Genomic DNA, 71,092 nt, shown 5'->3' on the forward strand with positions numbered 1-71,092 from the left:
CACGGAGCTAAAGGAGATGATCGGCATGGAGGGGGTACAAGGCTTAGCAGTAGGATTAGGGGAAGATTGTTAGATAATCTACTGCTATCTTGTGTGAACACAGAAAGGGGCGGCGCCAAAAAGACCCCCTACTATGATACTGTAGCCGCTGCAGGTGCAGGCGCCGAACTGCTCACCTGCAGCACTATAGGCACATGTAGTGGCTGACGCAGAGTCAGCCCTATATGTTATCTAGTTACTGTTACAGTATGTGTGCTGTACTAGGACTAGATGGATAGAGTTGTATAAATAGACTACCATGGCAACTCAGTAAAGAGAGTTCAAATTTGCCATCTCTCAGACAGGGTTTCAGCCAACGCTGTTGTCTTGTACTATATGTGCATGCTCTGTTCCCCCTTCTTCTTCTAGCTCTAGACATAGTGTGTGGGGACAGATAACACTTGTTCGTGGTTGGCACGGCTAGTGGGTGCTCGACAACACTAACAGATGCTCGGCAAGACTGGTGAGTGGTTCACTCACCTGGGCCGATAATTCTGTGGGCCAACAAAGATGATGCCAACCCATGCACCAGTCTAGTTCCTAAGTGTACTCCGTCTACCTCAAAATTATCAGTGTGTCCAATAGGGTTCCGCTTTAGTGGAAATAGAAGGTGCCGCAATGGTTTTCCAAAGAATAGGGTGAGTGCTAAAACTAACTATTATAATGGCTACCGTAGCGAGTATCAGTCTGCAGGTCGAAGCACTAATGAGATGTTGCCTCCCAGCTCAAGTTTTGTGAAGCTGTTAGATTTGACTGCCAATGAATGGAGTGCATTCCTTGAAAAGTTCCAGGAGTTGCTCCCGAGCATGTTCCATGACAGGAAGCAAACTATAGCCCGAAGCCCATGGCTGACGGAGAGGTTGGGCACCTCTCGCCATTTTTTAGAACAACGACAGAGGTATGTTTAGAAGGCAACATACATAGGCCAAACCTGGGTACACATCGATCAGATGTGTTTAATTTGTCGTGGTAACATCTACATGCAGCGGCGGATCCAGGAAATATTTTAGGGGGGACTGAACAACACTGCTGCTCGATCTTAAGTCTCAGCCCTCCCTACACTATAGAACTTTGCCTAAAAATTCATAGGGACTCTACAGTAATTTGCACTGATTCAGTTTGGGTAGGGGGGCTTGAGCCCCCCCCCCCCCCCCCGCCCCACCGCTGGATCCGCCCCTGTCTACATGTACTACGTACTGGTTGTTGCTACAACAATAAGGCCAGATAACATATTTATGTTTGCAAAAAAGCGCTGTGATGCCTATGCATAGATTTGACTTACGGTGGCACATTGTTATTTGTGTATGTATGTCTTATAGATGATATTGGCCATGATAAGTGTCGTTATGAGGGAGTCTGATGGCATTCTCAATTCTTGTTATTGCTATTGTAATATTGTGGACAGGTTATCATAAGAAAGCATTTAGATAATATTGCGTGTGCATACATATATCACATATTCACATAATACCACCCTTGGATTTTTTATATGTACATGTTTTCTTTTTCTCTGCAGCTTGCATTATATTTATTCTTTTTAGCATCGTTTCTCTGTCTTTTATTGAAAAAACTGGCTATTATTCTGTGTTCTATTTGAGTTTCTTTTTGTCCTTTTTGTTGATGAATTTACACTAGCTACTGTTTGTCATCGGTTTGACATCATACGTTCAGATGGCTATAGTGTTCAAGTAACGACAATGGCGAAGCAAACCATGCAACTTTGTCAATAAGGTAACTGGGTAAGAATGCAATGTAGCTCCTACTATTGCATATTAGTGGAAACGGTAGTGCTAGCGTTCGGACGTCCAGATGCCCGCGTCTGGACGCCCACACGCTGCACTCTGTTTCGCGCCCCACGTGGGGCCCATGTCACCCGAGCGACAAGAGGGGAAGGGCGCGTGATGCCTACGATTCAGAAGGACCCGGCCGTGGCGTCATATGGATACCCTGCCAGCACCGGGAGCGACGATGCAACATAAGGTGGGGGGGTGGAGAGATGCAACACCCGATCTATTTTTGAAACATCCAAATACAACAGTTGCAACATACGTCTAAAGGAAGTTGAAACATTTGAAACATGCTTCTAAAACACTTGAAAAAATACCTGAAAACACTTGAAAACCATCGCAACTATAACAACATCCAAATAAAACACATGCAACATATGCGTGATACATACGAAACATCGAGATAAATACACTTGCAACATGCGTCTGGAAAACACAGATGAAACATACCTTTGAAACATCTGAAGCACTCAAAACATACGCTTGCAACATGCCTTTGAAACAATTACAACATCCCCCGATCTACTTTTGCAACATACATCTAAAACGTCTGAAACACTTGAAACATACATATGCAACATAGGGGAGGGGAAGGTTGGGCCAGTCGATTCCGGTTGTCGGGGTGAGAGAGGGCATCGCCGGGGGTGGGGAGGGCGTCACGCCGGGGTGGGAGGAGAGTCGTCCACTCCCTTGCAACACCACCACACCACCTCCATGGATCTCGCCGGGGTGAGGAGAGGGCCACCTGATCCATGGGCGTTAGGCGCTCCTAGTGGGTGAGGACACCGGGGTGGGGGGAGGGGTGCCACCGGGGTGGGGGAGCGCGCCACCGCCAACTAGGGAAGCAGCCATGGCTGCGTCATAATGTGGGGCAGGGGCACGAGCGTAGAAGGGATAAGAATAGGGAGGGGTGTGAGCGTGTATGGGAATGAGCTATGGGAGGCGTTCGTCCGTCCTGAGGTCTTAATCGTATCATTGTCATAGTGGAAAACTAGACCCAATTAGAAGAATCTTAGGAGAAACAAGGACCGAATGACATGTTTATAATCCTTTAATTTGAAGAACGAACATAAAGGATGCATGTCCGAATGAAATTGGTTTGAAATAAAGAAATTTGTACAAGTTGTCAAGAAAGAACATGTTGAACTGAAGAGCTTAAATTTGCATTTGGTAAACAACAATCTCTTTTTTTATATGGCAAACACTACATGAAAACAGTTGTAGCAACGGGGCTTTTTTTAGGGGCGGCTGGTATTGGAGCAGCCCCTACAGTGGCGTGCTCGGGATCCAGCACAGCAGCCACCCCTACAAATGGCACAGTAGGGGCGGCTGGTAATGCGAGCCGCCCATACAAATGCGTCGATTTATAGGGGTGGCTGGTATGTAGAGGCGGCTATTACCAGCCGCCTCAAATTCGCTTACTTGGACAGGAGCGGGCCACATCGCCTGAAATCCCACTCCACAAAAATATCAGCCCGCTCCCTTCCTCATCACAAAAAAAAAACAAAACTCGCCCCACCCTATCTCTCTCGGTCTCCCGAGGCGACGCCCCCCCTAGGGCGGCGCACCCGCCGCCCCTCCCCCTCCGTTCCCCTCGCCGGTGAGTCTGCACCGACGGCCTCCTCCCCCTCCATTCCCCTTGCGGGTGAGTCTCGATAGTCTCTTCTCTTCCCCTCCCTCTCTCTCCCCATCTCTCCCAACGTGGTAGGGCGGCGGTGCGGACAGGCCTCCGCGGTGGCCTGCCCACGGTGCGGCGGCGGCCGTCCTTCTCCTCCTCCACGCCCCCCTTGCGCCAGGCACGGGTGCCACCCGCCGTTGTCTCATTCCACCGATTCGCGTGTGTTCTAGTGCTTCACGAACCCCTAGCTGCCTCTGCTCGACGAAACCAGCTACATCACGAGCTACGGACCACACAGCACGGCTGACCCCCGCTGCAGGTGGCCTCTTCCTCGCCGGTAGCGCCCGCGGCTCAGCTCAGCTGCAGGATGTGGCAGTGCCTCATCCCCTTCTGCTCCTCCATCTCATGCTCCTCCCCTAGATCATCTATCTTTCCATTTTCCCCTTTGTGCAGGTAATTGGGCGCTGTTGGCAAGGGTGGCTGCTTGCTACAATATCTTTACAGAAATCAAGGGCACTCAAGTTACATGGCGACGGTAATGTTCAGACCATGGCTATGTGCAGCACCTCTATAATTTTTTGCCTCAAATTTTCTGTCGTCTTACCATATCTGAACTTTGTAGTTGATATTCCTCACATCCCTTGTGCAGGGCATCGATTGGCAAGCGGAGTTGCACCTATGAATCAAGTAGTCCCATGAATGCACCCCTTTTGAACCCAGGTCTCCTCTGTGATGCCCTCTAGGTACTTCCCCTCTCCGTTTTCCTTTCCTGTATTTTGAATGCTACCAAAAAAAACTAGGACCGGTGAGTGGTGGACTTTTCTATTGTTATGGCAAAATTTGTGCAAGAAAAGGTTACTAATCGCACGGATTGATGGCTCCCATTCTAAAGTTTGATCCATTAGCTTTTGAAACTAATTTGTTTAGCCAAATTTGGGGGCCACATGACTGTTTATATGGCCATGCATTTTTCCCAGGAACATTCAGAGTTAAAGTGCCTCGCTACACAGTGTTTCAGAGAGGCTAATTATTCCGGTCCTTTGGCTTTAGCTTCTCATATGCCATCTATAATTCTATACTCATATATGCAGTTATATATATGCAGCTATATTTATATCTACAATGTCATTATGGCCTAGTAGTGCTCTTTTGCAAGTGTTGTTTTGTTTTCATTAGTTGCTACGCTTTTGTGCATTTGTTGCTGAGCATAGGTCCATTGTCAATGATGTCTTTAGTTCACATAATTCCCTAGTTGTTATGTTACTGAGCACACCCCATTTCCAATGATGTATTTACTCAGCACATATTCATGGTTGGGTGGCTCCAATAGGTGCCTCTGTTTCAGTTTGCTACAGATCTATCTTCTTTTGTCCTGTTCGTTTGGGCTTGTTTGGCTGATAAGCCATGGCTAAAAGTACTGTTGGTTGATTTGGTGTGAGAGAAAAATACTGTCGTTGGCTGAAAAAGTATGGCTTATAAGCCAAACAAACCCAAATGAACAGGACATTTGTTTTTTCCTTATATGTTTCGGTCCTATTCTTCTGGTCCATTAAATAATACATTTGGGCTTAGGCTACGTTGCGCCTGGTGGTCAGTACAATTTCGAGGTTAGTATATAATGTGTCTTTTCTGCTACATCTTTCTTTGTTTTTGCTTAAATTTGATTGGTCCATTTTATTGCTATTGCTGTTTGTTATAAATGCAGGATAAAGTATTGGAATTGGAATTGCAATTTCCAAGCATAAAAAACAATTTATTATACTCCAGGTGAGGCGTTATCTCCTGTCTATCCAGTTTCCTTTCTCTGTGCTTTTTTATTTGCCCAAACATATGACCATGTATTGCGAGCCTATGCAGCCTTAGATTCATTCATAGTATTTGAAACGGACATTTTAGTCTTTATATTACTGCAACCAAATCATGTGAATTACTAGGTTGTTGTGTGTTACCAGAAAACTGCATCTGCAGCCTTCCAAGCTGTGTGATTGCGTACCTTCCCACCTTCACATGTTTAGTTGATGAAGTATTTGTTGATTTCTTGTTGCCTATTGACATGACATGTTTACACCGTATAAATGTGCTTGCCGTATTAAATTCATACAGCAACCACTGGATTTGTATAGGCGTCGATGTCGGGAGGAGCATGGCATGGGTCTTTGATTCAATAGATAGAGACCCGGTGACATACAAAGACTTCATATCGATTCTCAAGACGTATACATATCGACTATCCTCATTAGTTTATATGTTTGTATGGATACTTGTAACGTTCACTTTTGGATACTAACAAGTTGCATTTGCTAAAATAATCCGAACATGGCATTCATGTTCTATGTAAATTGGACTTGTAATGGTAGTTTATATAATACTCTTGTGCTTGTGGTCAGATTTGAAATATATATATGTGTGTGTTCTTGTCGAATTTGAATTGTAAATTTTAAATTTTTTACGAAAAAATATACTGTAGGGGCGGTTCTAGACTGAACCGCCCCTACAAACAGGTATTATAAGGACGGCTGGTACTACGGTCGCCCCTACAAATCAATTTTGTAGAGACGGCTGGTGTTACCGGTCGCCCCTACAAATTAATTTGTAAGGACGGTTTGAAAACCGTCCCCTATAAATACATGATTTGTACAGACGGTATGGTAGAGGCTACTGGCCGAGCCGCCTCTACGAAGCCTCACCAGCCACCGCTATAAACCATTCCTGTACTAGCGAAAAAAAGGGAATTACTGCTAGTTGCATGCAGTCCCACTAATTCAGTAACGAGAATACTACTTTTCATCTGCAAAGAGTTAATAGACTTATTACATCATAACTTAGCATCATATATACTCTACACAATTTCACACACAATTCAAGAGTTGTTACCACCGGATCTCCAAACAAAATGGAAAAAAGAAATTACAACACCAAGAAAAAGGTGTAAAAAACTTGGAGAGGCATGGACGGACGACGGGCCGGCTGCCGGGAGGCTATGCGGCGACGTTGGTGATGCCCCAGGAGCGCTCGGCGAGGCGGACGCAGTCGTGGAAGCGGAAGCAGTCGACGAGGTGGTCGATGGCCATACCGGCGGCCTGCATGAAGGAGTAGACGATGACGGGGCCGACGAGGCGGAACCCCCGGCGGACGAGGTCCTTGCTCACCGCCTCCGACTTGGGCGTCCGGAGCGGGATGTACTTGTGGTGCCGGTACTTGCCCACCACCGGCCGGTGGTTCACGTGGCCCCACATGTAGCCGCTGAAGGAGCCGAACTCCCTGGCCACCTTCTGGATGCACTTGGCGTTCTCCACGATGCACCGGACCCTGCACTCGGCGAGCCTCAGCTCCCTGTTGCCGCTGATCTCCGCGACGTCGTCCTCGTCCATCCTCGCCACCGCGCTGGGGTCGAAGTCGGCGAACGCCTCCCTGTACATGTCTCGCCGCTTGAGGATCTCCGTCCAGCTGTGGTCGATCAGCATCCCTGACAGCGACAGAAGCTCGAACAGCCGACTGCCAGGTGCGAATCATTCACCGCAGACATCGATCACCAGCATGAAGCTTAGTTTTTAAGGCCCCGTTTAGATGCGAAAATTTTTTGTTTTTGGCTAGTGTAGCACTTTCGTTTGTATTTGGTAAAGATTGTCCAATTATGAATTGTTTAGGTTTAAAAGATTCGTCTCGCCAATTACGGACAAACTGTGCAATTAGTTATTCTTTTTACCTACATTTAATGCTCCATGCATGTGCCGCAAGATTTGATATGACGGGGAATCTTGAAAAATTTTGGATTTTGGCCTAAGTTTGGAAGTTCACAAATTCAGGGAGAAATGAATGTGGTGGCAAAGTCAAATACTATACTTGTCGCTGTACACAGGGACGCCCCAGCACTCGTCGTGGAACTGAACGTACGCCTCGTCTGCACAACACAATGCGTTTATTAATTTGCAGTCAGTCATTCAGATTCAGTCAGTTTTCGCTTTTTCGGTTTTTGATTGAGTTGTTCGTTTTTTCTATCCCTAGTTAGTCTATTTTGCCCAACAAACTACACCGAACAGGAGACAAGTCCCTTTCCGATGAATTTGTCGACTGAATGCTGCTATTCTCCATCTCACCAGCACTCAAATTTGGTCAGTCAAATCGGAGCATCAAGTCAGCGATGTCGACTTCGCCACTTCTTAAAGGACAAGGTTGTCTGCCTGACTGTCCCCATTGTCTATCCAAACTTCTTTTGTTTTATAAAAAAATTCCTGACAAATCTTTATATAGTCATTGGTTGGTAAAAATTTACTTTTTTTTGCATCATTCAGTTAGCCGAGTGCATGCATGCATCTCCTTTTTTTTAGATAATATATATGCACATCTCCTGTACAAAGAAACCGATGTTCTCAAAGGTGAAAACGCGTGGTTAAAGCCCAGCTCTGTCAAATTGGATGAGATGATAGGTTTGGATTACAAACTGTTTTCGTCCAGTGGAAACATCATGCTAATATAATGCATGTGAATGAAACAAATACATGAATCAAGATCACTAATTCAGTTGAAAAGGATTGACAGAAACAGAGTTAGCTAGCATTTTAGTTCCTTACCACTGTTCTTGGTGATCCAGCTGCACCTATGCAAGCTCCCTGGTTCACTGCAGTCGAAGTCCTCCTCACCTCCTTCGACGTCATGGTCACTGACCTTGTCATCATCCTCTCGCCTCATCTCCCGAGACACCATCACCTCGCCCCAGGGGCTGAAGGTGCCGCCATAGAGCAGCGGCACCTTGGGCTCCCAGCTGGAGTTGGAGCTGCTGATGGAGGAGTCGTTGGAGTTCTGCGACAGCGAGAGGGACGACAATGTGAGGTTGGAGCTGCTCCTCTGGATACCCAGCGGGTAGATCCTCTGCATGTACTTGCTGGCCGCTTGGTTCATGGCCTGCTGCAGCTTCCTGTCGATGCTCTTCATGTGGTTGTTGCCAGGGCTCTTCTCGAAGGCATGGTGCTGCTGCCGGCTGTGTGCTGTGGTGATCATCGTGCTGTGCTGCTGCCACGCGCGAGGCAGGTGTTTTGGGAGGCAGACTATGAATGAATGAAGAGATCGAGCTTGGAATGAGGTTTGGTATGTGTGGTTGTGGGTCTATTATAAAGGGTTTCAGGTTAAGGTGCTGCGTCAGGCTTGTTTGGTAGCATATGGGCTTCAAGGTAGCTGCTTGAAAGCTTCCACTCGACCTTATTGAAAAATGTGTGATGACTTCACTAGTTTAGTGAGTGGAAATTGCTGGTGGTTTCAGCATACTACATGGTTCATGAGTTTCCTTGGCTCATCTCTTCCTGCTGCTCGTTGTCAGTAATTACCTTTTTGGTAACTGAAAGGGGATAATTGGGTATTTAATAATTATATATATACAAGAAAGCAAATAGTTTAAATAACGTAGGTTGTATATGAAACTTTTTCATGATATCAATTTATGACATATTTTGAGGACCCAGGTTCAGTAATAGCCAGATTAAACAGTAAATTCTCGCTCTGCTCTTTCGTTTGGTTCAGAACTCTCAGAAGTGCGTATGTCTGTTTTTAATTTCTGGGTGCATCCCTACTTGGCTAATTTCCAGTCTCTCTTGCCACAAAAGTCGTTTCTTTTCCCACAGGCAGGCCATGAATTGTTAACTTCAAGTACCATGCTATGCTATTAGCAGTTCACAACATGCTACTGCATTGATAGCTTTGAAAAACTAACAACTAGCTGCATTGTTTTTTTTTTTGTTTTTGTTTTTTTAGAAACGAAACAACTAGCTACATTGATGAGTTCATTTCTTCTCTCAGACTTGGCAACCATCTAGATGATTCATAGACCAAATGTGGCTAACTTCATTCTGCTTTTCTTTTTCAGTATCGCCTTTCCGGTGGTGATACTTGGCCGAGAAATCCTGAGCTAACTGCAAACCTTTTGCAACAGCAGGTACCTTCATATTTTAGCCACTAGAAACAGCCGGTGGTTTAAACATAGAGGACATGGTACGTTTGCAGCTCCAGATTACACGGCTAATTTCATCCTGGTTTTCTCTGTCATTGATCGGCTTTTAGGTTGGCTTCATTGACCTAACGAAAACCGGCAACTTACATCGATCGGTGCATTGATAGTTTAATCCTAGAAAATGCTAACAGTTTGAAAATCGCTGCAGGACACGTTTGTTTCCTTGAACTTCAAATTTTCATTCCCCCAGTTTTGTGGTCAGTTTTATCCAAGTTATCTTCATCATGATCACTCTGCTTTTCGGCAGTTTCAAGAAAGATCTATTAATTTTATCAACCAGCAATGAACACTCACTGGTCACTGCATGCTTGGCTACTCTCTTCCCTCCTTTCTCTTTCACTGGTACCCATTCAGTTTGGCAGTTTCATAACTTTCATAGAACTTGAAACGCTATCGGTCTAAACAGTATTGCTCATTTATGTTGTTCTGGGTGAAGTATGCAGCCAATCTTCTAATATCGAATCCGCAGGAGAAGCTCTGGCTGATGGAGCAGGCCACGTCGCCTGCAAAGCCCGGCCGTCGGATCGGGCGTACGGATGGCCCGGATCGAGCGAGCTTCGGCCATTTTACAAACAAGTCCACGACATCTAACGAAATCACCCCGCAGTCTGGCCTCCTCTCTCAGGTTTGTTTCGAAAAAACCCAAAACTTTTACCAAATCAACCCGCAGGCCCGCCTCCATGGTTCATGAAAATTTACAAAGAAACCCTTAAATTTTTGCAAAATCAACCCGCCGTCCTGGTCCTCTCTCTGTTTTGTTTTTAGAAAAACCCTTGTTTTTAGAAATTTACCTACACGGCCCTCTTAAAACTCAGGCTTCCTTTCTTGGCCCTGAAAATTTCCAACTTACCTATTTGGCTTCCAATTCGACTTTCGATTCCTTATCTGGCCTTCCCGTCAATTCGACCCTGTAACGGTGTTAGATGAGAGACGAAAAGTCGATTCTACCCCTGGACGAGAAAGCATCGTTTTTGATAGTTTAGAATTCAGTTTTTGATATTTTATAATTCAAATTATGTACTGTACATTTTGTAGATGCTTGTAAATTCATATGTTTCATTTTGAGCATTATTTTCACTTCTTGCACATAATTTTAGAGCACATCATAACTACAGCATTAGCACGCATTTTTTTTTCCAGACATGGAGCCAATTGCACATATAAATTCAGTTCGCACATTTTTTATATCTCAAATAAATTCAGTTCGTACATACTGGACATCTAAAATAAATTCAGTTCGCACATAAGTTAAATAAATTTAGTTGTCACATACACAAGCTAGTGCTACACACATGAGAAATCATAGGCTGAGCCTTCTTTTACTTCTTGTACTCATCGCCGGGCTAGTAGGCTGAGAAGTTTTGCTTCGTGTGCCCATTGCGGGGCTGTCAAGTATCACCTTTGGCTTGTTTACCGCCTCTTTGCCAAGCACTTTCTTTTTCATTTTCAATGTGACCTTCTTTTTAGCCTTGGCCTTCCTAGGTTGATCTGTGTGGGCAGGGAAATTAATGGAAAGTGCCTCGGATTGATTGGAGCTACTCCTTGACCTGGACATGTGAATATAGGGCAGCAATGATTTTTAGCAAATAGAAATAGGAACAATGAAAAAAAATTCAGAGTTGGAAATAATACCTTTTTGATGTGCCTGAGTTGGAGTTACCATATTTCCCCTTTTTCTTACTTGATATCTCCAAGGATTGGCTGTGGTGAGAGACGGGCAATCTATTTAGTATCTAAGACAAATAGTCATTCATGATGGCATAAATTCATATTTTCAGCACTAGTGATAAGTACCTTTTAGATGTGTTGGGAGTACAATCAACAGATTTTCTCTTTTTCTTAGTAGTAGTTTCCAAGCTTTGACTATGGTGAGACAGTAGAAACATAGAATCAATCATAAGTTTGAAGTGAACATGGGAGTAAGTTTGATATTGCAAGGGATATGAAATTGCAAACATTGGTGGAAAAGACATGGATGCAGATGGTGCTTCTTCCAAAGGCATAATGGAACTTTCAGCAGATTTGTTGTTTTTTACCCTCTTCTTTGGTTCTCCTCTGCAATGTCAAAAATAAGAAAGTCACTAATATGTTTTTTATTAAAAGCAGAGAAAGAGTAGACAAATTATTACTACATAATCTCCTCATCAACACCTACATGTTCGTTCTGTGGTAGTGGATTTTTAAGGTAATCATCCTCAACCGGATCTGTGTTGGTGTTAACTGGCTCTGTGTTGGTGTCCACTGCCTCTGTGTTGTTGTCAGGCTGCCTTTCATCATTAAAATCCCACTCAGAGATTGGCTCAAAAGCATCAGAAGGACCACAATATGCAATGAACATGATGATAATCTTGCTCTTAGAGTGCTTACTAAACATATTCATCAATTGTTGGTCAGATGTTATTTCTGGAAAGCTTTTTAGAACTTCATCATAATATTGAACATGGGCAGCTTCGAAATAACCTTTCTACCACTGATTCAACAAGATCCTTATAATTTGTCAAGTCCGAATCCACAACCATCTCAAAGCTAAAACATTTAATATCCTTTCTGCACTTCTTTCTGTTGCCCAACAATTTAATTTTCAACAAGAAACTTGAATTTGGATCAAATCTGCTATTTCTACAAGAAACCTAAGTAACGCAAACAAGATCTACAAATGCATGTCTAGTACTGCAGTTGAACAAAAAAAGATGGACTCACCCGTCGAGCCAATCAGTCTCCACTACTTGCGGTTCATCGACAGCTGCACCATTGGTGACGGTTGCTGCAGGGCCCGAACCGGCGTCGCCTGAACCATGGGCAGCACCCGCCGCTTGGTGCCGAGCAGCTGGCCCCGCTGCCTCGACGCCGCTTGGTGCCGAGCAGCTGGCCCCGCTGCCTCGACGCGCGCGGCTCGCTCTGCTGGCTGGGCGCGCACGGAAGGTCCGGCCGCCTGGGCGCACGTGAAAGCGCCCGCTGCCTCGGGGCCCGCAGCTCGCCCTGCCGCCTCGACGCGCGCGGCTGGCCCGGCCGCCTGGGCGTGCACGGGAGCACCGGCCACCTGGGCGTGTGCCGCCTGGGAACGCCGCGCGGAGCAGGCCTGGGCGAGAGCCGGCACAACCCCTGCCGAGGAGCGCGACGCCGCTACTGCCTCTGCCTGGGCGAGCGTCGGCCCAGCCACCGCCGGGGAGCACCGACCCTGCGCTGGCCCAACCGCCGCCCCGGGGGACGCGACCCCGCTCGCGAGCGTGGCCCGGTCCGCAGGGGCGCAGGGACGCGCGGGATGGCCTCCGCCGCTGCCTCGCAAGCCGCTGGAGGCTCCTTCGCCTGCGCTGACTCCGCCTCCATCCGCATGGGTGCAGGAGCTGTCCGCCTCGAAGCTTTTTTCCCGATCCGTCTGAGTCATGCGTTACTGGGAGAAAAGGAGATGTAGTGAAGGGTAATCATGTCATTTCGCATTAGTCTTCAGTGGGACTTCACGGTGCCCTCAAACAGAACTGACGGGAAGGCCATACAAGGAATCGAAAATTGGATTGGAGGCCAAATAGGTAAGTTGGAAATTTTCAAGGCCAAGAAAGAAAGACTGAGTTTTAAGAGGGCCATGTAGGTAATTTTCTCTTTCTTTTACACGGACAACAATATACGTACAATTTGAACACCTAAACGTGTTCAACTCAAAAGTTCTTCAATATAAAATTTGATCAAAAACTCAAAAACTAAAACTTTATTACAGAACAAATATTAAAATTCAAAACGTTTTCGCAATGTGTTTGCATAAATGTTTACATGCGATTCGTTGTACCTACAATTTGGACACCGAAACATTCTCAAATTAAAAATTGTTCAATATAAAAGTTGTCCAAAATTTCAAAATCTACAGCTTTATTATAGAGTACAATTCCAAATTCAAAGCGTTTTTACAATTCATCCACATAAATGTTTACATAGGATCCATTGTACCTGTGTTTCGGACACCGAAACGTTTTTACGCCAAAAAAAGTTTTGAATACAAAAAATTGTTTAAAATTTCAAAACCTAAAGTTTTCCTATACAACAAAAAAAGCGTTTTATACTGGCGAGAACGCGTTCAAATCAAAAGTTCTTCAATAAAAAAATTGATAAAAAACAAAAACTACAACTTTATTATAGAATAAATTTTTAAATTCAAAATGCTTTCACAAAGCGTTTGCATAATATGCGATCCGTTGTACCTACAATTTAGACATCGAAACGTTTTCAAATTAAAAAGTGTTAAAAAAAAAGTTATCCAGAATTTCAAAACCTAGAGCTTCATTATAGAGTAAAATTCTAAATTCAAAGCGATTTTACAATTCATCCGCATAAATTCTTACATAGCATCCATTGTACCTTATATGTTTTACTATAATATAGAATAAATAACACTATAGAATGGTAAGCTCATGGTAGGCGCGGCAACGCCGCGCCCTGGGTTTCTAGTTTCATCTCTCTAATCTCTGTCACCACAGCCTTTCCATTGATTTTTAAAGTTCTTCAACAGTACAACGAAACCATCATCGTTGGTACTCTGTTGATCAAAATGCACCACAAAAGAAAATGTAAAGGTACTACTATCTGTTATTTTTGAGCTGGGATAGGCGTCGTACACATTATGTTGGACGCTTTGGATACATGGCCAGCTTCATCTTGCCTTTCTTTATCACTACTGGCTAGTAGCAAATATGGTTGCTCTGCTGCTGCTTCCCAGGCAACACTGCATGCCAGGACAGGAAATTCACTTTGTTCCTTGCATTTATAGTAAAGGTCCATTTTGTAAATCTCTTCATGTTAAAGTGCTAATGAAATTTCTCTCTTTTTTTCAAGGAAAAGGCAGGAGGTCTGCCGATCAATGCAAATGAATTTTGTGTCGTTAGGCATGTATCATGTGTACGGTGTACCTAAAGAAATATTTTCACCTGAAACAGGTGCAGCATTTGATATGTACTTAGTGGGTGGTTGTCTGAATTTGTGACGGGGAATATAGAATTGTTAAAGTTAAAGCTCTATGCATAATTCAATGACCCACCTTGAAACGAGAAAAATAAATACCAGAGAAGGAAAAAAAATCCTGCTCATAAAAAAATGAGTGGTGGTACACTGGTACTGGAGTTGCACCCAATACATGCATGTTTCATGCATTTAGCACCTAACTATGTGCATAAGACCTAACAACTGAACGAATGAGAACTAATATCTGTGCTTTATGGAAGGGACTTAAACATAGCAAAGATTCAGCAAAGAGCAAATTAAAGGCTATGCACTGACGACTCTCCAGCATGGTCAAATACATTTAGTTTCTATAGGCCCTAATTTTCTAGTTTAGAGTGGTCTTCTTTCATTTAGTTGCGAGGTCACTAGGATTACAAGTGACCCCTTGTCCAAAAGGACAAGGAAATGCCATCTTTCTGTTCATATTTCATATATAAACCAAGCTCGGAAGATGCTCAATGAGCGTGCATTTCTCAAATGGCCTATCAGGTGGAACACACCTTTCCATCAAACTTTAAACAATGAGGAGCTAAGGTTGTAAGTTGGCAACCTGAGATTTGAAGTCCTAATTGCTTGTGTCGGTAGGCAGTTCAGCTGCAAGCTAGCATTGCTTCTGAGTTCTGAAGAGATCAAATGGTGTTTTTCCTAAATAAACTTCTTCATAGTTCAGACAGCGTAATGTATTGCAGATGGTTAGTATGTATTGGTACGGAGAGTTTATCCAGCCAACCAAATGGCATAAGAAAAAAAAATGGGTCTCCTATATGCGTAGTCGCTGGCTTGAATTTGTAGGCAATAGTTTGACAATTCGAGTTGTTAAACTTGTGTAGTACAGCTCTAACAGCAAGTATTAATGTCCTTAGCTCTTGGTGTGGTCTCAATCACTTGCTTTTTGATAAGGTGAAGGCTGGCCAATCCGTGTCAGCTTCTGCGTTGTTTAGTGTTAGTGAAGCTGAGCTTCACTTGCCTGCTCACCTAACGCTACTAGTGCATCAGAGCTTTGAGAGCTGAGGCTACCAAGTCACCGTAGACAAATACCAATATACCATACTTGTATGAATGAGAAGAAATTTGCCTTGTATCTGCATGACTCATCTCACAAAGTTTCTGCACCGCGTTCAACTCTGAATCGTCGCCATCTCATCGACGTGTGATTTTTTATTCTTTTCTAGAAAAAAACTTTTTCAATGATATTTTTACAAAAAAATACAATTACGCGGTAACTTCTCCATTGTAACAGTAATATATAGTGGTGGAGTCGGTGCGTGAGGACTAGGTTGCGTGTGTGTGTGTGTGGGGGGGGGGGGGGGGGGGGGGGGGGGTGGTTATAGCCGCTGCCTAATAAGTGTCTAAACAATAGGACCACATATCCGTAATTTACATAAACAATAGTAGATAAAATGCACAATTTAAAAGATATTTCGATTCCACACACTTTTTACAACAAACGTAATAAAAACGTGATGTGGTACACAATAAGTAGCTAATTATAGATGATTATTTGGTTCAGCCCTCTCCATAAACAATAGTAGATAAAATGCACAATTTAAAAGATATTTCGATTCCACACACTTTTTACAACAAACGTAATAAAAACGTGATGTGGTACACAATAAGTAGCTAATTATAGATGATTATTTGGTTCAGCCCTCTCCATCATATCATCCACATTAGCAAGTGAATCTGAATCTGTGCTTGAAAGTTGGAACATTTAAAATCAGAAGATGCATGCGCCTCTGCTCTGTTGGTGGTCTCCTGTTGGTGGTGTCATCAAATATTATGCTGGGTGGTCCACCTCTTCCGTCGTTCCCCTTCAAGGATTCTTCCTCTTGTTTTGGCCTTGGATTATGATATGTGGAGCCCGGATGTGCTGCGAAAGGTGTTGCCTTCGGCTTAAAGGGAGGTCACCGTGTCCGGTGTGCCTTGGTTGGAGTGTTTCTCACCACCTTTAGTCCCTCTTCCTTTGTGCTCCATCATAGAGAATGGCTTTGGATCGGCGTAGCTACGAGCGGTGGTGTGGTTACACAATAATAGTGGTGCGTCGGCGAGTATGTTGTTCGGCGGTGACGTTCTTTGGTGATTGGTGGTTGTCTTACAGGTGGTGCCATGGCTTACCTGTGGCCTGTGCTGAGTTGCTGTAACATCTCTTCTTTTGCTCTCTCTGCTCTGTCTCTCCGCACCCCTCTCCTACACTATGTACACCTTCTGGTAAGCCAGAAGTATGATGTATCTATTCGAGCTTTTAGCTCCTTCGATTCAATATAAGTAGGTGGGAACTCCCCCCGAATTGATCGAAAAAAGAAGATGCAATATAAAAATACAATTTATCAGTGAACAAAAATTGATAATAGAGAACACAACATATCAGAGACTTGTTGCCAGGTGGGCGTGGTCATTCCTGGACAATTTTGAGTGGGCTATGGGCTACCTTACCCACCGCCACTAGCGCCTCCCCACGTGCGCTCCACCGCCTGGCCGCCGCCGGAGCTCGATGCTGGAGGCCGGTGGAGAGCAAGGATGGTGGCGGCTGGGTCTCTCTCTCCTCCTCCTCCTCCTCCTCCTCCTCCTCCTCTCTCTCTCTCCCGGAGGAACTCCTGTGCGAGGCAGCCACCGGCAATCGGCTCCAGCTCCAATGTGCATGGATCCGGTGACGCCTTGTCCTGATCTACGTTGGGGAGGTTGTCTGCGTGCCTATGCCTACCGGCACGCGCGGATCTAGCATCGGGGAGGGTGCTTGCGTGCCTGCGCCTGCCAGGGCGGTGGGTCCAGCTCGGCTGTTCCCGTCCATGGTCGGTGGAAGCCGCAGCGCGCGCCCTCGGCCTTGTACCGCGCCCTGCTGGTTGGCGTGGCCGGAGCGACGCTCTCGGCGGAGGTAGATGTGGCTGCTGCTCGCCGTCGACTATAGGCGCGGCCTCTGCGATTGGCTCAGGGGGTGGCAGATTTGGTTCTCCGGCGGCCGGATCTGGTCCTCTTGCGCTGGATCTGAGCGCGTTCGGCGACGGTGGTCCTCGCCCCGCAGGGTCCCGCAGCGGCGGTGGTGGCGGCCCATAACCATTGGCGAGGGCGACCGGCAGCGACATTGGACAGTGGTGACGCTGCCTTGCTGTCGGCCTAGGTCCTGGTTGTGGCTTCAGTCTTGTCAGGGTTGAGATCCGGATGGGAATGACGGGCGGCAACCCTCGCTTGGCATTGAGACCTGTGCAGATGGTCGGGGGCATTGGTGAAAGCCTTGCCCTTTTGGGCCGATGACGGCGACGCCTCCGGGCGCCGTTTACTTCCTTGGAAGCGTCCATCGATCAGCCCCTCCTCGTGCATGGAGCTTTCTTCCTGGTGTAAAACCTTAACCTTCTGGTTAGGTGATGGCGGCGCTTGTGGTGTCGTTTTCCTCGTTGGAGGCGTCGCTTTGGAAGCTCATGCTTTGCTAGTCATGGCGGTTGCCGATGAGGTGGAGACCTAGTTGAGGATTCAGGGTTCAGTGTCCATGGTGTCGGAAGGTGGCTAGGAAGAGGACATTGGCGGAACGTTTGGAGGGCTTGGCATCTGTTTGGTGGAGGGCGACGGTCCGGGAGGGACCGTGTGCTAGTTGTGCTCACGAAGATGGCGAGCAGGCCATCGTGGGCGGCACCCACGAAATTGGCGAGGAGGCCGGCGTGGGAGGTGATGGCGACCAGATTTGTGTTGCCGAGGTGACCTGCGTGGTTTGGCGGCGGGTGGTCCCGCTCAGCGGCGGCCTTTCTGGCGTAAGTAGGTCTTTCTGACTGGCAGTTGGAGGACCTTGACACTTCTACCTTTGATGAAGTAGCTAGGTTGCTAGAAGCTACGGTGTACGCGCCTGGATCTCGACTTAGTCATCTGGGGTTTGACGGTGCAGTGTGGTGGTCGGAATTGTTGGTGGCTCTCTCTTTATTTTTATCCTGTAACTCTGATAAGGAACAACCATATGCATTGGTCGGTGGAGAGGCTGGGATATTAATATATTCCTTTTTCTAAAAAAATGGATTTCAATGTCTTGGTCCTTTTCATTATGCAATTCTAGAACAAGCCTATAAATTGCAGCATAAATAACTCATGAATTTAGTCTGTTCAATTTAAAATTTAAAATAGAGATAATTGGATTTGGAAATGGGACAGTTTGATTAGGGAAATTAGGAGGAAATATGGAATGCTTCAGCCCTTGATTTGTCCTTAATTGTGGAAGGGGAAATTTTTTATAAAACTCGATCTTTGCAATAAGATTGACAAATCTAAGTGGACACTAATGGCAGTATACGGACTGGCACAAGACGATTTTAAGTCGGTTTCTTCGCTTGGTGCGAGCTTGCCAACAAAACCCTTTGCCTACTCTCATTGGAGGATATTTTAACGTACTTAGGAATAGCAAGGAGAAGAATAATTATAGATAAAACGACCGTTGGCCTTGTCTATTCAATGCTGTCATAGAAAGTTTTGACCTTAGATCAATTGACCTAACTGGCCGCCAATTCACCTGGGCAAACTCATTGTCTAATCCAACCCATGCAAACTAGACAAGGTTTTAGATGACATGTCAATGGGAATTTAAATATCCGTTGGTAAAAGTACCTGCTCTCGATAGAGGTGTATCTCTGACCACACACCTTTGATAATAGACAGTGGCACGCCAGCTTTCACGGGGAATCAAAAATCGTTCAAATTAGAACATAGTTGGTTTACTCGTGAAGACTTTTACAACAGAGTTGTAGAAATTGGAATAGGCCGGTTAAAGGACGTAATTTAGTCCAACAATGGAACAACAAAATGAGTGCACTTCGCTGTCACCTTCGGGGATGGGCAGGTCATTCAAGTGTTGTTTACAAACAACAGAAAGCTAGCCTCCAAAACACTATTAATGATATGGATATCACTACTAAGGTTCGTGATTTACAAACAACAGAAAGCTAGCACCAGAATAATTTGGGTGGGATGGGTTGACGGCACGGCAGGCATCAGGTTACTCGAGTGCCTTCATACACTTGTCCACAACATCAGCAAGGTGCTCCAGGATTGATTGAAATATGGGCCGAAGATTTTGTTGGGGGTAGAGTTTCTTGTTCTGCATTTCCACCTTCCTTCTTATAGAGAGTACCTGTTCAAGCAAACCGATAAGAACATGTTATTTGGTTCTTTCCATATGCACCTTACAAAAGTTGGTCATGACAAAAACGAGGGCAAAAATGACCATGTCAATTTGTCGGCAATGCCAAAACATGGAGGAAAAAGTTCATAGCCACGCCAAAGTTCGCCATGATGTAGGTATGGCACAAATTGGACCCACATGGCATATTGTGCAAACGATTAGCAATTGGATACAAGATTTTGAGAGTGTTAACAAAACAGCAACTCATTTAAAGGAACAAATCAGGCGCTGCCGCCTCAAACAACCTGTGGGCACAATGGGCAGTCAAATTTTAGTGAGCAGACTTGCTCGCCCACTGGCTGCCAATGCAATAAATTCCAATCGGCTAAGCCAAAAATTTTAGAGCATGTCAATTTTAGATATTAATCCAAAAACTAGCCATATTTTAATGGTACTACCGAAGCTAGTACCCAAACAAGATATGATTACCGCAGATAATACATCAGTTGCATTCAGGTGCTGAGGCTCACTCCTGTTGCACAGACCACTTATCTTCAGCAGACAATCCCTTGAGTCCTTAAAATCAGACCATTTCCCTTGCCCTGCATGAGGATGAGGACCCAGATATGGTAGAAATTCATCAAGAAGTGCACTGATCTTTTCATGAGCATCAAGGACAGAGGCTATATCCAATGATCCATGGGGCAAAGAATTCTCTTCTGCAGGCAGCTGAACTGAAAACCACAAAATGGGCACAGGGGATGAGTTACATGTTGACTTTTTCCTAAATAAAAAAGAGTGAAGTCATCTGTACTCTGTCTGTCCCTAAATATTTGTCGTTTTCGTTTCAAAAAAACAAATTTGACTAAATATATATTAAAAAAATATTAATATTTATGGTACATAATTAGTATCATTGAAAAGATATTTAAATTTAGTTTTTAATAAATTTATTTGGAGATACAAATGTTGCACGCATTTTCTACAAATCGAGTCAAACTTGCGACACGCACACCAATGGCGACAGTTATTTAGGGACGGAGGGAGTAGATGAGAAGGCTAGGCTATTAATTTAACTTTCAATGACTTTATTATGCCTTCAACAATCCTAAGAAAATGATTACAAGCTGTTAACAGTATACTATCCAATAACTAATTTTCATTTTCTTTTTGCAAGTTCAGATTATAGGTATCTTTCACGGTCTCATAAAAAACAATCAAATACTGGTTCTAAGAAATGAAAACGTACACATCAAGAAAAGAAAAAAAAGGAAAGAGAAGCATTTCGCATAAATCCAAAGCATGTATGGAGACAAAGAAAAGAAAATGCACATTAATGAAATACATATAATAAGAATTTTCAGTACAACAATTGTTTGACCTGGGAAAGCGCTACTTGCTGCTATGAAGAGTTAAACACCATTTATGCGAAAAATTGTGTACCACAGAAGTAGTCAAAGGGGAAATGAGCTAACCTGCATTTCCCTGAGGTGGTGGCATAACTGCAAGAGCTTGGATATGATCTCCGGGACCTGCCTGTTGTTGCGGCAGCACTGGGTTATGCTCGGCACCAGAAACTGAAATAATATGCAGTATAATATTTTAATCACACCAAAATTGACAAAAATGGGCAAAAGGGAAAATGAGTTAACATGAACCTTCAGCACCTGCCAGAACAATATGCAGTTTAATACTTAATCACACCAGTATTGATACAAATGGACAAATGGGAAATGAGCTAACCTGCATCTCCGGGCAGTTGTGGCACGTTTTGAAGCGCTTGGTCGTGCTCCACACCTGAAACAGAAATATTATGCAGTTTAATACTTAATCACACCAAAATTGATAAAATGGGCAAAGAGGAAAGGAGCTAACCTTGATCCACCTGCGGGTGCGGCACGACTGCAAGGTTATCCTGCGCACCTGAAACAGAAATAATATGCAGTTTAATACTTAATCAAACCAAAATTGATAAAAATGGGCAATGGACAAATGGGGAAATGACCTAACCTGCATCTCCGGCACCTGCCTGAAGCAATTGGTCTGAATCATCAGATGTTGCATCTAAACCCTCTTCGTAACATAAATGTGGAATTTCATCATCAGAACATGGATATGAAACCTCATTAGAACCCGGATATGAAACCATGCACACTTCAACACATCAAACCTTAACTAACAGAAATGATCAAAGAGAACAATAAGCTAACCTTCAAACTCATGCTCTTGAAGGGGAAGAAGAGCTAACAGGTTTGCAGGAGGAGCTGGAATCAAGCTCATTTCAGTAATTGAGCACACCACACCACATTTAAGAAGAATAAGTAAATAAACTATTTCAGCTAACCTGGGACGGGTGGTGGCTGCAATCCCAATTCCAGCCGCTGAATGAGCATGGGGGTAGTCATTTTGCACGCCTTAGTTCCACCCACCTTGGTGCCTAGAACATGACTTTCCGTAGGCTTGATACCCTTGGTGCTTCCGCCCTTCCATGTCCCACATGCAAGGCACCTATAGTGATATTTTCCACTGGTTTTCAGAGGAACACCATTCTGATTTGTGACTATCGCTGTTAAGTCCCACAGAGTCTGTTGCCTACGCCCATCCCGCATAGAGTACCTATATATATTACCCCAGAAACAAATTGAAAAGTCAAGGAGTTAAGACAATTAGACAAGTGGTAACCTTCCATCACGATTCTCTACAGAAGTACGGATGTTGATTAGTTCTTCCCAAACAAAACCCCCATAAGGAACATGAGCTCCATTTGCACTGGCAAGTGGCACAATCCTCTCATTGTAGAAATTGGCAGCATCACGGTGTTTCCCCTCACGCAGACTTGACAAAACCCGACGTTCCTTGCTCCCATAAAGGACGAGAACGGGGTGCCGCAAACCTCCATCTTCCTCTTCGCCCAGAGGAGCACCATTAGCTTCTCCCACAAAGTCAATCAAAGACATCAGTGTCGCATCCACCAAATCGAAATCCCCAGCGAGCACCCCTGCAGCCATCCATATTGAACCAGATCAAACTTTCTTGTAATGGATCGTTCTCTCTCTTACAAAGTCTCTATCTCTATCTCTTCTTCTATCTATCTACAACTAAAAAATCTCCAGACCAATCGTCCACACAGAACTAATCGCCTCGCCCGCACGGCCTCGCTCCCCCCGCGCAACAGCGCCTCCGGCTCCTAGCAAAAAAAAGGAAAGAAATCGGCCCTTGCTCAGCCGGCCCACGCAATCAGAAACTGCACCTCCACAATCAGCGCCCAGGATAAATCATCTCCCATGATCACCCACGCCGCCCACGGCCCATCACGATAAATCATCTCCCACCATCACCCACGCTGCCCACGGCCTATCACGCGTGCACGAGGATAAATCCTCTCCCACGATCAACCACGCCGCCCGTCCGCGATCTCCTGCCCTGACGCACACGCCGTCGCCCGATCAAAATACACTTGCAAAATCAAACCACTCCCTCTCCGAGGCACATTTCTACACATCTCGCTCACCCCGTTGCCCCATTGGGCAACCCGTCCCCGTTTGGTTGCCCGCTCCAAACCCTACCCAAACCACATCTCCATCTCCCACTCCTCCTCCTCCTCGTTGGGTTGCCCGCCCCAAACCCTCCTCAAAACCCTACCCGAACCACATTTCCATCTCCATCTCCCGCTCCCGCTCATCATCCCTGTAAACGGACGTGTATAGGATAGCGAGATTAGCTCTGCACCTTTCGTTTTGTGTAAACGACCAGCAACTTCTCCTCCTCTCCTTTGTAGGATGTGCATGTATCCATGCGTGGCTGGCCTGAGCTCTGCTCCTGTATATGTAACCCCATTGAGTGTAATACAAGTGCGGTCACTTCTTCCCCAATTACTCTCTTACATGGTATCAGTCGATCTTGATCCGTTCTCATCTTTTGCTGCTTCTTCACCGACCATGGCAAGTCCTCATGGATCCAACTCCTCCAACCCCTTCGCCGCGGCCGCCGAACCTGCCCCTCCTCCAGCCTCCACACTCGTCCTCATCAACATTCGCAGCCACATTCCTGTGATCCTTGCCACCGACGATGGCAATTTCCGTCAGTGGCGCTCTTTCTTCAAGCTCACTGTCAAGAAGTTCGGGCTGCTAAATCACATCGACGGCACGGTGGACGCCGCCGCCATGTATGATGATCTTGAGTGGCTGCAGATCGATGCCTGCATCATGTCGTGGCTTTACTCCACGGTGTCCAAGGACATCTAGAACGACGTCTACCGGCCAAACAACACCGCCATCGCCGCCTAGTCTGCCATCGCCGGGCAATTTCTCGACAATCGCCTTCAGCGTGCGGTCTATGTCCAACAGGAGTTCCATAGCCTCTTTCAAGGTGATTTGTCCATCGGCGAGTACTGCGGCCGCCTCAAGCGACTCGCCGACACGCTCTACAACTACGGCGCCACCGTCTCCGACCCGGCGCTTGTCATCAACACGCTGCGCGGGCTGAACAATAAGTTCAGTCAGGCCATTGCCATGCTCTCCACCATGACGCCGCCACCCACGTTCCTCTACACCAAGTCCTACTTGCTGCAAGAGGAGAACCGCATCAAGCACTCCCTCCGGATGGAGGCTCAGACCGCCCTCCTCGCTGCTCGGGACACCGGCTCCTCCACTGTCATCAACAAAGCTGCACCAGCTCCTCCACCGGCCTCGCCTGCACCTGTATCCACCGCGCCGTCTGGTGATGGTGGTGACCGCCGCAAAAAGTGCAAGGCAGACAACCGCACCCGTCAGGGCACGCCTTCGTCCCAAGCCAGCCACGTCGCACCACCTCCGCCACAGTGGACGTCGTCGTACAATCCGTGGCAAGGAGTGGTCCAGGCATGGCCGCTCATCTTGTGGCACCCTGGCGTCCTTGCGCCTCGCCCTGTTGCCGCTCCTCCGTCAGCCATGACGGCCCTTGCCGCGCCGCCCCCACAGCAAGACTCGGGCGCCATACCCCCGGGGCTCTATACGACGCTCAATGGAATGTCCCTGAACACTCCCAGCGGCAGCGGCAGCGACTAGTTCTTCGATACAGGTGCTACTTCCCACATGGCATCGCATCCTGGTATCCTTTCTTCTCGCCCAGCATCTATTGTTCCTCATCACATTGTTGTCGGCAACGACACTCAGTTGACAGCATCCTGCACTGGCACTTCCATTATTCCTACTTCTTCCTCTTCCCTGCATCTCAATAATATCTTAATTGCTCCTCAATTGGTGAAGAACCTCATATCTGTCCGTGCACTAACCCGTGACAATTCTGTGTCTGTTGAATTTGATCCCTGGGGATTCACCATCAAGGATCTACGAACCAAGATGGCTATCCTCTGATGTGACTCGTCTGGAGAGCTCTACCCATTGTGCACTCCTCTGGGCATGTCATCTTTGGAATCGACGTAGGCTCTCCTCTCTTCAACAGCTGCTGATTTTGGCCAGGACGCACTCCAGCATTTGTCTCGCTCCATTGGTTTTACCTATACAAAGTCTAGTCCACATACTTGTCATCCATGTCAAATTGGTAAGCACGTGCGGCTGCCATTTCATGAGTCCCAAAATGTTTCATCTTTCCCTTTTCAACTTTTGCATTGTGATGTATGGACATCGCCTGTGATAAGCAACTCAGGCTACAAGTTTTACCTTGTAATTCTTGATGATTTTTCACATCCCATTGTGGCATAAGTCAGATGTCATCCCTACTATCATTTCCTTTCATGCTTTTGTCCAGACACAGTTCCAGCGTCTGATCGTGAGTGTTCAGACCAACAATGGCGAGGAATTCGATAATTCTGCTTCTCGTGCGTTCTACGCCAAACACGGCATTATGTTACACCTCACGTGTCCTTACACGTCCCAGCAGAACGGACGTGTAGAACATGTTCTTCGCACCATCAATGATGGTGTTCACGCACCATGTTCCAGGCTGCTCTACCTCCCTCGTTCTGGCCTGACGCCCTTGCGACATCCACATACCTTCTCAACCGGCGCCCCTGTCGTCCCTGTGGCAATGAAATGCCCTATGCCCTCCTCTTTGTGTCCCACCTGATTACTCTAACATGCGCATCTTCAGTTGTCTCTGCTATCCTAACACTGCAGCCACCGCACCACATAAACTAGCTCCACGTTCTGCTCGTTGTGTTTTTCTATGCTATAAAATGGATCAACGTGGCTACAAGTGCTACAATCTAGAGATCAAATGAGTCATCATATCTCGTCATTTATTCTTCGATGCAACATGTTTTCTATTTGTGCAGATTTGCAATACAGATTCAGCTACAACAAATAGGAGTGCACCGTGCATCCCTGATGTGCTCCCACCGCCAGTGGTTCGACGTCCTTACTCCAACAACCATCGGTAACCAAGTGCACCACATGTTGCAGCGAGTCCACGCGTTCAGTCCGCCTCCATGGTGCCTGCGGCTCCAGCGCTGGGCACATCGATGGGTTCTCAACCAACTGAGACCCCGTCCACCAGCGTGCCCCGGCATCCGCGGCACCAGGACCACATTCGTCCTCGACATCGGCCCCAACTGCATCGGTCCATCCGTCGGCATCGCCACATTCCACATCAGCGCCGCCTGACTCGGTCCCTCAGCACCCCATGATCACGCACGGACGCGATGGGATCGACATGCCGAATCCAAAGTACGCGCACATCACCACAACTTTGACTCCAACATCTCCACCGACTTCTGTACACGCCGCCCTTCGTGATCCTGAGTGGACTACATCGATGAAGGACAAGTTTGATGCCCTCTAGGTCAATGGCACTTGGACACTTGTACCTCGACCGCTGGACGCCAACATCATCACCGGCAAATGGATTTTCAAGAACAAACTCCACCCGAATGGTGCGTTGGAACGACGCTGTAAGGAAAATGGACCCTTGGCCCATTTACTTTGGATTTTGGTGTTTGATGACTAACACAACCAAATTGGACTAATGAATTTGCAAGTGTTTATTTTGTAGTTCAATAGGGTGCAAGACGTGACTTGGATGAAGGTGACGTGGTGATCCGATGATCAACACCTTAAGAAAGACCTTAGAAGCATAAGAGAAGACCCAAGATATCAAGCAAAGTCCAAGCATGAAGATTGGAACTAAGCTGTACACAAGATCGTGAAGAAATGAGCTCACTGTGGTGACCGAACGCTAGACCGGACGCTGGGCAAGTGGCTCGACAGACAGGCGACCGGACACTAACCGGACGCTGGCGGCAACCGATCGGACGCAGGACAGCAGCGTCCGATCAAGTATAGTAAGGTTCTAGAGCGGCAAATCTGCGACCGGACGCGTCCAGTGGCAGGCGACCGGACGCTAGCCAACGTCCGATTAGTATATTGCTGGCTCAATGGTCGGGACGACCGGACACGTCCGGTCAGGATGATTCAGCGTCCGGTCAGTAGCAGTTTCGCGGGAATTTGACCCCAACGGCTACTTTCTCAGTGGGGCTTATAAATACAACCCCCAACCGGCCATTTGAGTAGAGTGGAGCTGAGGAAACATACCAAGGGTGTTGATACACCATTTTAGTAATCTCCACTTACATAGAGCTTAGTGATTCATTAGGTGATTAGCGTAGGTGCTTTGTGAAGTGCTTAGGTTGATTAGACCATCGCTCATGCGCTTGCTCTAGGTTTAGGCCTAGTGTTTAGTGAGGTTTGCATATCTCTTGCTACCTGGTGCTTGCGAGCACCATTGTTGTACATTGGAGGGCTTGTAGTCTTGCGAGATCACACCAACCGCGTTTGTGGTGTGGCTGCCACCGTGTACCGGAGGGAACAAGGCCCGTGGCGTTTCGGCCGGAAGCTTGATAGTGAAGACGGCGGGAAGCATCCGGGAGAGGCTTGCCGAGTGGCACGTCGGAGACCCACTTGCGCGTGGGGAAGGCCCGAGGCTATCCACGGAGTTACCCGACCGGGAGCTTGGCCCTTGCGAGGGGCTCCAACGAGGACTAGGGGGAAGCTTGCGCGCTTCTCGATACCTCGGTAAAAATACCAGAGTCATCGATGGGAGTTTGCATATCTCTATCTTGCTCTTTAGCTTCCGCACTTACATTGATTACATTACTTTTATTGCGGTAGAGATAGCAACACATTAGCAAAACCATAGTTGCACATTTAGATAGTTTATCTTTTGCATAGGTTTTGCTAAGGGTAGAAAAAGAGGTCATAATTTAGAGTTAGAATTTTAAGTTGCCTAATTCACCCCCTCTTAGGCGTCATGGTCTCTTCAATTGGTATCAGAGCCGGTTGGCTCAATTTGGACCATTGGCTTAACCGCCATTGAGCCGACGCCATTTAGAGTGGTTGGGATGGATATCTCTAGGCCTCCGTACTTTGACGGCACTAACTTTCATTATTATAAGGCTAGAATGGCTTGCCACCTTGAGGCGGTTGATTTGGGTGTATGGAGAGTCACTCGTGACAGTATGAAACCCATCAAGAATCCCGAAAAACCCACAAAGAGTGAGGAAAAAGAAATACATTTCAATGCTAGAGCTAAGAATTGCTTGTTTGAATCATTTAGCATGGATGTGTTTAACCAAGTATTCACTTTAAATACGGCATATGAAATTTGGTTAAAACTCCAAGAGCTCCATGACGGCACAAGTAATATCCGTGAGCAAAAACATTGTCTAGCTAAACAAAATTATGATTCCTTTAAAATGAATGATGATGAGCTTGTTCGTGATATGTATTCACGTTTGAATCTAATTATCAATGAGCTCCATTCAATAGGATTGATAAAGCTAGATGATGCGGACATCGTGAGGAAGATCATCTCCGTGCTACCACAAAAGAAATAAGCATCATCACCATTCTTCACAATATGGAGGATTTGAGCACCATGACCCCGGGCATAGTCATCGACAAGTTAGTGGCATTTGAAATGTCACGTAAGATGGGTCAAGAAGAAGCTTCTTCATCAAGCAAAGGCAAAGCTCTCGCATGTAGCGAGAAAAAGAAGATGAAGGGGAAGCAAGTTGAGAAAAGCTCAAGCTCAAGCTCCTCAAGTGAAGATGAAGAAGAAGATGAGGACGATGATGATGATGAAGATTCAAGTGATGATGATCAATCTTCCTCCTCCACCTCTGACCTTGATGAAGAATCAATCAAATTAATCAACAAGGTGGAGAAGATAATCCAAAGGCTCAATGTCAAGGGTGTGCCCATCCAAATTCAAGATCTCATGTTCACCAATCAAAGAAATGAGCAAAGAAAGAGAGGATGCTATGGATGCGGCGAGTTGGGGCACTTTGTGGAAGTTTGTCCAAATAAGCCCACACCCAAGACAAAGAAGAAGGCATACAAGAACCAAGCCCTCACCTCAATAAGATCATGGGATGATTCTTCAAGTGAAGAAGAACACCATCACAAGAGGCGAGGCCGCAAGCACTCATCATCAAGCTCTTCTCGTGTGTGCCTTATGGCACGAGGTAACAAAAGTTCTTCCTCTAGTGAGAGTGATAGTGATGATGATGTGCCTTCTTATCATGAAATTGTGCAACAAAATCTTAAATATGCTAAAGTTTGCACTAGTCAACAAAAGAAGCTCAAAAATTTAAAAGAAGAGCTAGGTAGTTCACAAGAAGCATACAAGAATTTGCTTGAACTATATGAAAACTTTGCGAATCTCAATGTTAAACCATCTACTAAAATTGAGCAACTTGAGGCTAGTGCAACAACAAATGAATGCACAATCAATGATAAGCAACTTGAAAAGAAAAATGAAAAATTAAAAGAAAAGTTAGCTAGCTCACAAAATGATTATCAAAGTTTGCTTGCTAAATTGAAAATCATGTGCAAACATTGTGATGAGCTAACTAATAAAGTTGCTAATCTTGAAGCTGTCAAAAATACCCTCACCAAGGCATCTAAAAAGAAAAGTTCTATCATTAAAAAGGATGCCTCTACTTCTTGCAATGATTTATGTTTAGACTCACATTTGTGCAACCAAGTTTATGTTGAGAAAGTTATTGTAGATACATGCACACAAGAGGTTGCAAAGGAAAATGAGGAACTTAAGCAACAAGTAGCTCGCCTCACCAAGAACTTGACTTAAGTAAAAGGCAAGGCGAAGCAAGCCCAACTTCATCAAGATAACACCGTCAAGGGAGTAAAGAAGCTTAATGAAGGACAAACCGTGGTTTGCTATGTATGTCACAAGGAAGGCCACAAGTCCTATGAGTGCAAGGTGAAGAATGGGAGAGGAGCAAAGAAGAAAGAGAAGAAGTAAACAAGCAAGCTCTCCAACACCTACACCAACAAGGTGGACAAGAAGGCCTCCACACCTTATCTCTTGAAGAAGAAGAAAAATGACAAGGTGGTGGCCATTAAGGTGAACAAGCAAGCCAACAATGGGGTCAAACGCTTTTGGGTGCCAAAGGAAATCATTTCAAACATGAAGAGCACCAAGAAGGTTTGGATCCCAAAAGGGAAGTGAGAAGTCCGTCGGACTTCGGGGAGTTTGGAGACTTGGCAAAGTATGGATGCATTTCATGGGGTGCATCATGATGGTCAAAGTCATTGCCAAGTGGGTTAGTGAATATTATGGACCCAAATTCCCCTTCCCATGTTAGGTAACTAGATTCAATTTACTTCAATTGGTTTTTGATTTAATTTTTCCTACGATTGATATCTTTTAGCATCTAGTTACACTTCATGCCTATGTTTGCATTTACATGCTTAAATCTTTTGTCATGCATTCAATAGGTATATCATATGGTAGGCTTGCTCGGTTTCATTATCAACCCTTGGAGCAAACCTACATGGTTTTAAATTGTTTAGGAGCACAGCACATAGCTTGCTTTACAATTATTTATCTAATATGTGCCAAAGTCCAAATTGTAGATAATCTCTCCCAAATATCAACTTTCAAGTGGTATTTTGATACTTAAATCAATGTGCACAAATTTTACAAGTATTCAACACTTGTGTGCACAAATTTAGGGGGAGCTTAATCTACAAGTTGGATGCTTTGAGACTAACACCTTTTCAAGCTTATCTTGTGTGTAGTAGTCTCATTGCAAGGAAAATGGAGTCCCCAAAGGAAAGCATTATACTTAAATTGGTAGAAATCAAATTGATTTTCACATATGGCATTTCTAAACCGATATCACCATGTTGATCTCACTTTGATATTTATTTGCTTTCTCCATGCATTATATAGATTAACCTCTCTTGTGCAATAAATTGCTAATTATGCATATGCTTTGTTTTTATCATATGTATGCATAAATTTAGGGAGAGCTTAGTCTATATAATGTGATAGTCAAGTTTTGTGACCTATTCCATGCTAATCAAATCCTTCTTTTGGTTCACAAAGTTTGACCCTCCCTTGTGCTACTAATGTATTCCTTTTTGGGTGTTTGATGCCAAAGGGGGAGAATTTGAAGGACCAAAGACAAGCATTTAGTTACAAATAGTAATGGTCCGAGAAAGGGAGGAAAGTGAATTATGGATTAGTCTAAGTAATGGGAGAATTTTTTTGGGAGAATTTTTTTAGAAAGCTAGGCTTTAATCCATAATATCACATGGGGACATTTGCAAGGGCAAGACAAGCTTTTAAGTAAAGTTTTAATTGGTATCTATCAATTAGTATCATATAACCTTGCCATTTGCATTGCATCCTAGCAAGTAGGTAGTTTTTAATCTCCAAATTCTTATCATTTGCTTGCTTTGGTCGTGTTGTCATCAATCACCAAAAAGGAGGAGATTGTAAGGAAAATAGACCCTTGGCCCATTTACTTTGGATTTTGGTGTTTGATGACTAACACAACCAAATTGGACTAATGAATTTGCAAGTGTTTATTTTGTAGTTCAATAGGGTGCAAGACGTGACTTGGACGAAGGCGACGTGGTGATCCGATGATCAACACCTTAAGAAAGACCTTAGAAGCACAAGAGAAGACCCAAGATATCAAGCAAAGTCTAAGCATGAAGATTGGAACCAAGCCGTACGCAAGATCATGAAGAAATGAGCTCACTGTGGTGACCGAACGCTGGACCGGATGCTGGACAAGTGACCGGACGCTGCGACCGGACATTGGGCAAGTGTCTCAGTAGACAGGCGACCGGACACTGATCGGACACTGGCGGCAACTGACCGGACGTAGGACAGCAACGTCCGATCGAGTACAGTAAGGTTCCAGAGCAGCAAATCTGTGACCGGACGCGTCCGATGGCAGGTGACCGGACGCTAGCTAGCGTCCGATCAGTATATTGCCGGCTCAACGGTCGGGACGACCGGACGCGTCTGGTCAGGACGATTCAGCGTCCGGTCAGTAGCAGTTTCGCGGGAATTTGACCCCAATGGCTACTTTCTCAGTGGGGCTTATAAATACAACCCCTAACCGACCATTTGAGTAGAGTGGAGCTGAGGAAACATACCAAGGGTGTTGATACACCATTTTAGTAATCTCCACTTGCATAGAGCTTAGTGATTCATTAGGTGATTAGCGTAGGTGCTTTGCGAAGTGCTTAGGTTGATTAGACCATCGCTCATGCACTTGCTCTAGGTTTAGGCCTAGTGTGTTAGTGAGGTTTGCATACCTCTTTCTACCCGGTGCTTGTGAGCACCATTGTTGTACATCGGAGGGGCTTGTAGTCTTGCGAGATCACACCAACCGCGTTTGTGGTGTGGCCGCCACCGTGTACCGGAGGGAACAAGGCCCACGGCGTTTCGGCCAGAAGCTTGATAGTGAAGATGGCGGGGAGCATCCGGGAGAGGCTTGCCGAGTGGCACGTCAGAGACCCACTTACGCGTGGGGAAGGCCCGAGGCTATCCACAGAGTTACCCGACCAGGAGCTTGGCCCTTACGAGGGATTCCTTGCGAGGGGCTCCAACGAGGACTAGGGGGAAGCTTGCGCGCTTCTCGATACCTCGGTAAAAATACCAGAGTCGTCGACGGGAGTTTGCATATCTCTACCTTGGTCTTTTGCTTCCGCACTTACATTGATTACATTACTTCTATTGCGGTAGAGATAGCAACACATTAGCAAAACCGTAGTTGCACATTTAGATAGTTTATCTTTTGCATAGGTTTTGCTAAGGGTAGAAAAAGAGGCCATAATTTAGAGTTAAAATTTTAAGTTTCCTAATTCACCCCCCTCTTAGGCGTCATGGTCCATTCAGACACAAGGCTCAGTGGGTCATCCATGGGTTCTCTCAGCGCCCAGGGGTCGATTTCCACCAAACCTTCTCCCGGTGGTCAAGCCATCCACCATTCGCATGATGCTTCATCTCGCTGTCATGCGATAGTGGCCAGTGCACCAACTTGACATCAAGAACGTGTTCCTCCATGGCGAGTTGGCTAAGCGAGTGTATTGTCATCAACCAGCTAGGTTTGTTGACGACCTCCATCCAGAATATGTCTGACTCCTTGTTAAGTCCCTATACGGACTGAAACAAGCACCGCGGGCGTGGTTTCAGCGTCTAGGAAACTACCTCCGCTCCATTAGCTTCACCTCAACCGGCTCTGACACGTCGCTATTCGTCTACAAGCAGGGCGATGCTATGGCCTATCTTCTGGTCTATGTGGACAACATCATCCTGACTGCGTCCTCGACGTCACTACTTCAGCAAATCATCCATGCCCTCTATTGAGAGTTTGCCATCAAGGACCTAGGTGACCTATGTTTCTTTCTTGGTGTTCAGGTTTGTCGTGATGCCACTGGTTTCTCCCTCTCCTAGGCCCAGTACACGGAGGACATTCTAGAGCGGGCTGGCATGGCCAATTGCAAACCAGCTTCTACTCCAATCAATGCTAAGTAGAAGCTGTCAACAGCTGATGGTGAGCCAGCTACCGATGCAACATTCTATCAGAGTATCATAGGGGCACTATAGTATTTGACTCTAACATGACTGAACATCGCCTATGCAGTCAATCAGGCTTACCTGTACATGCACTCCCCCAGTGCTGCTCATTGAATCTTGTCAAGAGGATTCTTCGGTACCTCTGCGACTCCATCAATGATGGCCTCATCATCTCACCTTCTCCATCAACTGAGTTGAAGGTCTACTCTGATGCTGATTGGGCGGGACGCTGAAAGCTTTAGTTTGGTTTTGGTGAATTGATAAAACCCTATGTGCTAATCTAGTTTATCTAAGTGATTAAGAGATAGCTGGCACACTCCAAGTGGTGAGCAAGATGTTATGATCAAAGTGGAAATGAAACCACAAGTGATCAAGTGCTTGGAGAAATGGAAAAGAAGAAAGAGAAAAACAAAAAGACTCAAGGCAAAGGTATAATTGATAGGAACATTTTGTTTTAGTTATCAAGACACTTAGAAAGTATGATCACATTTAGGATAGACAGCCATACTATTAAGAGGAGCGAAACTTGTATTAAAATATGGTTATCAAAGTGCCACTAGATGCCTCCATTCATTGCTTTACATATAGGATCTAGCGAAGATGACTAACACCCTTGAAATGTTTTGTGAAAACATGCTAACACATATGCACAAGGTGATACACATGGTGGTTAGCTCATATGAATAAGGGTGGAGAAGTTAGTGAAGTGTTAGAGGTGAAAGGCACTGTGAAACTGTGACCAGACGCTGGTCACGTAGTGACCGGACTCGGTGTAGAGCGTCCAGTCAACACTTCCAGACGCAGAAGTTGTAGAGTCTGGTCAGTTGCGCCGGTGTGTCTGGTCATAACTTAACCCGTGGCACGAAACTGACTAGCCGTTAGGATCTAACGGGTGGTATTCATACCAGGGTGACACGTGGTGCTCATCGGAGCATCGGACGCTAGCCAAAGCGTCTAGTCATTGTGACCGGCACGTTCGGTCACCCCGCAGTGACTGAGAACAGAGAGCCAATGGCTCTATTTGTTTGGGAGTCTATATAAGGCGTGTGGTAGGCTCTAGCTCACTCTCTTGGCCATTTTCAGTGACATAGCAAGTGAACCTCAGGATTAAATAATTGTGTTGATCATCCCTTGGTATTCTATTGTTGATCACTTGCCACGTTGGGTATACTCCTCCACTCTCTCTTGTATTTACTTTGTGTACATCTTTCTAGAAGTAGTGATAGAGTAAGCTAGTTGTTAGTTAGCTTGTCACCTAGGTGTAAGTAGCAACTTAGCCTTGTGTGTGAATTAGTGATCATAACTAGTGAACTTGGATCGGTGGCTTGCAACCTGGGTAGTGCTAGCGCAAAATTTGCTTCGCCACTTAAATTACTAACTACCTTGTCTAAGTTTTGTTGTAGAGTTTTAGATTAGACTATTCACCCCCCTCTATCCTTATCAAGGACCTTTCAAGTGGTATCGAAGTTGAGATCACCGTGATTTGAGGCTTAACAACCTTCGGTGTCAAAATGGCTCAAATCAACAACACCAAGAAGCCATCCCAATTTGATGGCTCAAATTATCCCTATTGGAAGGCAAAGATGATAATATATATCAAGTCAATCAATAGGAAGGTGTGGAAGGTGGTTCAGACCAAGATTGAGATAGCAAATCCAAAGAACCCTGCCGCCGCCAAAGAAGTGCTACTCTAAAACAATGATATTTCTCTTAGTGCCATTCATGATGCTATTGATGAGAGCACATTTGAGCAAATCAAGAACATTGAGATGGCTTATGAGGCATGGAATAAATTGGAGGAGTCATTTGAGGGCACACAAGCCATAAAGGGGGCCAAGGCATACATCATCAAGGAGAAGTTTGCTAGCTTTAAGATGAAGGAAGATGAGAGTGTGCCGAAGATGTTTCATAGGCTTCAAGTGCTTATCAATGATCTCAAAGCACTTAGAGAGAAGGTGGAGGACAAGGACTTCTCACACAAGTTCTTGAGATGCTTACCCTCTCAATTTGGCACATTGGTCATTATTCTAGTGAGGAGTGGTTTGGACACTATGACACCAAACCAAGTGTTGGGATATATCATGATCGATGACACTTATAGAGATGATGATGAGAAGGAAGAAAAGAGGGAGAAGAAAGATGAGAAGAAGGATGAGAAGAAGAAGAGTGTGGCATTCAAAGCCACCACATCATCCAAAGGTAAGGCAAAGCAAGAAACATTAAGTGAAGATGATGATTCATGGGATGATGATGATGATGATAAGAAGATGGCTCTCTTTGTGAAGAGATTTGGCAAGTTTATGGTGAAGAAGGGCTACCGTGCTAGAAGAAAGAGATCTTCATCTAAGAACAAAGAAGAAGTAAGGAGGTGCTTCAATTGTGGAAGCAAGGATCATCTTGTTGCTCAATGCCCATACACTAGTGAGAATAGTGATGACAACAAGAAGATCAAGAAGAAGGACAAGAAGAAAAAGAAAGAGAAGAAGGACAAGATGACCTTCAAGAATAAGAAGAAGGGTGAATCATATGTGGTCATATGGGATAGTGATGCCTCTTCTAGTGATGATGATGATAGTGATGGTGACAAGACCACCAAGAAGAAAGCACTTGCAAGTATTCCTATTCATGAGAAGCCTTCTCTCTTCGACACTCCATGATGCTTCATGGCTAAGACCACCAAGGTACAATCTTGTGATGATGATAGTGATCATGAACATAAAAATGAAAGTGATAGTGATAGTGATGACGATGAACCCACTAAAGATGAACTAATTGACATGCTATAGGATGCTAAAGAGCATTTTGACATTAAGAGAAGGGAATGTAAAGACTTGCGAAAGGAAGCCTTTGATAAGCTCAATGCATATCTAGGATCGATGCTATAGAAGGATGGAGATATTGATGCAGACGTTTGCCATAGAATTAAAGCAGGGTGGATGAAGTGGTGCCAAGCATCTGGCTTTCTCTGTGATAAGAGGGTACCACAAAAGCTTAAAGGCAAGTTTTATAGAACGACGATTAGACCCGCTATGTTGTATGGAGCAGAATGTTGGTCTACAAAAAGACGACATGTCCAACAATCGAGTGTCGTGGAAATGCATATGTTGCGCTGGATTTACGATCACACAAGGATGGACCGAGTTCAGAATGATGATATACGTGATCGCCTAGGGGTAGCACCAATCGAAGAAAAGCTTGTCCAACATCGGTTGAGGTGGTTTGGCCATGTCTAAAGGAGACCTTCAGAGGCACCAGTGCATTGTGGAGTCCTATGTTGAGATACCAACGTGAGGAGAGGTAGAGGAAGACCGAAGTTGACGTGGGAGGAGGCAATAAAAAGAGATCTGAAAGGATGGGATATACCTAGAGATCTCTGTTTGGATAGGAATGCTTGGAAAGCAGCTATTGACATGCCTGAATCGTGACTAGGGGCTCATGTTGGGTTTCAACTCTAGCCTACCCCAACTTGCTTGGGACTAAAAGGCTTTGTTGTTGTTGTTGTTATTAAAGGAAGCCCATGAGAAGCTTGGCAAGGCTCACAAGAAGCTTGAAGAAGCTCATTCCACTTTGCTTAATGAACAAAATAAGAAGAAGCATGTTGAGACTTGCAACATAGGCTTAACTTGTGACTCAATTAATGAGTCTATACATGAGCCTATTGTTGTTACTATCACTAACCCTTCTTGTAGCACATCTACTTCTACCTTATCTAGTAGTGATGGTATTACTTGTGATGCCTCACTAATGGTTGAGAATGAGACTCTCAAGAAGGAGGTCACTAAGCTCACTCACACTTTGGCCAAGGCCTATGGTGGTGAGGACTGCTTGCTTATGTGATTGGGTAGCCAAAGAGCTTCTCTCTACAAAGAGGGATTGGGATATACCCCTAAGAAAGGCAAGGCAGCTTTTGCTCCTCACAAGACTTGTTTTGTGAAGAACAATGGTCAGTTTTGCAAAAGTTGCAAGCAAATTGGTCACTTAGAGCATAAGTGCAAGACCAAAACCAAGAATGCTAATGTATCCTCAATTAAGCTTAATACTTCCTACATGCTTGTTAAGGGTACAAATAGTGTGAAAACTAAGTTCATTGGTACACCATGGATGGGCTCAAAGAAGAAACCCATTTGGGTGCCAAAGAGCTTGGTCACTAACCTCCAAGGACCCAAGCAAGTTTGTGTACCTAAGAAGAATTAATTTTTTTATAGGTCAATTACAAAGCTGGAGGAGGAAATTGGGTTCTTGATAGTGGGTGCACTCAACACATGACCGGTGATGTTAGAATGTTCAACTCAATCAACACTAATGGCAATGATGGCTATGATAGTATTATTTTTGGTGATAATGGCAAATATAAGGTCAAGAGGCTTGGTAAGATTGCAATATCAAATGACTTGAGCATATCAAATGTCTTGCTAGTAGAGAGCTTGAACTTCAATTTGCTATCCGTAGCTCAACTTTGCGATCTTGGATTTAACTGCATCTTTAGAGTTGATGATGTAGAAATCATAAGTATAGATGGATCAAATTTGATATTCAAGGGATTTAGAAATGAGAACCTATGCTTAATGGATTTCAATGCAAGTGAATCATAATTGTCAACATGTCTGTTCACTAAGTCAAGCATGGGTTGGTTATGGCATAGAAGGCTTGGTCATATTGGGATGAAGCAACTAAATAGATTAATCAAGCATGATGTAGTTAGAAGCTTGAAGGATGTTGTATTTGAGAAGGACAAACTATGTAGTGCTTGTGAAGCCAACAAACAAGTTGAAAACACCCATCCTAAGAAGAGTATGATGAGTACAAGTAAAGCATTTGAGTTATTGCACATGGATCTATTTAGCCCAACTCAATACACTAACATTGGTGGAAACAAATATGGCTTTGTGATAGTTGATGACTATACAAGATACACATGAGTATTCTTTCTAGTGGACAAGAGTGATGTGTATGCAACCTTCAAATCATTTGTCAAGGGTATTCACAACGAGTTTGAAACAACCATCAAGAGAGTTAAAAGTGACAATGGTAGTGAGTTCAAGAACACAAGAATTGATGAGTTATGTGATGACTTTAAAATTAGACATCAATTCTCAGCCAAGTATACTCCATAATCAAATGGCCTTGTTGAGAGGAAGAATAGAACACTCATTGATATGGCAAGGTCTATGCTTAGTGAGTACAATGTGAGTCAATTCTTTTGGGCTGAAGCTATCAACATGGCTTGCTATTGTAGCAACCGATTATATTATCACCGATTGAAAGAGAAGACACCATATGAGCTCTTGAATGGAAGAAAGCCCAACATTGCATATTTTTGGGTCTTTGGTTGTAAATGCTATATCTTGAAGAAAGGCACAAGATTGGAAAAGTTTGACAAGAAATGTGATGAAGGATTCATACTTAGATATTCAAATACAAGCAAAGCTTATAGAGTTTGGAATTTGGCTAGTGGTACTCTTGAGGAGGTACATGATGTTGAATTTGATGAAACCAAGGGTTCACAAGAGAAAAATAAGAACTCAAAAGATGTGAGAGGCATTCAACTTTTAAATGCCATGAGAAACATGAACATTGGTGATTTGAGGCCTAGACAAGTGATTGATGATGAAGATGATCAAGTGCAAGTGCTCTCCAACTCAAATGTGCAAGATGATGAAAATCAAGCTAGTACAAGTGGCTCTCATAAAAATGATCAAGATCAAGTGGCTAGTACACCATCTCAACCCAATGATCAAGCAAATGCAAGCAATCAAGTTCCCACACTCCAACCTACTCATATTGCAAGAGATCATCCATTGGACACTATAATTGGTGATATCTCTAGAGGTGTGCAAACTAGATCAAGAGTGGCATCATTTTGTGAGAATTTCTCATTTGTGTCATCCATTGAACCAAAGAAGATAGATGAAGCATTTAAGGATGTTGATTGGGTGAATGCTATGCATGAAGAATCGAATAACTTCATAAGAAATCAAGTGTGGGAGCTAGTGAAAAGACCAAAAGAATACAATATGATTGGAACCAAATGGGTCTTTAGAAATAAGCAAGATCAAGATGTGATAGTAGTAAGGAACAAAGCAAGATTGGTAGCGCAAGGCTATACTCAAGTTGAAGGTCTTGACTTTGGAGAAACATATGCCCTGGTTGCTAGATTGGAAGCAATTAGAATCTTGCTAGCCTATGTTTATGCCCACAATATCAAGCTATATCAAATGGATGTCAAGAGTGCATTTGTCAATAGTTACATCAATGAAGAAGTTCATGTTTAGCAACCTCCTGGTTTTGAAGATGACAAGAAGCCTAGTCATGTGTACAAGTTGAAGAAAATATTGTATGGATTGAAACAAGCACCTAGAGCATGGTATGAGAGATTGATGGACTTCCTACTCTTAAAGGGATTCATAATGGACAAGGTTGACACCACTCTTTTTACCAAGAAGATTTAAAAAGACTTGTTTGTGTTGCAAATATATGTTGATGATATTATCTTTGGATCAACCAATCAAGATTTTTGTGAGGAGTTTGGAAAGATGATGGCTAATGAATTTGAGATGTCTATGATTGGAGAGTTAAGTTACTTCCTTGGACTTCAAATCAAGTAATTGAAGAATGGTATATTTGTGAGTCAAGGCAAGTACATTAAGGACATGCTCAAGAAGTTTGGCATGAATGATATCAAGTCCATTAGTACACCTATGGAGACAAATGGAAATTTAGATAGTGATGCTAGCGGCAACATGGTGGATCAAAAGCTATATCGGTCTATGATTGGAAGCCTACTCTATGTGACCGCATCAAGGCCGGATGTCATGTTTAGTGTATGCATGTGTGCAAGATTTCAAGCCTCACCAAGAGAAAATCATTTAAAGGCAACAAAGAGAATATTGAGGTATTTGAAGCATACACAAAATGTTGGCTTGTGGTATCCCAAAGGAGCAAAGTTTGAGTTACTTAGTTACTCTGACTCGGATTATGCGGGATGCAAGGTTAAAAGGAAGAGCACCTCGGGCACTTGTTAATTATTGGAAAGATCACTAGTCTCATGGTCATCAAAGAAGCAAAATAGTGTTGCACTATCAACCGCCGAAGCCGAATACATTTCTGTCGGTAGTTGTTGTGCATAAATACTTTAGATGAAGGCTACTTTGAGTGATTTTGTAATCAAATTCAAGAAAGTGCCATTGCTATGTGACAATGAGAGTGCAATCAAGTTGACAAACAACCCGGTCCAACATGCAAAAACAAAGCACATTGATGTTCGCCATCACTTCATAAGAGATCACCAACAAAAGGGGGACATTTGTATTAAGAGTGTAGGCACCGAAGATCAACTTGCCGATATATTCACCAAGCCATTAGATAAGAAGAGGTTTTGCAAGCTAAGGAATGAGTTGAATATATTGGATTTCTCAAATATGTGTTGATGCACCTCCACTTATATGACATGTCTCTCCTTCAAGCAATCCAAGGTAAAAGTTGATTGGCATGGCATACATCCTTGCTAAGAACATGTTTAGTGCATCTAGTCATTCCTCTCATGCATTAAGAATCTTTCTATAGGACTCTTAAATTAGGCTCATTCATGAAAGTCAAATGAATTTGATGCTTATATGGTACCACTATTGCTTCTATGCTTGAATTGATCTAGTGGTAGCATATGATATGTTTGTGAGCTTGTAAACCTAGTGTTTAATCTAGAAAATGAGCTATAAGTGTTTAACTCAACATGATACAAGATAACCCTTATTTGGAGGTATGAAGAAGCTTGTTCTTGGATCAAACCGAGTTAAATATCTTAGGCAAGTGTTCTAGCTTGAACCAAATTTGGAAATATGATCCTCACCTAATTGATTGACATTGATAATCTCACCTTTCCTAAAGTAGCATCCTTGTAGTCACAATTTGAACCTTTGTGGTCATTGTTGATAAAGGGGGAGAGAATGCACAAAGATAATCAAATATCTACAAAGGGGAAATACTTGATATAGGGGGAGAGTTATGACAAAGGGAAGGGATCAATAAAATTGAGCACACAAGTAGGAGGAGCAAGCTTATGAACTTGTATGATACATTTGAATGTGCATTTCATATGTTTGCTTGCATAGCACAAGTTTAAATTTCAATATTCATGCTTATGTGGTGTATGCTAGTCATAGGATTGATTGATGAAATGAGAACTAGCATGCATATGTCAAGTAACTAGATATTTGTCGTAATATTTTCAAGTGGTTTTTAACGTTGAGCTCAAGTCTTTGTTTCCAAGTGGTATCTAGCTTGAGTTCATTTCCAAAGTGGTATCTAGTTACAAAATCGTGTTAAGGAAGGTATATTGGTGCACTCCGATTGGTATCACGCTTCAAAGGTCCATCTCTTATATCTTAGCATTATTTGGTAGACATTGACTCCTATATTGCCTATCTAAGCATATGTGCAAGCTTCAATCCAAACTCTTAGCACATATGTAGGGGGAGCAATTGCTACCATTTAGAATTCATGAAATTTGTCCATATTCTTTTACATATGGTAAATATTCTTGGACAAGCAACATGGATTCAAATGAATTTTATTTCATATCTTTGTATAAGGGTTATCATTAATTACCAAAAAGGGGAGATTGAAAGCTCTAGTTTGGTTTTGGTGAATTGATGAAACCCTATGTGCTAACCTAGTTTATCTAAGTGATTAAGAGATAGGTGGCACACTCCAAGTGGTGAGCAAGATGTGATGATCAAAGTGGAAATAGAACCACAAGTGATCAAGTGCTTGGAGAAATGGAAAATAAGAAAGAGAAAAACAAAAAAGCTCAAGGCAAAGGTATAATTGATAGGAGCATTTTGCTTCAGTGATCAAGACACTTAGAAAGTATGATCACATTTAGGATAGACAGTCGTACTATTAAGAGGAGCGAAACTCGTATCGAAATACGGTTGTCAAAGTGCCACTAGATGCCTCCATTCATTGCTTTGCATATAGGATCTAGTGAAGATGACTAACACCCTTGAAATGTTTGTGAAAACATGCTAACACACATGCACAAGGTGTACACATGGTGGTTAGCTCATATGAAAAAGGGTGAAGAAGTTAGTGAAGTGTTAGAGGTGAAAGGCACTGTGAAACTATGACCAGACGCTGGTCACGTAGTGACCGTACTCGGTGTAGAGCGTCCGGTCAACACTTATAGAGAATAGTAGTCTCGGTCCTAGTGACCGGACTCAGCTAAGGTTGAGCACCGGACGTTGGGTGTTTGCTGTGCAGCGTCCGGTCAGTGCTGAGTGTTAAAGTACAGAGAGCACCGGACGTAGGGGTGTGTCCGGTCGGTAGTCACCGGACGTGTCCGGTCGACAAAAATCATCTCTGGTGCATTTTTGTTCGTGATCGGATGCAGAAGTTGCAGAGTCCGGTCAATTGCGCCGGTGTGTCTGGTCATAACTTAACCCGTGGCGCGAAACCGACTAGCCGTTAGAATCTAACGAGTGGTATTCATACCAGGGTGACGCGTGGTGCTCATCGGAGCACCGGACGCTGGCCGGAGCGTCCGGTCACCCTGCAGTGACCGAGAATAGAGAGCCAACGGCTCTATTTGTTTGGGAGTCTATATAAGGCGTGTGGCCGGCTCTAGCTCACTCTCTTGGCCATTTTTGGTGACATAGCATTCTAGTGAGCTTAGCTAAGGTCCTTCCACTCATCTACATCATTGATTCATCTCTAGGGTGAGATTGGGAGTGATCCAAGTGCATTGCTTGAGTGATTGCATCTAGAGGCACTTGGTGATTGTGTTTCACTGTGGATTTCTCTTGTTACTCTTGGTGGTTGCCACCACCTAGACGGCTTGATGCAGCGAGGATCGTCGAGCGGAGGAAGGTGATTGTCTCTGGCTCCGATCGTGGTGATTGTGAGGGGTTCTTGTGGATTGCTCGTGGCTTGCAGATCGTCATCTTGTGTTGGTTGTGCGGCACCCTATTGAGGATTTGACGTGTGATGCCAATTAGCGCGTGAACCTCCAAGTGAGTGTATCGCCACAACGAGGACGTAGCTTGCCGGCAAGTAAGTGAACCTCGGGATTAAATCATTGTGTTGATCATCCCTTGGTATTCTATTGTTGATCACTTGCCACGTTGGGTATACTCCTCCACTCTCTCTTGTATTTACTTTGTGTATATCTTTTTAGAAGTAGTGGTAGAGTAAGCTAGTTGTCAGTTAGTTTGTCACCTAGGTGTAAGTAGCAACTTAGTCTTTTGTGTGACTTAGTGATCATAACTAGTGAACTTGGATAGGTGGTTTGCAACCCGGGTAGTGCTAGCGCAAAATTCGCTTTGCCGCTTAAATTAATAACTACCTTGTCTAAGTGTTGTTGTAGAGTTTTAGATTAGGCTATTCACCCCCTCTAGCCTTATCAAGGACTTTTCAGATGCCCACACACCAGACGCTCGACTTTAGACTATTGTGTGTTCCTTGGAGATTCGTTGGTCTGTTGGTCATCGAAAAGACAACCGACGGTGTCCAGGTTAAGTGCGGAAGCTAAGTACAGGGCCGTTGCCAACGCTGCCACTGAGTGCTGCTGGTTACACATCTTGCTTTAGGAACTACATGTTCATGTCGGGAAGGCCACTGTCATCTATTGTGATAACATATTAGCTGTGTATTTATCTCAGAACCCAGTTCATCATCGACGAACGAAGCATGTCGAAGTGGACATTCACTTTGTAGGATCTGCATATATCCATGCGTGGCTAGCCTGAGATCTGCTCTTGTATATGTAACCCCATTAAGTGTAATATAAATGCGGTCACTTCTTCCCCAATTACTCTCTTACCATCCCCCATCTCCATTCCCATCCCCCTCTCCCTCTCCCTCTCCCTCCCCCTCCCTTTGCTGGGCAAGCGCAAACCCTCCCAAAAAACCCTACCCAAACTAGAGAATAGAGCGATTGAACTGCGAATTGAACTTAGCAACTTAGAGCATTTCCAAAAGTACCTCATTTCTTCCGCATCCTTGTTTTTCTAGGAAAAAAGGAAAAAAAATCTATAAGAGTATCCCGTATCTCTTTCATATCTCTGAGCACTTGCAAATCGACCTCCATCGTGCGTAAAAATACGCGCCTAAGAACCGCGCATCCTCGCAATTCCTCGCACCCTCCTTTCCTTCCGATGCCGTCTCTTCCTCCCCGCGATGGTTTGCCACGCGGCCTCTCTTTCATGCCGTACCACAGGCGGAGTGCCCACTGCGCTCGACGGGTCCGCGGTCTCCATCCAGTTCCACCGGATGTCCGTGTCCGCCTCCACCCGCTCCGTCCCTACCGCCCTTGGCGCCGCCGTGTTCGAGGAGGCGCTCACGCTGCGGGCCCCATTCTACTTCTCCCGCGGCGCGAAGGCCGTGGTCAAGTACGAGCCCCGCCCCTTTGTTGTCTCCGTCGCCGCCTCCACTTTCGAGCTCGGTTAGCACGAGGTCGACCTCACCCACCTGCTCCTACACTTTGGAGCCTGACCTGCCGCAGGCGCTAGCGCCAGCGCCGCACGGGCCCGGCCCGGCCCCCGCTGAAACTCCGTTGTTGCTCCGCCCAGGGGCGAGCGACATGCCGGGGATGGCGCGGGACGACGTGCGGGTCAGCGTGGAGGACCGAACGCTCGTCGTGGTCGCCGAGAAGAAGCAGCGGCCTGCTGCTGGCGGTGACGAGAAACAGGAAAGCGGCAGCAGGCGGCGGATACGAAGAGGCAGACGACGACGACGAGGAGGCGTGGTCGGCGGCGAGCTCGGGTGGTATAGGATGCGGGGGAGCTGGCGAAGAACGTGGACGTGGGCAAGGTTTTCATTATCGGAAATAAAAATTTATCGGAGGTCATGGATAAACAGGATAAGCAAGATATATCGGAAATATCGGACCAAATTCAAAAAAAATTCAAATTGTTTTAAAAAAATTTCGTAGAATTTGACTTGAAACTATTCCTAAGCTATCAAACATCACTTGTTCACCGATAAAAACAAGAATAAAACATTATAGTGTGGGACCGTCGCACGGCTGAATTTGGGTTGTCTGTGTGAGAGCAGGAAAGAAGGGAAAAATTTGGCCGATGTCAAATTTTATCGGACCCTGTGGATAGAAAGGAAATTTCGAAAATTTCGGTGAATATTGGCCGATAAAAAAAACCTTGGACGTGGGGAGGATCGGCGCCGAGGTGAGGGACGGCGTGCTGTACTGTACCTCACCGTACCCAAGCTGTCGGCGGGTGGCAAAGTCGTCAACATCCATGCGTAGTGAAGTGAAGTCACGAGCGTGCCTCTGAATTCTGAAATGGGACGGATCAGAGTTCAGGACGGACGATGCTCTTACTCCTGGCCTTGTAACATTACATCGTCGTCCGACTGGCCATATATTGCATCATCGTCGTCGAGTGGATCCATTGTTTCAGAGGAAGCGAGAGCAAGCGAAGAGGAGCAGGAAGCCAGGAACCGAGAAGAAGAGGAGCAGGAACCGAGGGAGAGTCGGATCTTTTGCGATGCGCCGACCGGGTAGGCACTGTGCGAGCGGAGTATTAGGCCGCCTTTCTGCGTGCGAGCGAACGCATGGAGCTCCGCTTTCCCGAAAACGAGGATAATGGCAATAATAAAATAAGGGCATAGAAAATAGAACCAAAATTTTAGTGAGTATGAGGAGTTGAACACAAAACCTATAGCTTAAGCATGTAATAAACCAACCACTATATATATTCCCAAAATGGAATTTCTTTTTCTGATTACTTCCAGATTTAGGTGTTTTTCTAGTGAGTCCTGGTAGACGTATTGTTTTTAAACGAGGCCCTCGATAACAGGACATGAAGACTCCTTTTTTATTTTATTGAAATTTCATTTTACACAATAAATTTCATTCTAGAATAAAAATGAATTGATAAAACAGTCCTAAAAAAATTCTGCCACTTAAACTTTATAATATTCTAAAAAGATTGGATAGCAAAGATTTCTCGTTTTATCTCCTTTCTATGAAAGGGATAAAGCCATAATAATTTATAAGCACTAGAAAGTTTGACTTTAGTTCGATTTAGAATAGCACGCTTAGTTTCTTTTTCAAAAAGAATTTGAAGGGTCTTTTTTGTTTCGTAGTAGTAGAATTGCTAGAAAATAAAGGATTTCGTTGTAGAATCCTAAAATAAAGATAAAGTACTTTATTTTTTAATATATATATATATATATATATATATATATATTATGTTTTGGGTTAGATATAAAGTATTGTTTTATTAAATCGAATCTGACCATTTAAGTCCAGAAAAAAAAATACCATCCTCAGGCTGTCTCCAACAGGACTAGCAGGATACCTATATCCTCCAACAGAGTACATATATGGAAGACCCATTTTAGGTGCCAAGAGAGGCATAACCTAAATCTGAGTATCCTCTCTCCTATAGACACGTTTGCAGAAAGAGTTGTCTTTTGGGTCGTGTTGTTAGAGAAGACAAAAAATGGGTATTGCACCTTTTGCCTATAGCGCAACCCAAAAGACAAATAGGTCTTGTATTTTGGGTCACGGTGGCTAGAGACAGTCTCACATATATGTTTTGGGTTAGATATGAAATATTTTTTTATTAAATCGAATCTGACCTAAGTCTAAGAAAAAATACCATCCTCACAAGAATAATGTTTTAGACCAAAATATGCTATAAAATATCTCATGGAATGTAAAAAACAAGAAAAAGGAAAAGATAAAGGGAAACATCATAATAAAACTATGGAAATCTATATCCATATACCTAATAATAATCTATATCTATAATAAACAAAATTTCTGCCATTTTTTATGGGTCCACAAAGAAAGTCACCGGAACTCGATATTTAACTGCACCATCGATAAATGGTATGAAATTAAAAGTATGATATATGTACAAGTAAATATGTTTGTGCTTGCATTAGGAGAAAAAAATCTATTAAGATTGTATTTTAAATTTGATAAATACTTCATAAGCCATTGTCGTATTATTACCAATATTAGCTTATATATTATGAATGTTATAGTCATCTTAAAATAAACTATAGCTTTAAAAATTTATCGAAAGGATAAAACATAAATAGGTAAGTATGATCCTCTGCTCATTTTCCAAGAATGTTTGATAGTCTTTTCCATGATAGTATTTTTTCTCTCCTGTTGCAACGCATGGGCATATTTGCTATTAGTATTAAAGAACAAAAAAATTTATCTATTTTCTTTGCTTTGACCTTCTCCTAACTAACTAACTAACCACCACTCTTTTACAATTCAATTAAAAGGTGTTCGTCTACTCTTTCTGAATCCAAATACGGTGTCTGTCTCTCCTGCGCACCTGAATCCACGGTGTCCATATCCTGTACTACGTCTAATTTTTTTCGTCCGCTTAATCTAGGCCTGTTTCGATTTATGGGTCTTTTTGTCATGTTGCTGTTCTATTCCATTTTTTGGTATTTTCTCCGGCTGCCGTTTTTCTTAGCTTTTTTTCATCGTCTCTTATACTACCGTTTTTTCTACCATCGCTTTTTACCCGGGCGTGGCCAATTTTCAGATTCTGTTTTTAGTTTTTTTTTTTTTTTTTTTTGCTTGGTTTTCTGACGCTCTTCTACCTCTACCTAATACTAGAAAGTCAAAATTTCTCGTCCTACTAGCCCAATACAATACCGAATTTGCCTTGGCCACAGGTTCGCCACGGTAAAGACTGGACCAACTAAAATTGAGACCAAACCGAAATTCGAACCAGCATGGACAACTAGACCGAATCAAATCGAGACATAAATTAAGGAAGCAAGGCGGTGGAGCAGAAATCAAATTTGAGCCCAGAACAAATTACAAATCCCTAGGTTCCACGAGGATCCACCTAGGAGACGACATGCGGGAGTGCTCGAACGGCGGCGGCATCCTGCAGCGAATGGAATCGGCCTCCCACGAGACGAGCACACAACAGCAGTGGCCTCCCGCGAGCAGACGACGATGGAGCGGGGGCAAAACGCAGCGCCCGAGCGGGGAAGGTGCTCGCGGTCGCGGAGGAGATGTGCGGGTGGCGGAGTTGCTGAGGTCGCAGTAGACGGTGCAGTGCAGGAGGCCTGTTGGTGGAGGTGAGGCGGAGTTGCGAGCACGGATGGCCAGGGGCGAGGCTAGGAGGGCTGCAGTCCAAATTTTCTACCAGCGGGTCTTCTGCAGCCCATAAAAATCTCTGACGTTTAGCCCAACATCAAGCAATCCTTTACTAATTAATTAGCCCTCTTCGGATGGTGTTTCTAGATCCGCCCTGTGGATGGCTCCTGTGCAGCTTGGAGAACGTGGCAGCGTGCGTGCGTGCGTGCCTCACCGTGTCTCCTTAGCTTCATGAGAGTTCATGGCATGCGTGGGCTAGGGCAAATGCCCAATATCTACTAGGCCGGCCCAATGGCCTATAAATACCTATGTAATTTCTTTTGTTTTTATGTAAGGTTACATTTTATGTACTTTTATTTATAATAAGCAAAAGGCTAGAATATATCGAATAAATCTAAAATAATAAATTTGGAACGGTATGTCAGAATACACCGGTACCAAAACATCTCATTCCAAACACAATGGTCACGGGAATGTAATTCATAAGTATGCTTCGGACGGAGCCGATCGATAGGAAGTTCGAAGCAAAAAAGGCTAGAATATATTGAATAAATCTAAAATAATAAATCTAGAATGGTACGCCGGAATACACCGGTACCGAAACATATCATTCCAAACGCTAAACCGGAATAGTCACCGGAATGGAAGTGATAAGTATGGAGCCGATAAAAAGTTCGAAGCGGAAGGATAGTTAAGTTTCGGAAATAGAAAACGAAATGTGGCATCTGCTGGAACATACTTTTGGGAGTTGGGTCATCTCCAATAATTTTTATTTCGTACTTCGGCTCCTGCTAACTCGGTTTTTTTTTCATTGATGGTTAAAATACAAACCAACCCATAATAACAATTGATTCAGTTAGACGCTTGCTTTTACCTTGACGTGAAGCACAGGTAAACCGTGACTCTTTCCTGGGTTGTTATATGATCCAACAAAATTCGTTCTTATATAGTGTTTGCGCACAACCTATCTCATGTTTGAGTTTGCATCGCCTAGCCTTAATTTTTGCAAATATTTAACATGTTTAGCAATACATTGATGATTATTTTCAAAAGAATTTATTTATATCATAGAAGTGAATAGATGAAGACAAACACAAATTATGTTAAATGTCCTCTTGCCTCTAAATTTACGAGTTACAAAGTATATATAACTATGAATATATATGGTTTCGTTCACACATTTTATTTGATTGTCTACATATGAATATTGTGAACATAGATTGTATATGCAAATAGAGATCATTGACCAACGATGAAGAGTAATTTTAAAAGATGTCTCAGACCATGTTTAATTGTTTATTCCTTACACAAAGATGTTCAGTTGTTTATTGGACTTAGACATGTTAGTGTTTTTTTTTTCTCATGTTGCAACGCACCGGCATATTTACTAGTAGAAAATAAAGTGTCAAAACAACGAATAAAAATATTGCTTCGTTTAGCCAATGATCCAATGTACGCCTACAGGAGGCTCAAAGCCCACCGAGACGGACAGCAGGAGACAGCGGCAGTGGTGGCGTCGCCGCCCCATCCTAGGATGATATCCCAATCGACGATCATGTTGTGGTGGCTCTCTGCGCACCTCGCCGGAGCTCGCCATCCTGGGCCCAGCTACAGCCGTGGTCCAGGGCGCCTCGACGGATGCCGTTACAGCCGTTCACGAGAAAGTTACGACACACCTCATGGCCGACTCAAAACTTACTCCCGGCAACAACAATGTAAAGAAAAAGGGGGCGGCGTGGGCGTGGCTCCGCTCCCAGCCTCTCAACCCGAGCTGGCGAGCGTGATAGCCATGGCCGAGCCGGCGGACGTTGTAGTGGCAGCCGTGACTCCGCTCCAGACCTCCCTTCCTGGTCCAGCGAGCGTTGAGGCCATGGCCGCGATTCCGTCTGCATAGGGCATCTCTTCTCCCACTTGCCACGCGCTCTGCTTTCTTCAACAAGATCACGGCCAAAATGGCAAGTGTGCAACCTAGTACCTACCCGGAGCTTCCCACGATCCAAGCTGCAGGCCCGAACACCGGCCTCCATGGCGCAGCCGGCGTCTGGCGTTGGTGTCGAGTTCTCGGTGAACCCAGAAGCAGGGAGGTGCAAAAAGCGTGTCATGCGCACCTTGGAAGTCCTTCGGGAGCAAGACGGCATTGATGATAGCGCTTTGGAAAATTATGCCAAGTTGTTCTCTCACCCCTGTCTGTCAGACGCTCATTTCTTCCGCCGGATGAGCTTGTTCAAGGCAACAGCAATGCGCTGTTGGATAAGCAGAGGGTGGGTCTGTAAGATTATTCATGGTCGTCTGTTATCCTTTTTTTCAATGGATCCAAAGAAATTTATTATCTGGAATGTGAGGGGCTTGAATTCTAGAGGTAGACGAGATGCTGTCAGAACTCTTGTTGATTCGGCTCGGGTGGACGTGGTTTGTCTTCAAGAGACAGAGACAGAAATGACAACTATCACACAACGTAAGGCGGTAATCTCCATGCTAGGTGCAGAGTTCAATGAATTCAGTTACCTGCCTTCGATTGGTGCCAGTGGAGGGATCCTGAATCCTGATGGCCTGGAAAAGAGGAGTCCAAGTCACTGGTGTCCGCAGGGAAGAGAAGACAACCTTAGCATCTCGGTGCAATTCTTCACAAGTGCTGGTCTCCCTTGGTGGCTCACTTGCGTCTATGGCCCACAAGGTAATGAACGAAAAATAAATTTCTTACAAGAACTTCGAGATATCAGACAAGCTAGCCAAGGTCCACGGACAATCGTTGGAGATTTTAATCTGATTTATAAGGAGGAAGACAACATTAATGGAGCTATGATGGGCCGTTTCCGGAGATTTATTAATGAGCTTGCCCTCAAGGAAATACCAATACATGGTCGCAAGTTTACTTGGACAAATAATCAGGTTTCAGTCAACAATTGGAAAGGGTGTTGTGTTCAGTTGATTGGGAAGAAGTTTTTCCTAACTGCTTGCTTCAATCTGCAGCACCAGACGACTCCGATCACTGTCCCTTGCTTTTGGGCATGAGCGATATCCAGCTGGGGAAGCGGAGATTTCACTTCGCTTCTTTTTGGACCAAACTTGAGGGATTTAAAGACGCGGTTGAGGTGGCATGGGAGTCTGTATCGGCCGCACCGTGTCCTTTTGAAACCCTCTCTCGCAAGCAGAAAGCAACAGCCAAAGGCTTACAAAGTTGGAGTCAAAAGAATGTAGGACATGTGAAATCACAACTTGGCATTGCAAGGGAAGTCCTGCATCAATTGGAGATCGCCCAAGATAGTCGTACGTTATCTCTGAGAGAAACATGGCTGAGGAACTCTCTCAAGAAACATTCCCTCGCACTCTCGTCGCTCTTGCGGATTATAGCAAGGCTTCGGTCACAAATCAACTGGCTCAGTGACGGGGATGCCATGCCAACACAGCTCTATTTCATGCCCAGGCACGGTACCGCAAGCAAAAGAATTTTGTAGCACAGATTGTTGCCAACGGCCAAGTTTATACGGAGCAGGTGCATAAAACTGGAATTATTGGTGAATTCTATTTTTCCTTGCTGGGACAAAATGCAGCAAGGGAAAGCACAATCAATTTGGAGTCCCGAGCCATGATCTATCAGAGCTGGACGCTCCTTTTTCTGAGGAAGAAGTGTGGAATACAATCAAGATGGTGCCACCGGCCGGACAAAGCGCCATGACCGGATGGTTTCATTGGACGTTTCTATCAGGCTTGTTGGCCAATAATTAAAAAAGAAGTCATAGAAAGCTGTGGAGCCGCAAATTCAGAAACTTTGAGACCCTCAACTCGGCCTTCGTTACCTTGCTCCCCAAAATAGCTAGAGCTAAGTGTGCCAAGGATTTTCGGCCCATAAGCCTTGTCCATAGTTTTGCCAAACTCGTGACTAAACTATTGGCCAATAGGTTGGCTGGTCGGCTGCAGCAAATGGTCTCTCCTAATCAAAGCACATTCATCAAGAGGAGATTCATACGAGACAATTTTATGCTTGTGCAACAAACGGCAAGATTTCTACACCAACAAAAGCATCCACGTTTTCTCCTCAAGTTGGATATCTCCAAGGCATTAGATTCAGTATCTTGGCCTTTTCTTCTTGAGGTACTGAAACAATTGGGTTTTGGGCATATTTGGTGTGACATCATCAGTGGATTATTGGGCTCTTCATCAACTCGGGTGTTGGTCAATGGGATCCCTGGTGATATTATCTTGCACCGGCGTGGATTACGGCAGGGAGACCCTTTGTCTCCGATGCTTTTTATTCTTGTGATGGATGTGCTTAGCCTAATGGTTTCTATGGCAGCTACTAGTGGTTTGCTACAGCCACTGTCATCTAGAGCTCTCCAACATAGAATTTCTCTTTATGTCGACGATGTAGTGCTCTTTCTTCGTTCAGAGGCGAATGACAATAGCATAACCACGGATATTCTGAGTCTTTTTGGGGAGGCATCCGGTCTCAAGACAAATGTACAGAAAAGCAACGTGTTCCCTAATCCCTATACGGTGCCAGGAAGAGGATTGTCGGCGTTCGGATTCGCCGGCTAGTAAATTTGTGTATTACGCGTCAAGGCTTCGGATGGTGTGCTCAAAGGACACGCGGGGTTATACTGGTTCGGGCAGAATGTCCCTACGTCCAGTTCGTGGCTGCTCGTGTTATTGGCACCAAGTTTATAGTAGGGGGTACAAACTGTCGAGAGAGGGAGAGGCTTCCCAAGTCTCTTTGGGTTCGAGTGGAGTGTGTCTTTCCTTGATGGATTGATCGATCCCCCTGAATGCTGTCATCTTTCCCCTTTTATAGACCAAGGGGAGAGAGCAGGTTACAGGAGAAGAGAGAGAAGAAAAGGGAAAAAAAGGCTTCCGGGGTTGTGTCTTCCTCCTCTTTGTGTGGGTCCCGCTTACCCTGTAGATCGTGGCGGAGGTGGCGCCATGCTGGAGCCCCGTCAGCCGCTGCAGCACTTGTGGGGGCATCGTATGCCGGTCTTGTCGTCCTTCCTATCCGAGCGGACGGTATGGTCAACGACTACTTCTAACGGAGTCCATACGGGGAGTTGGCAGCACAGTGCTGGCCTGGTGGCGCTGTGGGCAACGGGAGGCTCCCAGCATGACCCGTTGCGGTCATTAGTCACATCAGGATGCGCCTGCCCCCTGCTTGATGTCAGAGACGTGCTTTTGGGCTCGTGCCCCTGCGCCCATAGTGGTTGAGGCAGTGCGGGCCCCCTCCTGGGGCCTCTGCTTCTGTCAGAGAGAAACTCTGACCCCTAGTGATAGGGCGAGGTGGAGGGCTGGTGGCACGGTGCCGGTCAGTCCGTGTGTCAAACCCACATCTCTTGGGCATTTAATGCGGTATGGATCTGTCCTTCGGGTCTTATCTATCGCATGGGGGTGATCCGACCCCGAAGGTCGGGCGGTGCGGAGGCTAGGCTCGGACAGGGCCCGAGCCTTTGGAGTCGGTCGAGGCGAGACGTGGCCCGAGCCCTTGAGGTCGGGCGGGACGGGACCTGTGCCTTCTCAAGGTCGGTTGAGACGGAGTCTGCGCCCTCGAGGTCGGACCCTTGAGATTGGGCGGGACAGAGTCCGCGCCTACTCGAGGTCGGTTGAGGCGGGGCTTGTGCCCCCGGGGTCGGGCGGGATGGAGTCGGCACCTCCGGGGTCGGCCGACCTCGGGACCCGTGCCCTTGAGGTCGGGCGCGTTGGGTCCCACGCCCTGAGGGGTCGGCCGGGGCCATCTCGTTATTCTTTAACCCTTGGTCGGGCCAAGGTTAGCGGTAGCCGCCCCGTGCATGTAGGACACCCTGATATTTACACCCAACAAGGATATTCAAGTAATACATGATAACTTGCCATGTGAAGTTTCAGAATTCCCATGCCGGTATCTTGGTTTGCCTCTTTCCTTGAAGAAGCTCACAAAAGCACAATTCCAACCCATCATTGATCGGCTGGCTGATCAGCTTTCGGGGTGGAAAGCAGACCTTTTGAATAGGGGCAGGTCGAGGAGTGCTAGTTTAGTCCGTAATGACTTCTATGCTAATTTATTTGGCAATGGCGCTAGATTTTCATCCTTAGACCATAAAAGCTTTTGACAAAATCAAAAGAGGATTTTTGTGGCGAGGAAGAAAAGATGTGAAGGAGGACTGTCGATGTTCTACCACTGATAGCCTACCACGGGGGTACCCGGGGCAGTTGTTTGGGCTTCGGCGTATGCTGGAGTCGACGGTCAACGCAAAAGACAGTCGATTTATCCTAGTTCGGGTCCTCGACCGTGATCGAGTAATAGCCCTACGTTCAGTTGGCGTTAGCCTTTGCGTTGGATTGATCGTAATGCAGTGTACAATCGTTGTTCTTGTTCTTCTCCTTGTGCCCACGACCTCTCTTTATATAAATAGAGAAGGCTGTGGTGCGATTACAATCCTAGTCGGATCCACGAAAGGTGTCCTGAACTAAATACAGAAGGTACTTTCCATAGGAATCCGCCTAGTCTGACCTATTCTACTCGGATTCGGTGTAGCAGTTGCTGCACCTCTTCTAGCTTCTGTTCGTGGGCCAGGCCAGGGCCCGCGGTCTGTAGTTACTTTGCTAGGGAACCCTGTGGGTCCCGCACCGACAAGGACATTGCCTAGTAGCTTGGGGAAAGGTGATGCGCCCTCAAGAGCTTGGAGAACAGGGCATCTTAGATCTGAAAAGCTTAGGATGGGTACTCCGAATGCGCTGGTTGTGGCTAAAAAACTAAACCGCACCTGCCATGAGGCATGTTTTCAATCCAGGTATAGGAGCAAGTTAGAGTGTTCTTTGCAATGGCCATTGTGATTGAAGTGGGGGATGGAACTCACACACTTTTTTGGGAAGATAGATGGCTGCATGGACAGCGCATCATAGAAATCGCTCCTCACTTACACTCCGTGGTTGCCAAGAGAAATATCAAGAAAAGAACGGTGGCAGAGGCTCTCAATGAACACCTATGGATTTCATATGTGCGAGCAGCTTCACCTATTAGAGCTCTGGTGGAGTACCTCTCAGTTTTTGGGATCTCATCATGGATTTCTCACTGCAGCCTGGCGTAGAAGATGTACACATATGTACCCTGTAGCCCCCGAGCATATATCCAGGTTCTTTATGTTAAGAAGAACTCGGATAGAGGGTCTTTTGTCATATTCTCAAGTAGCCTGCTTATCCGGGTTCTTTTTATTGGACGTAGGTGGTAGGTGGTGGTTGAGTGTAAATGCTGCTCAGTCACAAGTTGTACAGTGTTGGTATATTCTTCCGAATATGCTTGTCCTTGAGCACTGTTCCTTCACACGCGTGTCCTCTTTTCTGCTTTCTTTCTTTCTTTCTTTTTACTAAGTCCTTTGTTAGGCTTGTTCTGTTGGTGCTCCTGGTCTATGTGCACCGGTTCTTGGCCTATAAATACCCTCGTGGTGTGTTGTGTCGATTCATCAAGCGTCTTGTTGCATAGTCTGAAGTTTCTATAGTCATGAATATTGTAGTTTGTGAAGTAGAGCAGCCCCCAGGCGTGAGTTGTAATTCTTTATGTCGTGCCGTAGGTGGAAGAAGTCTTGTGATAGAGATTAGAGGTAGACTAATCTCGCAGCGGCATTGTACTAGGAAGTACGTGGCGGTAGGTGGAGGAAGTCTTGTGATGTGGGATGCGTTCCCTCATCTAGCAGCTCCGAGTTGATCCTTCTGACCTTCCTTGTGACTGTCCGGTGCAGATTAGCACCTGGTCCAGCATCACATCTGTCACGGAACCATCCAAATTATAAGAGCACAAGTACAATAGCAACCACCGAGGTAGTCAAATCATCACACTTGAGCCCATATAAACCCGGTAGTCCGTCAAGTATCCCGAAGGATCTCGAATCAACCAACATACAAACCAAGATCCTACATGATTCAACATAACAGGTCATATATTACAACAAGTTCACAAATAGTCTGATACACATCGGAGTTTTCACCACAAATATTACAACAATAGTTTATAGTAGTGGAAGCAACATAGTTTAACCAACACCAACATAAGTTTAATACATTGCCAGTAGTTCATCATCTCCAACAAAAGCACAAGATGAGATGATATAAAAGAGTGACCATTGCCCATGGTCCTATTCCTCATCCATGGCTGGAGCAAAGCAGTTCTTGCAATAGCCGTGAAACATAACATTATCTGCAACAATGGGAATAAAACCCTGAGTACGAGAATGTACTCAGCTAGACTTATCCATCATAAACCAAAATAATACGACCCTAAGGAGTATGCAAGGCTTTATAAGTAGAGCTGGATGACATTCTTTGCATAAAAAGCAGTAGTAGTTCATCCCCTTTTACTTTTTGAATCCAAGTTATCATTCATATAGCATACTAAGTTTGCAGCTATCCTATGCCAAACATGTTGGTACCATTAGATCAAGACAATAATAACCATAGCAAGTTGAACTCTTTCATAAACCACATAACCAACACTTCCATTAATTTACTACGATGAAGTGTGCTCAAGTCAAGTTCTCACTATCCGGGAGAGACGGCAATTTGAATCGATTCCTACCCAGCTGGGAAAATATTCCTAACACACACCCAGGTCTACCAGCCATGGTAGACTTAGATCACCTTTGGTACAATTCAGGTTAAATCATGGGTAAGACCAGCGCCGCACCCTCAAAGAAAATACCAATCTGCCAGGAAGCTCCGGACTCGAACCCGCCATTAGCTCTCCGCATATCCTTACTACCAACCAGGGTGCGCATTTTAACTGCTCGTGTCCCCGGCCTGAATTGAGCTACTTGGCTTCGCGGTCGGAATAACTTATCCGGCCAACTATGTGAGAGGTATGCGTTCAATATGACAAGATGACCTTCAACGACCGGTCCTTAAATGACACAGACGGAGTCACTATGATCACCTTCTACACAAGACTCCGCCCGGTCTCCAATTAATCCATAGCCTCCGGTTATGTTCTACGATAGCACAATATAGCCAACTGTGATCAAGTTATCACCTATAGCTCGCAGGTGACAGGAAATCACCCGACTTCTATCGGTCTAAGCATGGCTAAGCATAAAGAGTGATCCTAGACTTAATTAGGATTCATGGTAAATATTTCTGGACAAGGAAAGATAATATGCAGCAAGTGTTTCCAAGCAACTCCTATTACATGCATCAATACGAATAACTTAGGTGACATTAATAAAATAGGGAGACTTATAATGCTCCGGGGCTTGCCTGGGATCCAACACTTAGGTTAGTGTTTGTTAGATGACACTCGCTTGGCGAGCATCTTCCATCATAACACTTGCTCAGTCCTTCCATCTTCGGGATAGGTCCACCAAACACCGTCTTCGGGTTTGGCTCCAACATCACATCCTTTCCGTGATGCATCTAGCGTACCTAGATGAGATGCAAGATGCAAGTGTATGAATACATGGAAGTGCAATAGACAATGCATCGCATACAGTAAGTAAGACAAGCACAAGGTTACATTAACATGCACAAGCACTTCGCATTGCTTACTTTAAATATCGCACAATTTATCATGCCACGATAGCAAAGAAGATGACAACACCAAAGTTTTCCAAGATCTCAGGTACTCTAACTCAACCAACATCAAAGGTATGAGCCACACTCAGCAATATACAAGTAAATAACTATAATTGGAATCTGTCAATTTCTGGACATGCAAACAACAGCTATAAGATTTAGCTATAACTGGAGTTACACAAATCCAAATGACTTGCAAGAAGACATTCTGGAAAGCTTATAAAATTCTCTACATTTCATATATAACCATCACAGCATGATTCATAAGTTAAGTAGGTCGAAATTATACATTTACAGAAACTGATCTAAACAAGACAAAGAGTAATCAATTCTGTAACCCAACTTTAAGCAGCTGTAACTCTTAAACTACTTGGCCCAATGACACCAAATTTTAACAGAATCTAGATACATGAATGATCTACCACTTTTGTATAAACAAGTTTCACAACAAAGCACATTATCATGAAGAACTTTGCTAAGTTCTCAGATCTGTCCATAAACCACATTTGCAAGAAAATAAATATTAACTTATGTTGCAAACACATAATTGGGCAAAACCAACTTTACCAACATATCACACATGACTAAAGAACACCAGAAAACCTAGTGTCCATGACCAAATAAATTCTTTTAATGCATTTCTTAATTTATTTTAGATAACAAGGTGACTTAATGAACATATACCAAAAGTGCACAATTAAGTCTACAAAAATTACAGTGGCTCACATATCCTCTCAATATTCTACTGTACAAATTTCACTCCATTTGAATATGTATAGCAACCTCTATGAAAAATACAAGTTGCTAAAGCAAGAAATCATGTGAGAGCAAGATAAACCAATATCTCACTCATACAGCAACCAATGACCATAAAATTTTTACCACACATCAAACATCACATGAGTAGAATGCCATAAAAATTTCACTTCATTTGGAGCCCTACATCTACAGCTATAAAAAAATTCAACTAGCATTAAAAACCTAGCTGCATAAATCTATTTTTAACAGCTAAAACTTTAAACTAAAACATGTCATATTATAGATCTACTGCATAGAAAACTTCATAAGGATTCCAAAAAGTCCTCATTTGCTATTTTATGATTTTTCTATGAATTACTATGAATTTCTAAAGTTCAGCAAATTTCCTGCAAAAAGGTCCTTAACGGCACTATTCATTTGAGTCACAGATTTCGCACTTAACCCCCTGCTATTGATCAAATTGTTGCTCTTGGTCCCTGCTCGCAGTTGAGAACAGAGGAGGCCAGGGTTCGTGATTTCGGCCAGAGGGACGGCATCCCGGTGGTGAGGAAATGACGGGGAAATGGCGAGGGAACACCATGGGGCTGGCGCGCACGCGTAGGGCTGCTCCGCTCGGCCCGAGGTGGCCCGTAGTGGCCTGGCCACGGAGACAAGCGGCTGCTGCAACTGTTGCTCCGGCGGCGGTGCTTTCCGATGCCTTGCTGACCGGAGGAAGGCGCGGGAAGGCGCTCGCAGCTTACCCGCTGTTGGGCGCAGCTGCAGGATGCTTTAGCCCGGCCAATGGTGGCCTGTGGTGCCTGGTCCACAAGCACCGGTGTCTAGACGGCAGTGATGGTGGACGCGGTAGTGGCGGCAACAAGCGCGGAGCTGGGCATAGGGAGGCCGAGGGACAGGAGAAAACGGTGGAGGAGCTTTGCTTTGGCGGCTGGTAGGGCGGAGGAGGATTGGGAAGGGAGCGGCAGCGGGACAAGGCTCGATGACCATGGCGACCTGAGATAGGGACAGAGCGAGAGGGAGGAGTAGAAGGGAGAGCGCAGGGGCAGGGCTCTCTGAAAACGTCGAGCGTGGGCGAGGTGGCGGTCGTGGGAGCGAGCGAGGGCGAGGTGGCGAGCGCGGGGCGAGCTAGGACGCCACGCGGCATCGTGCGCCTATGGCCGGTCAGCCATTTAAGCTGTTCAACTGATTCAAAATTCTAATACCACCGCGAAAATACAAGCTGAAATTCCATTTTCCTCCCATCATATCTCCTAAACCGATTGATTATTTGTTCCACCGATTACACCGTTGTGTAGAGCGACAAGAGTACTCTAACTTTCCTTAAAGGAGTTTTCCCAAATTCGAAATGGTTTGCAAACTAAAATTCGCCAAATATGGGTACATTGAAACTGAAAACTGGAAGTTCGTCATCTACACTTAGCCAAATTTCAGGGTTCCAAAAACTGCAGTTTGTTGATTCTTGTGAGCTCCATTTGACCTAGCTAGGCACTGAATTAGCTCTTGAGCATCAAACAAATTTGGTTCTATTCAACTTAAACTACAACTCTTATTTAAGGTCAAACCTTGTATCTTGAACAGAAACTGTCGGCGTTTGGATTCACCGACTAGTAAATTTGTGTATTGCGCATCAAGGTTTCGGATGGTGTGCTCAAAGGACACGAGGGGGTGTACTGGTTCGGGTGGAACGTCCCTACGTCCAGTTCATGGTTGCTCATGTTATTGGCACCAAGTTTGTAGTAGGGGGTACAAACGGTCGAGAGAGGGAGCGGGTCCCAAGTCTCTGAGGGATCGAGGTTCAAGTGTGTCATGTGAGATGTGGTTCTCTGGTTTGTTGGCCCGTTAGTCTGATGGATTGGTCGATGGGCCAATGCCTCTATGGGGTGCCCAGCCTTCCCTTTTATAAACTAAGGGAAGGACCTAGGGTACAAGAGAGAGAAAGAGAAACAAGAAAAAGGTGGTACAGCTCCTGTCCGGCGCTGCCCTTCTCCTCCGTGGGCGGGTCGCACGGGTCCTGTTGGTGACAGTGGAAGTACACGGGCGGCGCCTCTCCTCTCCCTGGCATGCGGCATGGGCAGATCTTGTGTCAGGGGCGGCTCGGGAACCAAGTGGTACAGTACCGGTCCGCTTGACACTGTTGGGGGACGTGGGTGTCGAGACGCAGCTTTCCAGAGGTCACCGGTCACGTCAGAGCGTGTCGAGGCCCCCTTTGCATTAGGACACGATTTCGAACCTACTTCCTTTGTTCGAGGTGGCCAAGCACGATGGAGGGCTGGTGGTATAGTGCCGACATGTCTGTGTGTCAAATCCGCGTGTCTTGGGCATTTAATGCGGTACAGATCCTGTCTTTTGGGTCTTATCTATCGCATGGGGGCGATTCGACCCCGGGGGTCGGGTGATGCGGAGCCCATGCTCTTGTGGACGGGGCCTGAGCCCTTGGGGTCGGTCGAGGCGAGACGTGGCCCGAGCCCTTGAGGTCGGGCGAGATGGGACCTGTACCCCCTTGAGGTCGGGTGAGACGGAGTCTGCGCCTTGGAGGTCAGGCGAGACAGAGTCTGCGCCCTTGAGGTCGGGTGAGATGGGACTCACGCCCTCGAGGTTGGGCGGGACGAAGTCGGCACCTCTGGGGTCGGCCAAACTCGGGACCCATGCCCCTGGTCGGGGCGGGTGCCCGAGTCCTCGGGGTCGGACGGGACGGGATCTGTGCCCTTGAGGTCAGGCATGCTGGGTCCCGCACCCTGAGGGGTTAGCCGGGGCCATCTCGTATGTGTAGGATACCTTGATATTTACACCCAACAGAAACCATTCTTTCATCTCAGTCAATGCAGCATCACGATAAAAGCTCGAACTAGAGTTTTAGGCCGATTGAGACATTTTCTAGGCAAGCTCTCAACATGGACCCTTTATGACTTTTGTTGTAGAGTTCATCTAGAGTCATTTGGGCAAGGTTGCAAGGTTAGGTTGATGACCTATGTTCTTGTTCACTTAACAGTGCAATTCAAGCAAAGATATAACTTATCATTTCATGTGACTTTTTGATTCCAAATTCCACGAAACTTTTCTAGTGATCACTATAGATGAATAGTGATGTGAGACACATGAAACAAGTTCCATTAACATCACTCAAACATATATCTTGAAAGGGGTTATCATGTAAACAAGGTGTTTTATCCAAATTCAAGTTGAGCTCAATTTCATACATTTGACTTTGACATCTTCAACACCACTTGATCTATCATGTTTGAGCTCAAACCCACTGCTTAACTGGTGACAAACACCTAGGGTGTCACAGCGTTGAACTTGGGTAGACTGATGCCCACAAGTCTCCCCTGGTTCATGTTGTCACGCTGTGCTGTTGATTTCCATCTTGGATGCACTGCACCGGTCCTTTGGAGAAAATAGCATAGCCGAGTGGAGTGTGTTCTTGCTCATTGTAGTACCGAGTTCATTAGGTCTTGTATGATGTGGAATCTTGTAATCTTTGAAGTTGCTTGTAATGAAAAAGGATCTTGTCTTCTAAGTTGATGTTTTTCTTCCTTCTGTGTTGCCATGGTTGTTTATGAGGTTCCCAAGTTCTTTCTAAGAGAACCGAGTTCTTTGTCTACCTCGTGTGGTAACCCTTCTTTGCTTCATGGTTGATGAGTTCTTTTTGGAGCAATATAACAACTATGCCGTGGTAATGGAAGTATAAGTCTGAGATTCGTCCGTTGAACTGCACCATTGTGGGGAGGTATGTCGTTCGTCATTTCAGTCTTCATCAGTTATGTCTAGAAATAGACCGTCGCATAGTTGACGGTGGAAGCTGAAGCACCGTATTGGTTTTGGTGAAGAAATTAACTCTGTACTTAACTTTGAGGAGAAAAAATTAACTCCATCTTTATCTCGAGGAGGCTGTTGGACTACTTGGGGAGGCAACTTGGTCCCTATTTAAGCGGCCCCTTCGCAATTGTTTCGCCATTCTCATCTTTTTTGACATAGCCAAAATGACAAAGAAGAAGTTCATCCATAGACGGAGCGTCCGTAAGGTGTCTCGTTCGTTGGTTGTTCGCTCTCCAAAGGCGACAGTTGTGGCGGAGTCATCGAGCGGAAGGTCTTCATCGTCGTCTTCATTGCCGGCCTATCCGGCGGTGGAGAAGGCTCCACTTGTCGGGACATCAATGCCGGTTGTTCCTCTGCAGAAGAAGGAAGATCCAGCGGCTGCTTCTGTGGTCAATCTTGTCCCCATCTCTGTTGTTGATGCCACTTCTGCGAGGGCAGATTTGATCATCCTCAGTAGTGATAGTGAGGATGAAGTTGACTGGGAGGCGCTCACCGCTAAAGATGAAGTTGACTGGGACACCCTTGTAGCCGAAGAAGATGATGATGTCAAATCTGTGGGTAGCGGGTCTCCGGCGAGGAACTGATGACGGCTAGATGCGTTGTCATTAGCCCTCGCTTTGATGTTGGTGTAAAGGAGATTGAAGGGTGGACTATCCGGTCGTAGATCTATCTTGATGATTTTTCAATGTATCTAGTAGTTTTGTATGTCGTGTTCCTCTGTGATCATCTTAAATTTTGTTTCCCCTTTAATCCGAGTAGTTTCTTGTTAAGGGTAGACTTTGTAGGTTCAGGCTTCTTTCGCCCAACTCTGGATGCTGCTTGAGCCTGAGGTTGATGATTTGGTCGGGAGGATTGCTGTTTAACCTTAGTATCAATATTCCTTCTCCCGACGACGATGCTTAGCTTGATTGTACTCGGCCTTTGTACTCCATCCTTTGCAAATGAATATTATACTCTTCTTCTTTCTTGAATGAAGACTCCTTATCTTTTGATGTGGCTTCTTTTTGTTTCTCTATGCGGATGTCTTCGCCTTGCTTACTCCTCAGACGAGTCATGTAAGTCATCAGAATTTTTTCCGAGTAGTTGCTTCTTGGGCGTGGTGCGCATCCATAGCTTAGAGTAGTCGAGTTGTTGCATCCGTTGTAGAATAACTCCTTGATAGGTTGAGCGCTTTGTCTGGCTCTCATCTGTGTTGTATAAAAAACTTGGGATAGGTCGAGTACTTCTTGATGGGGCGAGCGTTGTCTGGCTCTCATCTGCGCTGTGTAAACAACTCGGGGTAGGTCGAGTGTTGGCTTGGTGGCCTTCTTACTCTCATCTAAGTCTGAAAAGTCTTAGGACCAACGACCTCAAGCATCTTTTCAGCTATTTTTCTTTTGTCCAGTGAGCTCAAGCATATTTCAGCTATTTTGCTCTTTTCTGGTGAGCTCAAGCATCTTTTCAGCTTTTTTGCTCAATCCGGGATATGGCCAGCTTTTTGTGGCTCTCGCCCTGGTTGTGAAAACAACCTAGGACTGGTTCAGGTTTTAGCTTATTAGCTTTCTTACCCTCATCGGTGGGCTCAAGCATTTTTTTCAGCTATTTTGCTGTCATCCGGTAGGCTCAGGTATATTTTCAGCCATTTTGCTCTCTTCTGGTGAGCTCAAGCATCTTTTCAGCTTTTTTGCTCAACCCGGGATGTGGCCAGCTTTTTGTGGCTCTCGCCCTGGTTGTGAAAACAACCTAGGACTGGCTCGGGTTTTAGCTTATTAGCTTTCTTACCCTCGTCTAAGCCTGAAAAGACTTTGGACCAGTGAGCTCAAGCATTTCTACTATTTTGCTTTCGTCCGGTAGGCTCAGACATATTTTCAGCCATTTTGCTCTCTTCCGGTGAGCTTAAGTATCTTTTCAGCTTTTTTGCTCGACCTGGGATGTGGCTAGCTTTTTTTGGCTCTCGCCCTGGTTGTGAAAACAACCTAGGACTGGTTCAGGTTTTAGCTTATCAGCTTTGTTACCCTCATCGGCAAGCTCAAGCATCTTTTCAGCTATTTTGCTCTCGTTCGGTAGGCTCAAGCATATTTCAGCTATTTTTCTCTTATTTCACTGTGAAAACAACTCGGGAGAAGCCATAATAAGATAAATGTTGACGAGGAACACCTTCCGAATGAGCTCATGTTGGAACTTCCGATGTGAGCCTCAGAACTGTATCATGTATGCCGAGCTGGTGGAGTAGGCACCGTCAGCCATCCATTTCCAAATAATTGTGTCTTGCACATCGAACTACAGCGGAACATTCTATAATCTAATCCATAGGCCAACAAATTCTTGGAGTTGTGTTGTTGTGGTGATATGCGCTCGTAGTGCTCTAATCCAGTTGCCATTGTGTAATTCCTGACGAACCGTCCTATTCTTCCTACGCACCAGCTTGAATAGTTGCGACGCCAGATACCTAGGTGCCTCGCCCTCCAGCCAGTTGTGGTGCCAGAAATGTGCTTTGTTACCATTGCCAATTGTGATTGTGGTGGAGGAGTTGAATAGGAGGCGGTCTGTGTCATTGTAGGGGACTTCCGTTCCCACCCAAGGCCTGGGGGTCGTCACCCCATTCTTGCCATAGCCACTGGAGGCGTAGGGCCCTCCCGAATCTATCTAGGTCTGGCACTCCCATGCCGCCCAGATCTTTTGGCTTACAGACCGTTGGCCAATTCACTAGACAGTGACCCCATTAGTGTTCTCCTCACCTTTCCAGAGGAAGGATCTTCAGATTTTGACAATCTTCTTTCTCACCCAGACCGCTAGGGGGATGTAACACCCCTGGTGTTAGGCTTGCCTAATTGCACTTACATTCCATGAACATGAGCATCATTCATTCATTCATGAGCATATAACACTTGAAACATGTGAAACATGATTATGAAACAAAAGTATCATTTCAATTGTTTTTCATCGTTTCAGTACCTTTAGTGCTTGATTATTGTATGACCAATGTGTGGTATGGCTAAATATATTGTTAAACATCTTAGCTATGCTTAGAAAGTCATTAGGAACAATGTTCATGTTGATCATTTTGCCTAATTAAGTTTCCAAGTCATGGGTTGACTTGTTTTGACCCTAGGACTCTTTGGTTTGACTGTTCAAAAAGTACCACTTAGAATGTTTGCATGTCTGAGCAACCTAAAACAAAGTTGTAGCAAATTATATGAGGAACAAAAGTTATTTTGTGACCAAGTCATGAAAATGTGCACAACATGCTCAAAATGGTCCCACAAGTCAGAAATTGGGTTGGGTTCAACACTTAGAAATTTCTAAGTATAAACTCCATTTTTCAGTTTCTTGAACACGACTTTGGCATGATTTTACTCTCTGTCCTTTGCGAATTAGACATTGATCTCTAAATAAGTTTTGTAGCTGGCATGTAGGTGTACAACTTTTGTTTTGAATTCTTTCGCTAACGATCAACGGATTAGGAGATAGAGCACCATCATTTGGCGCTGTCAGTCAGTTCCTTGTTCTCTGAATCGAGCTACAGTGTTCCGGCTTTAGACAGTTCATGGCTGACCGAGGTCAGATGGTGGCCGCCGCGTGTCCGCCACGCGCTCGGCTCGCCCTGACCACGCAGCGTGCTGGCTGGCTTGAAGAGGAGCGCGCCCTGCTGCCCTCCGCACGCGCTCTGCCCTCATTCACCCCTCCGTGCCTTCCCCATTCACAGCCGCAGCGCACCGCCGACGCCATCAGCTCCGCCGAGCTCGCTCGAGCTCACCGCGGCGCCACAGCCAGCACCATCCAACCCGTAGCTCCGCCATCGCCTCATGGACCTCGTCAGCGCCCTCAGGGAGCCAGCCAAGCTGTAGGTGAGCGGCATTGCCGAAACGTGCACCACCGCGGAATGGCCGCCATGGTCGCCGCCGGTGATCTCACGCGGTCCCGCCTGACCGCTTCACCGTAGCCGCTAGCTGTAGCATAGGAAGGTCCGCCTTGTCTACCAAGAGCTTACGCGCGCCTTGTATGGTCACCAACCGTCGGGGTTCACCGGAGCACCACCGTGCGCCATGGCCGAGCCGCCGTGGGCCATGGCCGGCGTCCATGGAGTCCACTAGAGTCTAGTTTTAGGGGTGCTATGGATGCGGGAGGCCGAGGTGAGCACGCCGGTGCCGTCGGGTTCACCGGAGAACTCGCTGTCGGTGAATTCCGCAGCTGCCGCGCCGTCGTCCCCCTCCGTCCCCTATTTTCTCTCGCTGACGCGCGGGCCCCTTTTGTCAGCCGCCGCTGCTGCGAGGGAACCGGAGCTGGGCTGCGCCGTTCTGGGCCATGTGCGCGCACAGTCGTGGGCCGCCTAAGCCGTTCGGGCTGGCCGAGTAGCGTTTGAATAAATGGTTTCAATTTATTCTTTCTTATTTGAAATTTGAAATGGTTTGAAAAATGTTTGGGTACTCAAAGTTGTTCCAAATCTGTTGAAATAAATTTGTCTAGGTTCATTATCAACAGGTCTACTTGGGAAAATTTGTGCATGTCATTTTGAGATACTTTGCTGTAGAATTTTATTTAATCATGAATATTGCTGATAACTTGAAAAATATGTAGAAAAATCTATAGGCTTCAGAAAAATATGATTCCAAGTTTGTTAATCTTCTTATGTCATGTATTTCCTAGGAAAAAATATGTTTCATGCATGTGCTGTGGGAAAATTTTTAGGTGTAGTTCAAGCACCTTTAATAGCTGATTTTTGTTATTTTTGCTAGAGAGCAAACTTTGTATAAAACATGCATGTGATAATTTTTGTACAGTCATTGTATGCTATGAAGAACATAGAAAAAATACTAACTCTGTTGTTTGACACTTTTCACAGTACAAAGTATTTTCATGTACAAAATCATGCCATAGCTTGTTATTTTTGTGTAGGCTAATCCACTCACTCAAATATCATGAAAATCTGTTAGTAAACTACTTAGGGTAGTACTATGCTGTAGTAATTTTCTAAGAATTTTTCTAAACAATAAAAATAGAGGTTGCTATTCAAACCTGTTATTAATTAGGGTTTAATTAAGCATTGCTTTATGTGTTTAAGAAATTAGCAAAGCTTTGGTGTATCTTTGAAATATTTCATAAGATATGTTGACTTAACATATTAGTAGTAGAAGAGAATGCAGTAGATAACATGTGCTTGTAGTATATTTTCTTGGATGATGTTGACTACCTTGCATTCAAACATATCCATTGTATTCATCTCATCCGATGCACCGATTGCATAAGCACTTACGCACATTGCATCATACAGGATCACAAACCGAGAACTCAGTCGTCATACTCGAGGAGCCCAAGGAGCAGCTCGAGTTGCAGCCACAGGAAGTGCCCGAAGCCGACGAGGAGGACATTGAGGAACTTCCGGAGTGCCCCGATCACCGCCCGAGCTCCTTCGAGAGAGGCAAGCCCCGGAGCATTTTCTCCCGGTTTGCAATTATTTAATTAACTGATTTACTTTAATTGATGCATTACGTTCAGGAGTTGTTTGCAACCGTTGCTGCATTATACCTTGCTTACCTTTGTTATACTATATCCTTGTTACCCTGGTATCCGCAGTCGAGTTAATGCTTAGCTGGCTTAGACCGATAGAAGTCGGGTGATTTCCTGTCACCTACGAGCTATAGGTGGTTACCTAGATCTGCTTGGATGACTATGAAGTCATGGTATAACTAAGTGTTAAATGAAGTTGAGACCGGACGGAGACTTGCAGAGTTTTGGACTGTAGTGCTTTCCGTCTGTGTTGATTAAGGACCGACCATTGTTGGGCCTCGAGTCATGTTGAACGCATGCCTTACATTTAGCTGGCCGGATAAAGTACCTTCTGACCGCGAAGCTGGGAGATTTTTCGGGCCGAGTAGATTGCCCGCAACGCACTGTACCGGAGCAGGTGTGGTAGGACACGGGGGCGGGATGATAAGACCAAAGTGCAGTCGGTCGGCCCCCAGGTACATGTGGTTCCTAGCAAACTCGAGACTCCTGGAAAGTTGACTCAGTGATCAATATCTCACTTTAGCGGGTGAGTGAGGTTTGTGTAAGGAATAAATCACCAGCTGGTTAGGAATCAATTCGAATCGCCATCGCTCCTGGATAGTGAGCACTTGACTTGAGTTACTTCATCGTAGTAAATGTTTATGGAACACTTGGATGGTTATAATGAATATGACAGTATGGAAGTTGTTTAATGATCATTGGTTATCATTATCTGCTTAATCACATGTTTACTCTAGTATAGGTGCAAATCTAGTCGACAGGTTCATAATAATTAACTTGGCAATAATGCTTTTAGAAAGGTTCTTGAAATGCTAAAAATGCTTCTTTTGCAAATGAGTCAGCTACCCTACTATAAAGCCCTTCATAATCCTTGGTGTCATTTATTTTCGGTTATGTCGGGTAAGTCTAGCTGAGTACCTTCTTGTACTCAGGGTTTTATTCCCACTTGTTACAGATGGGCAGATGTATTATGGCTACTGTATCAACTGCCTGTATCCTGCGATGGGTGATGCTTAGGACCATGGGCATGGTCATTCCTTACGTCTCGTCTGATGCTTTTGTTGGAGATGATCATTCGCTGGCACTATATTTAAACTCCGCGTGAGTGTGTGTGTGGTTTGAACAAATGACTTCCGCTACTTTTATTCGAACTGGTTTTGTAATAACTGTGTTGAAACTCTGATGTATCCGTGATGCAAACTTTTATGTAATATGTGATGGTGACCGCTAAACTTATTATGATCTTGGCTGGAATGGAAGTTGGTTTGAAATCCTTCGTGATTTCACGGACTACCGGGTTATACGGGCTTAAGTTTGCTAAATTGTCTGCTCTGGCGGATGATTCTCTTACTTAATTTTGTATAATTGGTCGGTTCTGTTACAGCTGGTATCAGAGCATGGTTTAGCGTGTTACTGTTCATAAGTGTATTTAAAACAAAAAGGCATTTGGGAAAACGTGATTTCCAAACTATGAAGTGTGCCAGTGGTCATATCCTTTATGCCCGGTTAAGGACTTTAGGTGGCTTAATTAAGTATTGACTGGGGTTCTTGCATCATATTTCTCTTTCATCGCTTATACGGCGTGCTATTGTATGAGTGCCACTTGTTTGAGTGGTAATGTATGGATCATTTGCCTCTACGCCTCGGTAAGTGTGAGTTGTGAGAGCATGATCGGATACACTGCCGATCTAGGGTGAATGCTTATATGATGCTAGAGTAATTACATGTTCTACGCATGTTTTACAAAGGTATCCCATGTATGGGTCTTTCGTCTGTTGAGGCGATGCCGTCAATACGATGATGGTTCGGGTAGTTACTACTGTTGTACACGTATCTGGGGATTCGTGTAGAGCGTGTAGATAAAACTTTACTGCTTTTTTTGCATTCATTGGGAATTGGGCTGAAATGAATCTTCTGCAGGTACATAACAACGCTATCGTGTAGAACGTATTAGCTACGTATTGAGAGATCGTTGTATGCCACCGAATTCGTCGTTAGAAATTATTTATTTCCTAAGTTTGTGAGAACGTACGGCACGTACATACATCATGTTACTTGTGCATTTCATTCATCTCATGCATTCCTCCCCTTATAAATTGATTATCTCATTTTGATAAAAGTTGTATCACCTAAAATATGTTTCCCCGAGGTAATAAGAGAACTTTTGCTACAGATGGCCCGCACGAAGCAGACCGCCCGTAAGTCCACCGGAGGAAGAGCACCTCGACGTCTGTTGGCCCTGAGAGAGCACCGCACCACGGACACCTTCTTGAGCGAGTTTGGCATGCCGACTTTGCTTTGGAGAGTGCTCCATGATGTGGGGTACCCAAAGGGTCAAGAGCCGGTGTACTCTTGGAATGAGAGCCAGTTAGCAGAGGATGGACTCGCAGTGGTGGAGATCACGGTTCCTGTTCTCGGTGATGCTCCAGATTGGGATGGTTGGCATTTGGAGTTTGAGGGTCGCACTCCAGCTGAGGGTGCAGAGGGAGCAGCCTTCCGTGTCATCAGGGACATTATGAGCAGATTTCCCAGTGAGCTTGCAGCAGCTCTAGCTGGCACTTTTCCTAGGGATGATCCTAGTGATGCCATTTGGGTTCAGCCTTAGGGAAGTGCATTGGTTAGAGGTCCAACTAAAGGACAGGCTAGCGACAACCAGGCAATGAGTGCTATGTTCGCCGCCATCAGGGCGTATGAGGGTCTCGAGGGTACCTACTGGACTTTGACTGGTTTGCGTGGTGAGGATAAGCTCAAGGGTAGAAAGCAGAAGAAGAGACAGGCACGTGCTATAGCTAGTTTGCAGGAGCAGTTGGCTGATATGAACTTACAGCGAGATCAAGCGGTTGAGAGAGGTGATAGAGCTATGCAGCGAGTGCATACGTTGACTCAAGCCAACAACAATGCAGACCGCATGATAGGACAGTTGGTTTAGGAAAGGAATGAAGCCTGGAACGCAAGAAACCTTCTGCTGCAGAGAGTCGATGAGCTAGAGGAATACAACGGCAACCTGCACGAGGAGTTTCACGCGCTCTACAATGGGGGTTGGCCCATATGCTCC

General features: G+C 45.0%; 5 protein-coding genes and 2 pseudogenes across 5 annotated transcripts; 3 read left to right on the plus strand and 4 right to left on the minus strand.

Annotated features, from left to right (window-relative positions):
- LOC136500261 (phosphatidylinositol 4-kinase gamma 6-like) overlaps positions 1 to 1,454 on the plus strand; it is a 14,359-nt pseudogene extending 12,905 nt beyond the window's left edge.
- Positions 1,455 to 6,205: 4,751 nt separating this feature from the next.
- Positions 6,206 to 8,518, minus strand: LOC136500562 (uncharacterized). The gene is made up of 3 exons (XM_066495933.1): positions 8,016 to 8,518; positions 7,288 to 7,345; positions 6,206 to 6,939 (listed from the first exon to the last, which is right to left on the minus strand). Exons 1-3 carry the CDS (start codon positions 8,440 to 8,442, stop codon positions 6,423 to 6,425), a joined length of 1,002 nt encoding a protein of 333 aa, XP_066352030.1. The 5' UTR covers positions 8,443 to 8,518; the 3' UTR covers positions 6,206 to 6,422.
- A 3,649-nt stretch (positions 8,519 to 12,167) lies between these two features.
- LOC136500262 (uncharacterized) lies at positions 12,168 to 12,830 on the minus strand. Its single transcript, XM_066495618.1, has one exon. The coding sequence runs from the start codon at positions 12,828 to 12,830 to the stop codon at positions 12,168 to 12,170; it is 663 nt and encodes a 220-aa protein (XP_066351715.1).
- Positions 12,831 to 16,860: 4,030 nt separating this feature from the next.
- LOC136500263 (uncharacterized) lies at positions 16,861 to 17,649 on the minus strand. Its single transcript, XM_066495620.1, has one exon. It carries the CDS (start codon positions 17,647 to 17,649, stop codon positions 16,861 to 16,863), a length of 789 nt encoding a protein of 262 aa, XP_066351717.1.
- Positions 17,650 to 20,125: 2,476 nt separating this feature from the next.
- On the minus strand, positions 20,126 to 21,597 carry LOC136500335 (uncharacterized). The gene is made up of 5 exons (XM_066495670.1): positions 21,537 to 21,597; positions 21,402 to 21,449; positions 21,270 to 21,323; positions 21,002 to 21,103; positions 20,126 to 20,260 (listed from the first exon to the last, which is right to left on the minus strand). The coding sequence occupies exons 1-5, from the start codon at positions 21,588 to 21,590 to the stop codon at positions 20,210 to 20,212; spliced, it is 309 nt and encodes a 102-aa protein (XP_066351767.1). The 5' UTR covers positions 21,591 to 21,597; the 3' UTR covers positions 20,126 to 20,209.
- A 1,867-nt stretch (positions 21,598 to 23,464) lies between these two features.
- Positions 23,465 to 24,885, plus strand: LOC136500264 (uncharacterized; annotated as a pseudogene).
- A 10,249-nt stretch (positions 24,886 to 35,134) lies between these two features.
- Positions 35,135 to 36,022, plus strand: LOC136500265 (protein pxr-1-like). The gene is made up of 2 exons (XM_066495621.1): positions 35,135 to 35,268; positions 35,788 to 36,022. Exons 1-2 carry the CDS (start codon positions 35,135 to 35,137, stop codon positions 36,020 to 36,022), a joined length of 369 nt encoding a protein of 122 aa, XP_066351718.1.
- Positions 36,023 to 71,092: the final 35,070 nt, after the last annotated feature.

Source organism: Miscanthus floridulus, chromosome 13 (assembly GCF_019320115.1).
Source record: "Miscanthus floridulus cultivar M001 chromosome 13, ASM1932011v1, whole genome shotgun sequence".
Classification (NCBI taxonomy): domain Eukaryota; kingdom Viridiplantae; phylum Streptophyta; class Magnoliopsida; order Poales; family Poaceae; genus Miscanthus; species Miscanthus floridulus.

Coding starts and splice junctions, on each gene's coding strand:
- LOC136500562 (XM_066495933.1), bottom strand. CDS start 8,442: ATGATCACCACAGCACACAGCCGGCAGCAGCACCATGCCTTCGAGAAG. Junction 7,346..8,015: donor CTGGATCACCAAGAACAGTG/GTAAGGAACTAA, acceptor TGTGTTGTGCAG/ACGAGGCGTACGTTCAGTTC. Junction 6,940..7,287: donor GTCCCTGTGTACAGCGACAA/GTATAGTATTTG, acceptor CGCACCTGGCAG/TCGGCTGTTCGAGCTTCTGT.
- LOC136500262 (XM_066495618.1), bottom strand. CDS start 12,830: ATGACTCAGACGGATCGGGAAAAAAGCTTCGAGGCGGACAGCTCCTGC.
- LOC136500263 (XM_066495620.1), bottom strand. CDS start 17,649: ATGCCCCCGACCATCTGCACAGGTCTCAATGCCAAGCGAGGGTTGCCG.
- LOC136500335 (XM_066495670.1), bottom strand. CDS start 21,590: ATGCAACATCTGATGATTCAGACCAATTGCTTCAGGCAGGTGCCGGAG. Junction 21,324..21,401: donor GCACCCGCAGGTGGATCAAG/GTTAGCTCCTTT, acceptor TTTCTGTTTCAG/GTGTGGAGCACGACCAAGCG. Junction 21,104..21,269: donor ACAACTGCCCGGAGATGCAG/GTTAGCTCATTT, acceptor ATATTATTTCAG/TTTCTGGTGCCGAGCATAAC.
- LOC136500265 (XM_066495621.1), top strand. CDS start 35,135: ATGGCTTATGAGGCATGGAATAAATTGGAGGAGTCATTTGAGGGCACA. Junction 35,269..35,787: donor GATGAGAGTGTGCCGAAGAT/GTTTCATAGGCT, acceptor CCCATACACTAG/TGAGAATAGTGATGACAACA.